Source organism: Pituophis catenifer, unplaced genomic scaffold (assembly GCF_029215685.1).
Source record: "Pituophis catenifer annectens isolate HBS135680 unplaced genomic scaffold, rPitCat1.0.hap2 SCAF_1, whole genome shotgun sequence".
NCBI lineage: Eukaryota > Metazoa > Chordata > Lepidosauria > Squamata > Colubridae > Pituophis > Pituophis catenifer.
In genome coordinates this window covers 85,725,843-85,797,931 of record NW_027256881.1, presented here as the reverse complement: position 1 = coordinate 85,797,931, position 72,089 = coordinate 85,725,843, and the positions used below count along the sequence as shown (strand labels likewise).

The 72,089-nt window shown below is 38.4% G+C and overlaps 2 protein-coding genes across 2 annotated transcripts in view; one reads left to right on the top strand and one right to left on the bottom strand.

The window, feature by feature from the left end:
• Positions 1-19,298: 19,298 nt before the first annotated feature.
• On the bottom strand, positions 19,299-47,668 carry NMBR (neuromedin B receptor). The gene is made up of 3 exons (XM_070952182.1): positions 47,259-47,668; positions 26,308-26,656; positions 19,299-19,700 (listed from the first exon to the last, which is right to left on the bottom strand). The coding sequence occupies exons 1-3, from the start codon at positions 47,666-47,668 to the stop codon at positions 19,299-19,301; spliced, it is 1,161 nt and encodes a 386-aa protein (XP_070808283.1).
• A 13,282-nt stretch (positions 47,669-60,950) lies between these two features.
• The window catches only part of VTA1 (vesicle trafficking 1), a 25,513-nt gene continuing 14,374 nt past the window's right edge, over positions 60,951-72,089 (top strand). Inside the window, exons 1-2 of the mRNA XM_070952172.1 lie at positions 60,951-61,111; positions 68,321-68,415. Of these exons, the coding sequence (XP_070808273.1) occupies positions 61,003-61,111; positions 68,321-68,415 (204 nt within the window). The 5' untranslated portion in view covers positions 60,951-61,002. The remainder of the gene's footprint in view (positions 61,112-68,320; positions 68,416-72,089) is intronic.

Genomic DNA, 72,089 nt, shown 5'->3' with positions numbered 1-72,089 from the left:
ATTCCAGTTTGTCAAGATCCTGACAAATGTTGATGTTCTAGGGAGTTTGCTATCTCCCAACTCATCAACAGTGGTGCTCAAAGAGCAGTAAGTGCTTAGTTGCCTCCTGACAATAGACTCTTGACAAGATCTTCTCATCCTGCTGATCCCAGATTGCACTTTAATTTACTCAGGTACTCTGTGAGATGCCTGTAGTTAATAGAAGAAAACAAGATGTCAATCTGACAGAGCATGATATAAAGTTAGTCTCAATCCTACTCCATAATGATAGAAAAGGCAAAATATTGCTACTTCTCTCTTATTGCACTGGCAGGCTGCAAGCCAATAACATTGTTTAGCATAACTAACTCCCTGCTGGTATAATCAACCAGTTTGTGTAGCATTTTGCCCATAAGGCAAAACACAGATTCACCAATCTCTTGACTCTCAGGAACAGCCTAATGCAATAACTGGAGCAAAATCCACTGTATTCTTTCAGGTTCTTTAACCTTAAAGGGAAAAAAATACTTTTTTTCATCTATTTTAAAAGACTAAACTTTTCTTTAAAAACATTTCTAAGATCAAAAAATTCTAATACATCTTTTTTTAACTTCCTCTTAACATGCATACTTTAAAGTTCACTTTCAGTTAGACCAATAAAGTTCCAGCTAACTCCAATTAACTCCCTCCAAGTTGCCCTCATAAAATATTTTTTCTTCTTATATACATACTTTTTTAAACTCTAAACTTTTCTTTAAGCTAATACATCTTTTTCTTTAACATTCTCTTAACACAGATACTTGCAAATACACTTTCAGTAATATTTTACAAGCTTTAAAATTACTTAAGCATTATATATAAAAAGGGAAAAAATGCTTTTTCAGACCCACTTTACATTAAAACTTTCTTTCAAATACAAATATCAGACTAATTTTAAAAAAAATCCATCCTAATGCCAACTGACTCATTAAGTTTAAGTGGCTTCTTTCCGCTTATCTTCATGAAATAAAATCTTTTTCTTCTCTGGAATGTTTATCAAATACTTACAAATTTCTCTTTTTCTCAAGGATTTCTCAACCTTGTTTGTGTCCATGAAGAAAAAGCCCTATACTTGTCCTTTTGAAAGTTGCAGATTTTCTTGGAACTCTTCTTTCAATTGTGTTGGGAGATTTATATTTAAACCATCATAATAAAGATTGATGTCAGGTTTATATTCCAAAACTGCAATTAACTCCTCTGCAGTGTCAGCTACTTGTGAAATTGCTTTGGTAACTTTCTACACATATTTGAATCTCTGAAGTAATTTCAATGATTCCTTAAGTGAAAGTATAATACGGTAAGCTATATAATATTAACTTCTATACAAGAATAGAGGCTATATGAAGGTGCAAATGATAAAAAAAGAAAACAGCACTTCAGAAAGCCTTGTGGCATTTGAATAGAATCATGTCGATGTGTTTGTCTGCCAATATTATATAATTCACAAGATGCTTCAAATTGCTGAGACATTAAAAAAGGTGGGTTGAATGGGACAATGGATTTAGTAGTACTATCCCATCTGCTTGCCCTAGTGACTCATTTAGCATCTGATGATTCTGTCTGCATAATTATAGAATGAAGAAGAGGATGCAATATATCACACAAATAAAAACATGCAATGATTTGTAAAGAGTGTAATTATTTGGCCTCCTAATTAAATCTGGTGTGACTTTCCTCCCAGTTATGACTTTGATTAAATGATTCCCTCAATTCATACCATTCAATGAGCCATTAAGAGACTCAGATTCAATAAGCAAAACTACAGTATATGTAGATGTCAGATGAATCCTGATCCTTCTTAAAATACCCTATAACTCATATTTAATCACATTTGAATCTTTTCACCTGAACCAAAACCTCCCACTCTTTCTCTAATTCTCTAATACAGGGATCCCCAACCCCTGGTCTGTGGACTGGCACTGGGCCGCGGCATGCCAGAAAATAAGTCAAAAGTAAAAAAGGACATGTTAACTATTCAAAGGCTTTCTGTTATATTTTTTTTGATACAGTAAAGAATTCACTGATACTTTGGACACTGGACTACTACTCCCATAGATTCATTGAGAAGATCAAAGTATTGAGAAAGTGCATATTAAAAAATAAAACAGATAAGACCTACTTTTCTCAAAAAAACCTCTAATCTGCATCTGTTTATGTTTGCAGGATTATCTTTTCTGTAGGTTTTTTTAATAGAAAAAGGCCAAGAATTGACACTGAAATTATGTTCATTTTGAAGAGGTTATTGTGCTTAGCACCATATTTATTCATCTGTATGTATGTGGTATAGATATCAGGATTGTTGTCATTTATATAGCTTGTATGAATAAGTCCATTTGTCCAACTGGAATCTGTCAATAACTACAATACATCTTTCCTCACAAATTTCCAAGCAAGCCCCTTTCTTCTTGTAAAAAGCAAAAAAATCAGATCTTCAAGCCAAATAAATAAATAAAAATCCTTCCTGCACATCAGCTGCTACATTTGCCACTAAGTATTTTAAACTTTTTGAGCAAATGCTACAGATGAACATTTCTACTGATCAACATCAACCTTAATACTGTTCTCCCTAAACTCAGGGTCCCCCTACTAAAAATATGTTTAACAGACCTGGGCTACCAATTTCCCAAGAAATCCTAACAAAGAAAAATACTGAAAATGGTGAGATCAGTTGTGTGAGAACACACTTCAGCTATTTGCCTATCCCAGATATTAGTAGCACAAAAAAATGGCCTCTAAATCTATCAACCACGTATCAGGGGTAAAAACAGCAGCCGCCTGATGTAGATTTGAGGCAATTGTCAGTACATAAAGAGCCTTAAAAGTTTCAGTGTCAAGCTGTAGCTGACTGTCTGTCAAGGATGAACTCATCCTCCCCAAGGGAAATACAATATTGTCAACGCTTGTTTTTAAATTGCCGTTCCTTGGTGGTTGAGAATGTTGGGAGCTGAAGCCTAATCCATCTGGAAGTATCAGTTTGGAGAAGATTAAATGAAAGGTGTTGCAAGTCTGTCACACAGGATAAAAAGGAGGGTGGCCTGTATTTTACTACAGCAATATATTTATCCAATCTCTCTGAAGAAAAAAAGAACTCAAAAACAGACAACATGTTTGAGGGAAGCACTAAATTATATATTTCACGGGGAAATTAAGTATTGCTTGCTCGCACAATCTTTCTGCACAATTCTCCCAGCATCTGCAGGAACTTGTTCTGAGTGGAAGTCCTTCTCGGTTTCCTTTCGTGAAAGGCTAAAATTAATCCTCAGTGGGGAGCTTGTTCTCTGTCAACCAATGCAGATATGAACTCTTCCAGGTTTGCTGTTTGCCAAATGATTACCATGGTAGAGTGCACCGCAGATGCTATTGCACCTGCTTAATTGCATTTCCCAACAAACAGAGGTTTCATTTTTCCCTTTGAGTTGTAGAAGTAATAAATAAAATGGAAGGCCATTAGAGCTGGGAATTCAATCTCTTGGTGGGGCACCCCTTCATTTCACACTAAATAGTGTATGGATTTCCTCATAAAGGCAGAGGTCCTGCTACTTGGGGAAAACGAGTATACCCTTTCAAATGACACAGAAAGCCAACTTTAAGCTGTGTATTTTCCATATTAAAGAATCTTGGGAGAGCATATAGACTAACAAATTCATTTGTGCTATAAGGTTTCATGGACTTGAGGATGGGGAGTGTAACCTTTGGAAGCATAAGCATTTGGCACTCTTTAAAATGCCACAAGTTTCTTTTGGAAACTTGTACAGTAAGTAAACTGTACTTTGGATTCAGCTGGACCTTTGCAGAACTCCAATTTAATGGAAATTGCTTCCTCTTTTAATGACATAAATCCATTCCTGGAAATCTGATGACATGTGTTCACAAAGCTTTCCCATCCAATAAATCTTTAATCACTTGAGATTAAAGATGCCAAACTAGTTTGAGATTTGAGACAAGAGTCAAAAGCTAAGCTATAGAGAACAAAAATTCAGTATTGCTAAATACTGAACTGAAAAGTTCAGTGTTTGTTTGTTTGTTTGTTTGTTTGTTTGTTTGTTTGTCATGAAAAGTGTGTAGGCTAAATTCCATTTAACTGTATAAGCCTGATGCTATGTTTGTAAAAAAGATTGTCTAGGCTTTGGTAATTGATGCTGATTATGTGTTTTTTTTTTATCAGGGCAACCTGGTCTACCCAATTATGGGACAGAGCATACTGTTCCTCTTTCACCTTCAGCACCAATCCAGGAGCCTTCACAGGTGATGCTGCTGATTATACATTTCAAGTGTGCATGGTCCATTTAATATGCTCTGTTCTTGTTTTTTTATATACTTTTACAATGTAAAATAAGATAAAAGTAATGCATTTCTCCATTATTCCCTTTTTCAGGGTACTATAGACTTCCTGATATGGTCCTTTTATCTGGGGAATTTAGGGCCCAGATTAATGGAGTCCAATCTATGTACATAGGGAACTCTGAATTGTCTGTAAGATACCTCAGCTTTTGTATTTGTTATGCTTGTTTCTAACTATTTTGGGGGGGAGGGTTGGTTATTTTTCATTGGTCTTGTACTGTTAGTCAAGTATTTACTTAAGATAAGCAGGCATGTAATATTTCCAAATAAATAAATAAGCTTTATCTAGCACATCTTAGAACAGCAATCCTAAACATTTTAAGGTACAATTTAAATTTCTTGGAAAAGACAAAGTTGTATCAATTTAGAGTCCTTGCACTATCAAAGGCTTCAGTGTATATGCAGCATCAAATTAGCATCACATAGAATGCTAATTTAGGCTCTTCACTAGACAATGATTATGTGTCACTTAGGTGAAACGGGTGGGGTAGAAAGGTGTGAGAGTGAGAGAGAGAGAAAGTGAAAGAGAGGGAGGGAGGGAGGGAGGGAGGGAGGGAGAGAGACTACCTTTTATAATAAAGAAATCTAGATACCATAATTCTGGAGGAAGGTAGTCTAATTATCAGAGAGAGAGAGAGAGAGAGAGAGAGAGAGAGAGAGAGAGCACAAATATCTGCTCATTCTTAGAGGCAATTGCCATTAATTTGTATTGCTTTAAAAGAGGATTGGATAGATCCATAAAAGACAGGATGAACAAGAATTTAGCTTTTCAAAACTCTGAGTGGGGCACAACATGCTTCCAAACATAAATTGCAGGGGAGGCAAAATGAAAGTGAAATGTGCCTCCATTTCCTGCCATCTGATTGGCTACTGGGAGGAGTAAAATGCCAAACTAAAATAGTTTTTGGCCTCATTCAGTGGGTCCATTTTATCTTCTCAAAAGATGATGGAAGGTTATGCAGATATCTGAGTGGAGAATGGTAAATGAATGCTGCCATTGGTGCCATGACAATCTACTTAGTGGCTCCCCTAGAAATTTGTGCCAAATTTATTTATGTGCCAGATTTGAAATTTTCAGATACTGACTAGTGTAGGGCTTGATGCATGCGATGCAAGTTTGCTTGGTTTCCCACATAAGTAAGCTACAGATATCCTTATTAATTAATTTTGAATGTATTACAGTACTAGAAGTAAGCAAATTTTGTGATCCAGTGTCAGTCTGTTGATTTCAAATAGGTGGTTACTGCCACAACATTTTTCATTCAGCAATTAATATGAATTGCTAAAAGAAAATAATTACAGCACTTTGCTAAACATATATGTCTTTATGATTAGGATTGATTCAAAATTATAGGTTCCTTGTTCATCACTTAATTATCTTCCATTTATACTTTCTAATTCTGTATACCACAGAAATTGAAAGGTGAAGATTAATTAGAAGTGTTGCTTGGCTTGTACATATCCTGATTTTTATATCATAAATATAAAGACTTGAAGAATTTACCTCAGAATTCTACTGTAATCCTATTCTTATCTAGCCTGAGATGTTGCTAATTCTTGCATCCAGAAAGAAAGAATATAAATGGGGGAAAAAGCTAAATCTCTTTCTCTCTTCATCTGTTCAGAAACATTTAACTTTCAGAAATTTTATAAATTCATTTTTTCTGTTCCTTCCAATTTTATTATTATCATGGTTGGTCGCACAGTCTGCCAGATGTTTAGATTAGATTTGGTATTTTTATTCATCTATTGAGTCCTTCCCAAAGACCTAGGATAGGCAGATGTCATTGTTTGATGGTATAGAAAGATAGCACCCATCCATCTCCTAGAAGAATGAAATATTTTGAGAAATATTAAAAAGGCAGAATATTATATTTCCCTGGATGAGAAACATACTCTTGGAAAGCAGCCCTCACCTTTCTTAATAGCCCTCTGCAGATGTCAGCACTTAAGAAATAAGCAAATACCCTCACCTAAGATCCAACAAAGATAGGATTAACCTACTACCATCTAGCAGCAGAGTTTACCACATTGCCCAATCTCCTAAGGACATTGCATCACCCTCCAAACCTAAACCAAACTTAGCTCAGACAACCTATAGAGCCAGCTATGACCCTACAACAGCCAATAGAATACATGTTCTTGCACAGGAACAGGAAGCTCAAGTTCAAAGCCCAAGAGAAGCCCCTCACTCTCAACTCCATGTGGTCAGCTACCCAAAATCACACATGCTTGGTGGTTCTGCTTCATCAATAAATGGACCCTCTTTCCAATCAGCCTCCAGCCTCCATTTTGTCTCCTGGTTTGGAACTGAACCGGATATTTCTTCCAACAATGGGATGAAGATGATGATGATCATGATGATGATGATGAGCATTAAGTCAAGATCAACTCTTAGCAACCATAACTGAACTCCTGTTCAGTTGAATTGGAAACTATAGTATAAGGGAAATCCTGATTCAATTTCTTTGTTGTCAATTTTTAACTTGAGGCATCATTTCCAGCTGTTGACATTGCCTTGATTTTCTTGATGTTTAGCTGCAATCCAACCTTTTCACTTTCTGCCTTGGTTTTTAGAACAAGTTATTTTACATCCTCTTTATTTTCTGCCAGCAGAATAGTATTTTTTCTGTCACTTAGATTGTTAATTTTTCTTCCAATAATTTTGGGTAAGTTAAGATTCCTTAATACTGCCACTGTGCATAAAATGAACAGAAGTAAAAATAGATTATACTCTTGCTGCATACCTTTTCCAGTATTAAATCTGTATGTGTATAGGTTCTTCTTGGTTACTGTATATTTATTTTATTAACTGAATCAAATGTTCTGTAATGCACTTTTCTTTTAAATACACCCATCATTTTTCATTCTTAGTCCAACTGAAGGCTTTGCTATAGCTAAATACACATCCTCTTGAAATCCATGTGCTTGTTCCACAATCCATGCAACATTTGTACTGCGGTTTTGAGTGCTTCTTTCTCTTCCAAAACCAGCTTGTATCTCTGACAGTTCTCTTTTCATGATTAGGCCCAACCGCTGTTATACAATTCTCAGCTAAATTTCTGGCAGTACATTATATCAGGGTATTGGATGCCAGTTGGAGCAGACATGGGATTGAGATAAACACTGACCAAATAAAAAAAAATAAAAACTAAATAGGTTTATCTAGATAATAGCAATCATATATTCATTTGGAAAAAAAAGCAGTGGCTGAAAGGCAGAAACAGGAAAAGCAATACAAACTGTAATTACTGTATTCTGAGACAATATATACTCACATATCAAACACATTTCTGTACTGGGGGGACTCCAGCCCTGCTTTTTAATTATATTTCCATTTTATGTCTGTATGCAATTCCCTTTCTTGTTTTACCCTCAGGATAACCCTGTCAAGTAGATTAGAATGAAAGAAAGTGATTGATACAAGGTCACTGAGTGAGCATCATAGTGGAAGATTTGATCTTCGACATCCTAATTGCGCACAGCAATAGGTGTTCCATAATTGGACTCAGTATTTTCACATGGGAATATGGTTTACAGAGCAAGTTCTAAAATTCAAACCTAGAGTTCCTTCCATATTAGAATTACAAAATATGCACATTTGTATCTTTCACATGAAGGAGGAGAGAAAGTTACTAAATTTGTCTAAAGAATAATCTTTTATTCTTTAGCAACAATTTTCTCTGCCCCAAGAACTGTTTTTTTTTTGAGACTGCCAAGAATTATAAATATTACAATATTACAAATACAAAACTTTCCATTATAATAATTTTTAAAAATCGTTTTTTAACTGTAAAATTAGATTCTCGATCTCTCTTTGTTAGAAGACAAGTCGTTGCAGTATTTCAGTTTCTTGCTGTGTTATTGTCTTCACGTCACAAACAATTATTGCCTTTCATGCAAACACAATAGGAAAAAAAACATAAAGCCAACCTTTTAGCAAATATAATTGAACACTTTACTTAAATGTGACACAGAGGTTGAGACAAAGAAAAAGACAAGCCAATGGCAAACTAAATGAAGGACTTCTATAAGCAATATTTGCAGCTGTATATTTTGATAGGAATTCATCTTGTTTAATATTTTGGCTTGGTAACTAAAGGAAAATTGGGCAACACTTAAAAAGGAATGATGTAACTATTTGCTTTTTTATTATTTTGGCTGAAAACATGGAGCTATTTGTATTGTAATTTAGACAATTAAAATCCACCATTTACCGTTGATGCAATTAACCCTTTTTATTTTTCATTAGACACTGTGCTATAAAAACTAATTCACATAACATGTCATGATAAAATATGGTTGGTTAGTCCGTGCTTAATGTTTCTTACAAACATAAAGATTGTTCTAGTCTTTGATTATATTTGTCTGTGACTAGCATTTATGAAGGCTAGCTCATGTTAATACAATTAGATCTGGAGCTTGTTCCCACCACCATGAAAACTTCCTAAATACAGTTATGAATGCCATATATGAGCTGAAAAACTCCAGAGGATTAATTAACAAGTAATTAATTTTTCTGTATCTCTTTGGCAATCTTGCAATTGTCTTAATTTTTGTACCTATATGTAATAAACCCATATTAGAAGCCTACTCAGGAATTATAGGAATGTGAAGTCCTTGGTGGTTCTGAGCTTGATTGGGGTTTTTTTTGCAGACATTTCATTACCCAGTGACATCTTCAGTGCTAGCCCTAATCTATTCTCTAGTTCCTTCAGTCCCTAGTACTTAAGATGTCACCTCATTGAGCAATGAAGGACCAAGACAAGGACTATGTCACTAAGGATTCCACAGTTTGACATTGAGCTACAAATATTCTCTTTTATTGATGCCATAGGAATGTGGAATAGTAACCATTTCTGCCTGTTTTTGCACTACCTTGCACATCTCCCAATACTTCTCCAAAGAGGATATCAATTATCCAGTGCAGATTTTCAGTCATTTTTGTAGAATTTCCCAGTCAGCATGAAGTTCACACATCTTAAAGTTGCTAAAGTTGGGATACACTTACATGAAGTTCCATTCCAGGTCTCCCATTCAGGTATCCTAAAAGAAGGAAAGCTGCCACCAGTGTAAGAATTTCTTCAGTTCCTAGAGAGAGAAAAAATGTTTACTGTTTCTTTTGAAAAGGCAACCAGCTCCTCCTCTAAACCTTCATTCCCTGATGCTTATGACTGATGTCTTCCAGTTATCCTAGAATCAACCACCTTTGTTCTGAATCTCTTTTACTTCCATTATCACTTAACAAATGTTTCACTTAGCAACATAAATTTTGGGTTTAATTGTTGTCATAATTTGAGGACTACCTGTATTCTATTGTACTCGCCCATTATATTTTTTGTAGAAACTGTTGACCAACTCAAAAGGATGTCTGTTCCATCTCAGGAAAATTAATGAGAGAGTCTAGCCTCAATTTTATGAAAAATATTCCTGATTCCTACCCACTTTTGATCATCTGTTGAGTAGCTGTGCTGATTAATTAATTTGGCTATGTACTATAATTGCCTTGTGCTGAGGTTCCAATTGGCTGGTTCAACACGTCACATTAAAATCTTCACTCACACAAGCCCAAATGGAAGATAAAGTCTGTTGAATCTGAAATTCCATGCTCGGTGGATTTAAGTACATCAGAATTTGTCGTACCGTAATTCCAGCCTAGGGTTTTTTTTAATTAACCAGAGTTGATCAGACTGCCCTGAAAGATTTGTCAAACATCATTCTATTTGTGGATTCTGGTGTTATTTTAATGGAGTTAGGTTATAGTTACATAATTTCTCTATCTTTCCTTGGCTCTTGGACTATCATACAAATCATTCTAATCATGCTTTAGGAAAGGTGGAAAGTGAGCTTCAAATCTATTTTAATGGTATCGCCTATATTTTACCTCTTATCTGATGAATGGATGGTAAGATAGATAGACAAATAGAACAGTTAAAGTGGCTGTTGATATGATAACTTAAGGACTTAAATTGATTTTAACTTAAGTACTAATAAAATAGTTCTCTTCTTACCTTGTTTTGCTTTTTATTCATCAGAAGTCATTCATGTACCTGTTGCACTGTTAACAGTCCTTATTAAACATTTGGATGAATTGCAAGGGTTTTTTGTTTTGTTTTGTTTTTTGTCAATAACAAATGCTGAAATCTCTACCCAAGAATTTATGATCTATCTTTATACAAATATACAGAAGAAGGAGAAGATAAATTTTCATTTGAATCTGTTCCTTTAACCAAGATCAGGCTTTGTGGCCCTGCTGCAGCTCTTCCTGAATGGAGTCTTTGAAGATGATCAGACAGATACTGTACCTCCACATTGTCCTTTGCTCAAGAGCTACTACTCCCTTTAGATACGCAACCTGAGGGAAGGGAAGGCAGGCAGGCTTTTCTGGCTTCTTGGGACCCCTAACTGTAAGAAATGAGAATATGTGTCTGTGGAGAAACTGTAAGAAATGAGAATATGTGTCTGTGGAGATTTTCAATCATGCAGGTCATGGTTGTCCCAAAAATGCTTTCTTCATGAGGCAACTGGCCTTTCTTGGTTTTTTTTTCCTTGAAGACATTTCACTTCTCACCCAAGCATCTTCTTCAGTAGCTGAAGAAAGTCCAGTTGCCTTTCAAAATGCAGCTTTGGGACAAGAAAGATTTCTATTTGAGACCAAAGTAATATTAGAGTCAGGAGAAGTGAGGTTGAATCCATTTTTCTGAGCCCTTGCTGCAGTACTAGAGGTAGTCCTCAACTTACAACAGTTCATTTGGTGACTGTTCAAAGTTACAACTGTTGTGGTCCGCCAGAAGCCTGCAGAGCTGGCAGCAGAGTTGGACAGTGAGGAGGCTGGGGAGGACCAAAGGCCAGTCCTGGAGTCTGGGGAAGGCTTGGACGAGGGCTCTGCGTCGGAGGCAGAGATGGGGCCAGGGCCATCAGGGAGTTATGTGTGGACTCTGGAGCCTCCTGAGACAGACATCAAGAGGCAGAGGAACAGGAGGAGCCTGTTCCTAGTGCACGCATGCACAGAGCTGCCAGAAGGCAAGAATAGTTAAAACAAAAGGGATGACTCAGGAGTAAGGCCTGGAGATGATTGGCCCCTCTCATAAGGCTTAAAAGAGGAGCAAAGGCATGTGGGCCCTTTGCAGGAAAGCAACATTGTTCATTCTGTTCCCAGTTGGCATCTCTGTTTGATTCTGGACTCCGTGTGGCTTTGCCAAGTAGGTTTTGGCAGCGTGTCAAGGGAGATAAAGGTTTGGGATTATCCTGAAGGATTTCTCCCGAAGGACTTTTTGCAACTAATTGGGACTCAGCTGTGAATGAAAGTAATTCATAGCTGTTGCAATAAAAGAGGTTTTGGGTACTACTCGTGTGTTTTAATGATTCAGTAAGCCTAGGTCACAACAACAATAGCACTGAAAAAAGTGATTTATGACCATATTTCACAGTTGCAATCTTTGCAGCATACCCATGATCATGTGATCAAAATTCAAATGCTTGAAAACTAGTTCATACTTATTACTGTTGCTGTGTCTCAAGGTCATCTGATCCTCTTTTGCAACCTTCTGACAAGCAAAGTCAATGGAAAAGCCAGATTCATTCAGCAACCAGGTTGCTAATTTATCAACTATAGTGAGTCTCTTAACAATTATGACAAGAGAGAGAGAAAATGGGGCAAAACTCACTTAACAAATATCTCATTTAACAACAGAAGTTTTGGGCTCAATTGTGGTCATAACTCAAGGACTAGTTGTAATAGTAACACCTACAATCCACCCAAACTCTGCTCATAAACACATGCATTTGTGAATTGCCTCAAGCCCTTAGAGTAAAGGTGATCTTTTTCTCCATTTCCATCAAACTTGGATGAATCTTAACTTTATTGTTAGTATAAAAAGTTATGCAGAGATCTGAAGAGAACAAAAAGAGGCATTTGGGCAGCAGTAGGAAACAAAACCATATATCTGCCCTTGCTTCAGCCACTTCATACTAGTGTCATCCCAAAACTTATGAGCCATTTTGTTTTTCAAAATCTTACACAGAGAATTGCGGAAAGAGAAAAACTGCGTAAAATCTTCTATGGCACTTCCCTAAAGAGGCATGAAAATTGCCTTCCTAATGGTTGTTTTTTTCCCCCTACCACTGAGCTTCAGACTCATTTCCAATAAAATAATAGCGGTATTGGCCATTTCTTTTCATAGCACTTTTAGTAATCTGCAGTTATTAGAAAAGAATTTCCGCATCAAACATTGTGCTTTTTTTATATCCTTCAAGGGCTTTTAATGGGGCTCATGTTAAGGTTTTAAAGGTTATATTTTACAGTTCTCATAAACTCTTCTAGAACTGCTCTGGGAGATCTTCAGAGATAGTGAACATTTTCCAAGAGCCAATATTATTACTGCGATTGACTATACAGTTAATTAGGTATTTAGACTGGATTTGGCATTTTTGTCCACCTAGTGCAAGTTGTCAAACTGGCGGCCCTCAGGCTGGATGCGTCACAATGAGATCATGCCCACCCCACCTTCATGAAGGGGGAAATGTCACAATATGTCATGTGACCACAATGTGACGCTGCAATTTTGACACGCGTGGCCTAGTGAGTCCTTCCCAAAGACCTGGGATAGGCAGATATTGTTTTTTAAAAAATTTGATTTATATGCCGCCCTTCTCCGGAGACTCAGGGCGGCTTACAGTGCGTTAAGCAATAGCCTTCATACTTTTGTATATTTTATACAAAGTCAGCTTATTGCCCCCACAAACTGGGTCCTCAATTTACCTACCTTAGAAAGGATGGAAGGCTGAGTCAACCTATTGTTGCTTAATAATATCGTCGCAGGAGGCAAGCTATCCCAAGCAAAGGTGCTTTTTCCAATAGCTGGTAGTGATTTTGTTAATGCTGATAGTGCACTGTCATCTCAATCAACAGCACTGCATTTCCACAATTTGAAGAAAATAATCACCCCCAAAGGGGTTGCTAGCATGGAACTATTTATTTTTGCAGCTTGACTCGTGGGAGTCAAGTCCACAATTCTGCACTTATCCAAAGTTGGTATATAGATTAAATGTGCATGTCAAATAAGAAAAGGTATTATAAGCACAGTGTACTTATGTTGCAATGGCACCTCTGATATTGCATGGAACTATTTATGTTTTGTTCACAAGTTACATCTCCCTGACTGAAATCAATGTTTCTTGATTTTAAAAATAATATAGCACATGAAATATATACCCTAGGGGAGAGAAAATAAGTTGTACTTTAAACAAGGCTGCCAGCCCTGGGCTGCAAAATCTAAATGATCAGTAGATGGCAGAAATTGTCTAATTTCTACATCACGTGGCTGCCATCCACCAATTTTCTGACTTTTTGCAACCTATGGTTACCCTGGTTTTTAAATAATGAATTTAAGTTTATTTCATCTTAAATTGCCTTTTGCTAACTCATATTAGCAAACTGGAAAATAACATAGCTGGTAATATATTACAGATGTTTCTGAACTGCATCGCCTAGCAGCTCCAGCCAGACTACTAGTGTTGATGAAACTGCATCTATGAAACAACATATAGAGCTGTCAGATTCAGCCCAATAGCACTTCAATTTTGCCTGACAATGACCTGTGGCATAAACTAGACTTATTGAGCATATAGTTCACAAAATTAAAGCACTCTATTATTTGATATAGTCTTCCGCATGGTAATTTTTTATACTCCCCTACACTCATCTGATGTTCCTACCCCTTCTTTTACATTCTTATAGACTTTTATATATTACATTCTTTCTACTTTAACATCCAGTTTTTCATAAAAAAAAAAAAAGAAAGGAAGAAACCTGTGATTAATTTTTTTAATTAACTCGACTCCACTCTCCTTATACTGGTCTATGAAGATTTGATTCCATTTGATGTAGAGCAGGGATGTTAAATGCCAAGGCCTGTAGACTGGATCCAACCTGTGGGGTGCTTAGATCTGGCCCACGGGGTTGACCTGGAAACACCAAAGGACTGGCCCGTGGTGCCTCTGCCAGTGAAAACGGAGTTCCATTTTCGCTGGCAGAGAGCTAGCAAAACAATCTAAAAATAAAACAAAAGGAGAAATATTTCCCCTTTTGCATTTGAGCATGCAAGAAGGAACAGGAAAGTAGAAAGTGAAAGAAGAAGGACAAAGTAAAAGAAGGAAAGATGGGAAGAGAGCAAGGAAGGAAAAAGAAGGAAAGGGGAAGGAAGAAGAAAGGAGAATGAAGAGGAGAGGAGAGGAGAGGAGTGGAGAGGAGAGGAGAGGAGAGGAGAGGACAGGACAGGACAGGACAGGACAGGACAGGACAGGACAGGACAGGACAAGACAAGACAAGACAAGACAAGACAAGACAAGACAAGACAAGACAAGGGTGGGCCTCAAGGAAGTCCTTCCTTAGTACTTGGCCACCACAGGTGCCCCCAACATGAGTGATGTTGAGCTGGCCACGCCTATCATGGCCACGCCCATCCCCCAGTGCTCCAAGGTCAAACACAACCCTGATGCGTCCCTCAATGAAATTGAATTTGACACCCCTGATGTAGAGGGAAAGAGAAAGCAGATTTGACAGAACTCTTGTTTTCTCAGCAGTAAAGAAAAGCAAAGAGGGAAATTAAGGAAGGCAAAGTTTGAAGAATTTTGAATCTTTAGGCCTGCTTTCTGCGATGAACATTATAAGCCTCGAAAACTTGTGGATATATCAAAGATCTGCACATTATTGTAAATAGGACATACAGCACAGTCCCATGCATATTTACTCAGAAGTACATTCAGTTTGTCCAAAGATTTTAGCTTAAGTACAAGTAACACATTCTGTATCAGAGTTTATGAAGTGATTTTTTTCACCATTGTGTTCAATCAGAGAAAAAGCCATACTGTACATGCTATATTTCATTGTAAACATTTTTAATGATTACATAGAACAATATCAAATCAACATTTATAGATCATCCATTCAAATTGATCCATATGAGGCACCATTTTTATTAAAACAACACGGAAGATGATTTCACAGGAGTTCAAGACAATGACCAGTCACAGATTATCAAGATACACAGTGCATTGACTTTTAGGCCCATTGATCTCCTAAAAGAAAAGGCAGCAGAGCCAAAGGTTCAAAGATACTCTTTTTCTACCCAGATAAGCAGCCACAAGCCTTTTCTGCATGCTGAACAGAAAGCAACAATAAAAGATAGCAAACTGAATCTCATTCCTTTCCATAAGCTAATCCTTTCTTGTCAAGTCATAGCCCAGTGTTAAACCATTATAATTGTTTATTAAATTTTGTTGCCTGTTTTTATTTTTATTGCTAAGGTTTCTTTTCTTATTCTATATAGAGTGTAGGAGAAGGACTGTCAGGGCCTGGGGCAGAGTCAAAAGAGGAATTAGCGTTCTCTACTTTGGAGTTCCCACAAAAGGTCTAAGTCATGCATAGGTGTGAGCAATAAATAAATTTAATTAGCATCTGACCTTGAACCTTCGCACCTGATACAGAGGGAGGTAAGAGGCAAAACACACATATAATCCTCATGCAAATGATACCACTTATGTGCTTAATTAGATGTTGGGAAGAGAGTCTGTAGTTGCATGATTTACACAATGACCTCACCACGGATATGTTGTCATTTTGGCATCCTTGGGATTTAGTGCAAACTCTGGTAATCTTGTGACTGACATAAAAACTATAATCTCCCATAGTTTGGGAATGGTGGAGAGACAGGGAGACTCACATGATTCCCCTTTTGCAAAATGCTTGCTCAGCATATGGATTTGGTGGCTGGATCATGATTGTAGGTGCCAGAGATCATGACTGCTCATGATCTTCTCCAGGAATGGCAAACCCTGTGACATGAGTGTCAAAAGTGACATGCCACAATATTTTGGGTGACATGCCACCACTCACCAACAACTATTCTTAAAAGCACACTTTGTTCTTGCACAATTTTCAGAGGCTATGAAGGCATGTCCTCTTGTGCAGCCTCTGGACCCACTGGAAGTGATATGACAGGCCCCTGCTCAGGCATGATCTGTGGAGCCTCAAAACATCATGCAAGAGCAGGGTATGCTTTTGCAGAGTTTTTAGAAGCCACAGAGGCCGCAGACGCACATTCTTCAAAGCCGTTTCAAGAACGAAGACCTGTATGACCCGGACTTGCTTCAAGTAGTCCACAGGGCCCTGTTGGCAGAAAGAAAACATCGCCTGAAAGTAGCAATAGCAATAGCACTTAGACACATATGCCCCTTCATAGTGCTTTACAGCACTGTGTACAGCATTCTCTAAGCGGTTTACAGAGTCAGCATATTAACCCCATCAATCTGGGTCCTCATTTTACCGACTTCAGAAAGATGGAAGGTTGAATTAACCTTGAGCCAGTGAGGCTCAAATTCCTGGCAGTGGGCAGAGTTAGTCTGCAATACTGCATTCTAACCATGGCTCCTAAGTAAGTGGCATGCGACAGATTTTGAGGATCACACACAGGAGTAGACTGCATTTTTTTTAAAAAAATAGTAAATAATTGTTTCTCTTTTGTTCAGGAATTGGGCAGAACAGAATCAAGTTCACCCTCTCTGATATCATCTCTAGCATTAGGTAAAGGCTAATGAATAAGTTAGATAATGATTTTTTTTCCTCTACTTGTTTCCTAGTTCTGAATTATCTTCAAGCTGCTTTTACCACATCTGTGTTTCCCCATTTAGATGATCCTTTGGAAGGAGAAAACTGGCTTTGGCAATCAGGTGCCCTGGCTCCATGCTGCCACCTATTTTAAAAAATGCAAGGATTCCATATACAGCTTTAAAAAAAGGCTGAGTTTCCAGTTTTCTGAGATCCAAACATGGACAGGCAGTAAAAACTTTACATGGGTAGCTGAGTTAATGCATCTAAGGTTACCACTGCTTTCCTTCTTCATACAATGGGAATATATCAGTGGTGGGTTGCTACCGGTTCTCCCCGGTTCTTGTAAACTGGTAGTGGAAATTTTGAGTAGTTTGGAGAACCGGTAAATACCACCTCTGCCTGGCCCCGCCCCCAATCTATTCGCTGCCTCCTGAGTCCTAGTTGATCTGCTAGAAGGAAAAAAATCAGAGCTCACTTGACAAAGAAGAGGGGGAAATAAACCAAGACACCTTAGCTTTCAATTGAGAAGCCAAGAAGCCTCCCAACTGATCGGCTAGAACCGATCCGCTCAGTGGTAGTAGATTGGCAATTGAGGCCAAGCTGCCTGAAAGTGGTTTCCAATGCTCTCGGTAGTGGCAGAGCAGCAAAAAACTGTTTAAACTGTTTAAACACGGTGCTTCAAAGGGCCGCCCTACAGCTGATCAGTGGTAAAAGGCAGTGTGGTGGTAGACCAGTGAGCTCCAAAAAACAAATGGATAGACCGGTGCACTCCAAAAACAAATAGGTAGACTGGAACGCTCCAAAAACAAATGGGTAGACTGGTACGGCTCTGCAAGCAGTTAAAAGCCTGGTAGACCAGTACCTCTGCTAAATCTTAAAGAATTGTTTGTCATATGACCATCAAACCATGCCCACAAAATAAGCCATGCCCACAGAACCAGTAGTAAAAAAATTTAGAACCCACCCCTGGAATATATGATACAGATAAAAAAAAAAGATGAGCATAATATCAGAGTTTGAGGCCTTGCACTTTTTCCACTGTCACTCCCAAGCTGTGAAACATCTCACAGAAGTTGTGCTTAGCTTTCCTGGCTGTAAAGCCAAGTCTTTTGATGTCAACAAAATCTTGTTCAATGACAGGTTCATTGTTTTGTGTTCTTTGTTTGCTGTTGGTCAGTCAAGTTGAATAACCTAGAGTTAGCAGTGTTCCAATATTTGAGGGATTGTCACAGAGAGGAGGGGGGTCAAGCTATTTTCCAAAGTACCTGAAGGCCAGACAAGGAATAATAGATGGAAACTGACCAAGGAGAGATTCAACCTAGAAATGAGGAGGAAATTACTGGCAATGAGAACAATCAACCAATGGAACAGCTTGCCTTCGGAAGTTGTGGAAGCTTCATCTCTTGAGACTTTCAAGAAAAGATTAGACTGCCATTTGTCAGAAATGGTGTAGGGTCTCCTGCTTGAGCGGGGTGTTGGACTAGATGACCTATAAGGTCCCTTCCAACTCTGTTAATCTGGTAAAATGAAAAGATGAAGTACAGAGCAAATGTAAAAGATAAATATATAGGGTGTTTGCCCAGTTTGTCAATGTTGTTGTTCAGTCATGTCCAATTGTTCGCTCATGGATCATACCAAGCCAGGTCACCTATCTTCCACTGTCTCCCAGAGTTTGCCCCGAATTCATGCTCATTTCAGTGTTACTTAATTCCAAATATGCAGTTCACAATATCTTGGTGTGGCATTTGCACCTGGATGACCCTGATCCAGCTACAGTCATACTGCTTTGTAAACAGCTAGTCAAACAACTTGGACGATGCTTTCCCCAAGCTCTTCTTCTTTAGGAGCGTCATCCAATCTGAATAAAATCATTTGAAAGGGAATAGCCAAGTAACATTTTTATTTTTACCAAGCTCATTGTTTAAGTTCAGCAGAGGTGACATAAGCAGCAATGTCTTTGTGTGGGACTGGAAAAACAAACTCTTGACAAAAGAGATGCCTGACTTCCAGAGCTATCTACACACCTGGAAACCTAAACTAATTCCCTTCAAGTGGCAGGTGAGCATGTATGCCCTTTTCATACTTCATTTATGTTCAACTTTTTAAGACAATAAGCTTGGAAGCATTTCTTCAGTCGAGAGTAAGGAAAACATAATAGCCTCCATTTCTTACAACAGTGATAGGAAGATAATTAATAAATACTTATCCCTAGATCAGGATATGACATCCCTTAGATTAGGATCTATTGGCTTTTTAAAGGAACTGAGGCCAGCCACAAGAAAGATGATTAAAATAATTTCTTTTTGAGGTCAGACGTTGCACTGGTTAATCACAATGACATCTCTTGTTTAGGGGTATGCCCATTCAGCAGGGTTGTCATAGCAACAGTGTGCCTTGGATGGTTCCCCAATGATGACACTCGCATGGCTGAAGAATTGTTCAGGTAGCTGGTAGACCTTGGCTGAGGATGAATCCTGCAGCAGCAAAGTTGGCTATTGAAGTGTCTCCGAAAATTCTCACTGAGGAAGTACAGGGCAAATGGGTTGACACATGAATTGCTGAAACTCAGCACTCGAGCCAACAAGGTAATAACCATGTGGCCGATGGATGGGTCAATCTTATGATAATTGAAAGTCCGATACATGTATAACACATGATTTGGCAGCCAGCACACAGCAAACAGCCCAACAAAAACCAATACAATCTTGGCCAGGCGTTTTCGAGTTTCCATCTAGAGTGAACAAATAAACAGAGATTAACAATCTGAGGTCAGTAGACCTGTCCCAAAAAATAGCTGATCTGACCCTATGCTTTCTTTCAGGGTTCACAATACATTGTTCAAGGATGAGCAGGAAAGCTAATTCCCAATAAAATCTTTTAATGCCAATTATTCTGCACATATTCTCAGATCCTTGTGTAAACAGGGTTAGACTACACATACTATCGCAGATAAATCTGATCACATCTTTAATTTTACCAATGACAACTGAAAAAAGGTGACAACATTCACGTAGTTTGATCAGCTTCCCCGGAGAAGCAAAGTGCAAATTCTGCCAAGGTCTGTTTAACCAGGACCATTGACAGCTGAACTTAATTGATTAAAATCCAGAAGAATGAAGGGGGATGAGGATAAGAAATATCTTTCCTTCCTGCGTTTGTCTTAATCAAGGTCTGAATTGTCATTCACATTCTTATAGTGAATGATTCTATCATTCACTTTCACACTCATACAATATATTTTATCAGGAAGATATGGCAGGTCAACTTTCTCCAGATGTATTGGAACTACAGCTCCCAGAATTCCCTACTCAGCATAGTGTTTCTCTGGAGAATTCTGGAGCAATAATCCCACCATTTTCAGAGGACAATCAATTGAAGAAAATTAATTTAGTGTAGTGCAAACCATTTCCCCATCTAATAATCTGGCCTTCACAAAGGGCATGTGTCAATTATAACTGCCAAAATAGATTAATCTGAAGCAATCTTTCTCAAAATAAGGGCCATTGCTCAAGGCTCAAGCTTTTAACAGCTGGGCATAAATTATCTGTGGACCACAGGATTATAAACTATTCCCAGTAATGCTTGAAGGGCTATTTAAACTGCTCTCATTCTGACTAGAAACCAGGAGACCTACTTTGGCATGAAAGCTGCCTGGGTTACTTCAGGTCAGTCATTCTCTCTCACCCCAACCCATCTCACAAGGTTGCAATAGCAACCTATTATAATATATTATAATTATAATTATAATATATTATAATATATTATAATAGTGGGGCAAATAAGAGGATGACAGAGTACTAGATATATTTGCTGCCTTCAGTTATTTCTAAAAAATAATGAAAGTAGAATTAAAGGATATTAAAAAGGAATATACAGAGCACTCCAGAATTTATAGAGCAGTTAAAATTTAGCAACAAACCAGAAAAGAGAAAAGAATTAAGGGACATCGATTTTTTAAAAAATCAATAACTATGTATGAGCAGGAGATGGTGAATTTTAAATGTTAATAAAATTGCAGTAACTGGGGATATATTTCAGTCATTGCCCTTTAACTTTTGGGACACTTTGTATATTGTTCAAGCTGAGAATTTAATCTTTGTTCAAGCATACAAAACTTCGATACAGGTATTGGGTATAAAGTCTGGAGATGCATCAGTATTCAATTAAAATCAAGGGTTTTTTGCAGAAGATCCTTACATTGATGCAAGCTGATTTAAGTCATTAAGTTAGAGATCCTGCAACAACTGAAATTTCTTGGGGCTAAGCAAAACTACCGTGTTTCCCTGAAAATAAGACCCTGTCTTATATATTTTTTGAACCCCGAAATAAGCGCGTGGCCTTATTATTTTGGGGTATGTGGAGCAAGATGGGACTCCTCTTGCCATTTTACCTGATTTCCAGCTCTGTGTTTGGGGAGGGTTTATTTTTGGGGGGAGGCTTATTTTAGCGCATGCGCTTAAAAGCCCGATTGGGCTTATTATCAGGGGATTGTCTTATTTTCGGGGAAACAGGGTAGAAGAAAAGCCTGCAGGGATCTGATAGAACATCTGCTGTGCAGACATGCTAATGAAATCGCAAATGTGATCAGAATTCTGTCTTGTGGAGTTTTGTTTATTAACCACAAAATAAATGCAGTATCAGGAACAATATTTTTCATAATAAGGGAGAGACAGGGCTGAGCGTTAGTTCTTTTTTAATTAATTGTCCTTGCTTGTTGATCTGTGAAAGATCTGAGCTTATACTTCATACCTTCCTTTTCTTTCTGAAGTAGAAATGTACAGTAGACTGATTTCATTTGGAATCATTCTGCCTATGGGAGAGTTAGTTCTTTCTACTAGGCCTAAAACTTGTTTTTCAAAAATCCATTGGTGTCAGGAGTGCTGTTGTTGTTGTTTTTAAAAAAAAAAACATGTCCCGTTTTAGGAATAATAGGAATTTTCCAATCTACCACTTGCCCTCCTATATAGTCATCATCATCTCCTTTTAACAATCCCATAATCCCTTGCGGGGTGGAGTCTGGGCAACTGAATGGAGCTGAGTGTTTACTGGCCAGATGTCCTTCCTGTCATCAATGGGGAGTTATATTCAGCAGATATATTCTCAAAGTGCCCAGAGAGAGAAATATCTGCCTCTACCTAGGATCGAACTCACAGCCTCCTGATTGTGAAGTGAGAGCTCCACCTCTAGGCCACCGCACCACTCTTGCCCTCCTATATAATGAAGGATTCTTTATTACCCACAGAATGGATTTGATCCAGACCATACCACATGAATTAAATAACAACTGAGAAACAGAAGTATGTAACCAGTGGTGAAATCCTACTGGTTCGCACAGGTTCGGACAAACCAGTAGTAAAAAAAAGCTACCGGTTGTTCCAAACCGGTATTTCCGATGATCAGCTGTGCCATGCGATTTATATTCGCTAGAAAGGAATAAATCCTGCTTTCTAGCGAATCTAAATAGTGCGGCACAGCTGTTCCCCCCCCTCGCTGTTCTACTTACCTTATAAAGCGTGCTTTTTCTATGCAAAGTGCACATTTGGTACGCATAGTGCATGCGTGCATGCGCAGAATGCGTTTGGTCACATTGCGTATGTGCATGCAGCGTGCAGCGTGCATTTGTTTAGTGACCATTCAAAATTACAACAGAACTGAAAAAAGTGATTTATAACCCGTCCTCACACTTACAGTCATCATAGCATTCCCACATTCAAAATTTGGGTGCTTGGCCACTGACGTGTTTGTGAAGGTTGCAGTGTCCCAGGGATATGTGATCACCATAGGACCTTCCCAGCCAATTCCCTTCCAGCAAAGTCAAGGAAGGAAACTAGATTCACTTAATGACCATGTGGTTTGTTATGTAATGATAATTACCTAACTTGTTGGGTTGGCAATAAATAAACCCTCAAAATAGCTTTAAGACTGTATTGCTGTATTGCATCATACTGTGTCCTGATTGGTTTGCTCTGTAGCCAATGTCCTTAAGATAAGGTGACCAGATTTTAACATTGGTAAAGAGGGACATTGTGGGCGTGGCTTATTTTGTGGGCGTGGCTAGCTGGTCATGTGACTGGGTGGGCGTGGCTAGCTGGTCATGTGACCGGGTGGCCATGGCTATGTGTATAGGGTAAGGTGAACAGATTTTAACATTGGTAAGAAGGACACCATTGTGGGCATGGCTTATTGTGTGGGTGTGGCTTGGAGGCCATGTGACTGGGTGGGCATGGCTAGCTGGTCATGTGACCGGGTGGCCATGGCTATGTGTATAGGGACTACTCAGAGGGCTGAAAAGTCATTTCTGACAGGTTCTCACACTTTTGACTGGTCCTCACACTTATGACCATCGTCACATTGATGCCCGTGCAGCATTCTTAACAACCATGTCACTCATTTCACAACTGCTTCTCTTCACCATGATGACAAGATAGGGCAAAAATGTAAAATGTGAGGACAGTCGTAAGTGCGAGGACTGGTCAAAAGTGCGAGGACCAGTCAAAAATAACTTTTTCAGCCCTCTGAGTAGTCCATATGCACAAAAGGACTAACCAGAGGGCTGAAAAAAGTCATTTCTGACAGGTCCTCGCACTTTTGACTGGTCCTCACACTTATGACCATCCTCACATTTATGCCCGTGCAGCATTCTTAACAACCATGTCACTCATTTCACAACTGCTTCTCTTCACCATGATGACAAGATAGGGCAAAAATGTAAAATGTGAGGACAGTCGTAAGTGCGAGGACTGGTCAAAAGTGCGAGGACCAGTCAAAAATAACTTTTTCAGCCCTCTGAGTAGTCCATATGCACAAAAGGACTAACCAGAGGGCTGAAAAAAGTCATTTCTGACAGGTCCTCGCACTTTTGACTGGTCCTCACACTTATGACCATCCTCACATTTATGCCCATGCAGCATTCTTAACAACCATGTCACTCATTTCACAACTGCTTCTCTTCACCATGATGACAAGATAGGGCAAAAATGTAAAATGTGAGGACAGTCGTAAGTTCGAGGACTGGTCAAAAGTGCGAGGACCAGTCAAAAATAACTTTTTCAGCCCTCTGAGTAGTCTATATGCATTAAAGGATACAGCAATAGAGAGGGATGAAGGAAGGGAAATTAGAGTAGGAGTGAGGGTAAGAGAGGGAGGAAGAGAGGAGGAGAAGGAGAAAGGAAGAGGAAGTAGGGAGGAGAAAAAGAGGGTGGGGGAAGAGAAAGTAAGAAGGAAAGAAAAGAGAGAGGTGGTAGGTTTGAGGAGAAAGACTGCTGTACAATAAAAAAGATGAAAGGGAAGAAAGCCAACCCCAAGCAAATATAAAGATATTAAGATAAAGAATGAATTGTTAAACTTTAAAGAATAAAAGAGAACAAATATGAATAAATAGCAATAATTAGAAACACACATACAAACATACAATGTATTTTCTTTGAACAGAATATTTGGCTGGTTCACAAATTTAAACAGCGTTTAGTCATTTCAATTAAATTTACAATTTCTATATTTCCTTTTTGCCATATTTATTCCTCATCTATTTTTTAAAAAAACCAATATTACCCTTCATCCTCATCTCTAATCTTAATCAAATTCAATTTTTCCCTTCTATTCTATATTATACCCCTTCCCATTGTCATCTATTTTTATATCCATCCTCACATTGGTTAATTATGTAATTATGTAATACAGTTGTTTAATACAAATTCAACATTTTAATATAAATCAATTAGTTATATAACTATCTTTTTTGTATATTAATCAATATGAACATGAATATTCCAATTATTTCCATGCAATCCAATTTCTTACAAATCAATTAATTATATTTACCAATAATAATAAACCAAATAATTTCCCCCATATATTCCTCCAAACCACAACTTAATTGCTGGGTCGCCCGCCCCTCGCCCTGCCCCGCCTCCCATCCGCGCGGCATTAGCCTACCCTAGCCCAGGGCTGGGCAATTGTGGCTCTTTTACAACCTGTGGACTTCAACTCCCGTCGAGCCCATTCTGGGGAATTGTGGAGAATTCTGGGAGTTGAAGTCCACAAGTCTTAAAGCTGCCAAGGTGGGAGACATCAAGCATGAGGCTGGCCAAGTATCCTCCTTGAGAGACAACAGTTGAACATCAGGAGAGCTGTAAGAAGGCAGGGCTACATTTGGAAATTTTCGCATTTTTGCAGGTGGTGCATTACGATCTGGTGTCTGCAATGGAGAGCAAAATCCGGCTTCTTCTCTCCCCTGTAAGGGCGGCATCAGGATTCCACCTTGGTATATTTGCAGCGCAAGGCAGCCCTCCTCTCCTGTCGCTTGGGACTCAGAGCGGTAAACAGCGTCTGGTTCGGGGAGCAGCCGGATTTTGCTCTCCATTGCTCTCTCGGCCCCCTGCAAGCTCTCGTCTCTCGAGGAGCGCTCCCTGAAATGGCGCGGGAAACTTTGGTTGGGCGTCTCGAGAGATGAGAGCTTGCAGGGGGCCGAGAGAGCAATGGAGAGCAAAATCCGGCTGCTCCCCGAACCAGACGCTGTTTACCGCTCCGAGTCCCAAGCGACAGGAGAGGAGGGCTGCCTTGCGCTGCAAATATACCAAGGTTTTTTTTTTTAACACTGATCAGCTGTAGGTTGGCCCTTTGAAGCCCCGCGGCAAGAGTTCAAACAGTTTTTTTTCCCCTCTAGCCATCAGCGGGGACTTGGGAGGCAGAATGAAAAATCGGGACTTTTTTAAAACGCCGCGGGACGCGGGACAAATTGCTCAAAAGCGGGACTGTCCCGCCAAAAGCGGGACGTCTGGTCACCTTACCTTAAGAGGGAGCTTGAAACATGGTTTGTTTCTCTTTGCTGATCGTTACTGCTCTTTACTGCTCTTTGTTGTGTTTGCCTCTGTTTGCAACTGTTTATTGTGCATGACTACAACGACTGGTAAGAAGACTTTGTTATTGGATTATCCCTGGACTATTGTTTTACTATCTACTGCTTTATCTGTGTATGACCTGGACTGTTTATTGGATTGTGCCTTATTACTATTTCCTGAAAGTAAACACAACTCAGTGTATCTGTGTGTTGACTGTGTTTATTCGCAACTGCTCTCAATTGCTTCCATGTGCACACCCTTGCTATTCAATGGGTTGCTCTGCGAATTCCTTAACATGGTTCACTTAACAAATGCAGTGATTTGCCAAACAACCATGGCTAAAAAGGTTTAAAATCAGACATGACTCATTTAACACCTAGCAACAGAAATTCTGCTTCCAACTGTGGTTGTGAAGTCAAGAACTACCTGTATACTAAACATTCCATTTATCTTGTAGACTTTCTTAAAATAAATCTCACATGGATCTGGAAAACTTACCTGTTTTTTAGATTGTTCATTGTATTCTCCTGGCAGATTGTGTGCACTCTTCATTAATGTCTTTGCAATATGGTAGTAATAAATACTAATGATGGTGAGTGGGATAAGAAGGTATACCAAAAGTATCATCACCGAATGAATCTTTGGGTGCAGATCATCCTTCAAGGGATAGCGCATACATTCTGTGAAGCTGACATTATCTGAATCGTTGATGTGTGCCACTTCAGAGAAAACGGCTTCAGGGACTGCTAGCAAGATGGAAATTATCCAGATGCCGATTGCTTTAATACATGTCCAGAGCACTGCATTGGGTGCTTGAATATCCATTGGATTTACAATGGCTTTGTACCTAAAATGTAGAAAGGAAAATGAATGTTATTGTTCAGACAGTAGTGGATTGGGGTGTTTTTTGTTGTTGTTGCTGAAAGAAAACAGGAGTCCCTCAATTCTGAGGGAAATGTTAAGGCAGAAAATATGCTACTGGGAGTTATCTGACTTTTGTTCAAGTGGCTAAACAGAAATAATTTATTTAGGAGGGAAAGTGAAAGGAAGGAAAGCATAAAAGGTTTATTTGTATTAGGGTAGAGAAATATATAATGCAATTTTCTCTGGTCTGGGGGGTGTTATATAATGTATTCTGCTACTTTTTAACATGGCTCAAAAATGTGTTGACATTACTGTATACAACTTGAAGGCTGATATGCCATAGTTTTCAATTCATATTTCTTACTTCTAGTCCATCTCTGCTTTAAGATATCAGATCAATGTTTGGCACTCTTTATCCATTCTGGACAATGATAAAGGTCCAAAGCAGTAGTGAAATCCAATTTTTTTTACTACCAGTTCTGTGGGGGTGGCTTGATGGGTGTGGTGTGGCTTGGTGGGCGTGGCAGGGGAAGGATACTGCAAAATCTCCATTCCCATCCCACTTTGGGGCCAGCCACAGGTGGTATCTGCCAGTTTTCTGAACTACTCAAAATTTCCGCTACCAGTTCTCCAGAACCTGTCAGAACCTGCTGGATTTCACCCCTGGTCCAAAGGCTTCTCCTTTTAATTGTGCTACTATTACTAGAGCAATGAAAATGTCAGTGTACAAGTAAGGAACTATACCTCAAGAAGGGAATGAATGCAATCACTTTCAAAACCTGCTTATAAGTGCCCAGGCCCAGAGGCAAATGACTGACTACACCATAACACTGGAGTGGACAAGCCTTAGTTTGATCTAATCTAACAAGGCATTCTTTGTTTCTTAGGTTTGGAGGGGTGGGGGGTGGGAAGCTTATAGTAGTTAATGTTTTGCCACTAATTCCAGGATAACAGTTCCTAAAATTGGATCAGCTATCTGGAGCTGAAGTGAAACAAAACTGGGGAGAAGGATAGAGAATATTTCTGAAGCTCTTAGATTTGATCTTAAGTACAACTTGAGTCTTGCAAATAACTATCAGACTTTTATTGCCGCAAACAAACTGTTGCAATATTTTCAGGATCAGACTCAATAAAATTAGTGAGAGTTAAAGGTTTAAATATACTTCCTTTTATTTACAATAGGCATTCTATATTCACTGAATATTCACAGATAGAAGCAAGGAAAAGGGTGTAGGTGGCTCCTTATATATACAATGGGTGGAGCTATAAGTGGGAGTGGTGAATTATGAATACATTAAGAAGTGAAGAATAAGTTAACCCCTGATACCCCATTCATATACTATTTACACATTAGAGAATAAGGCATTTACATCTGACAAATCCCCCTCTAAATGCCGATTCGTTATACAACACCAATTACATTCTGATTCAGGACAATACAAGACATACAATTTAGATGTTAAATATTTGTGTTGCTTAGAAGGTAAAGGCTTTGTCAATATGTCAGCTAATTGTTCTGAAGTATCACAATGCACTGCTTTAATAAATCCATCCTGAGATAATTGCCTCACATGTTTAAATTTTATATCTATATGCCTGGACCTTTGTCCAATGGCATCAGATCTAGATATTTCAATGGCCGCTTTATTGTCTTCATGCATGACAAAAGGCAAAGCAGGTTTTTTCCAAACATCTGAAATTAAATCATTAAACCATACAAGGTTATTTGCAGCTTTGGATAAACAAACATATTCCGCTTCTGTCGTTGAAGTGGCTACTAGTTCTTGTTTACCAGTATACCAGTAAACTGGACAGTCATTTAAGAGAAAAATATAACCAGATGTACTTTTTCTGCATGATGTGTCTCCAGCCCAGTCCGCATCTGCATAACATGCAAGCTTTGGTTCTTTATTATCACTAGGTTCTAATACTAAGCAAAAATCTAGTGTACTTTTCAGATATCTTAAAATTCTTTTAACAGCTTCCCAGTGATACATTGTTGGTTTGCTGACGTGTCTGGATAATAAATTGAGTGGTAAGGCGATATCTGGTCTAGTCCAATTAGATATATAAAGAAGTGAACCTATGATTGATCTATAAAACGTGTTATCCTTGAATTCAGGGGAAGATTCATCAGTATTTCTAAGAAAATCAGTTTGCATAGGAGTATCACAGGGTTTGGCATTGTTTAAATTGCATTTATTTAAAAGTTCTATAATCTTATCTCTCTGAGTAAGTTTGAATCCCCTTCTAGTCTTATTAATTTGAACACCAAGATATTTGTTCACTTTACCTAGAGATTTCAACGAGAAATGTTCATTTAACTTATTTACAAAAGTTTCTCTTCTCTCTTTGTGTTTTCCTATATATAAAATGTCATCTACATAAATCAACACAAATTCAATGTGATCATCACCCTTTTTGACAAAGAAACAGTTATCAGCAGTGGTAGCGTTGAAATCCATGGTCTTAAGTACTTTTACTAAACAATCATACCATCTTTTACCAGATTGTTTTAATCCGTATAAACTCTTGTTCAACAGCCAAATTTCATTTTTGTTGGTGTATTGACTGTGAGGTGCTCTTACGTATATTTCCTTATCTAGTTTTGCGTGTAGATACGCAGTCTGTATGTCATATTGAAATACATCAAGATTGAGTGCTGATGCTACCACTAGAGCTGTTTTGACACTCTCTGTTCTTACAGTGGGGGAATACGTGTCAGTATAGTCCTCCGGATATTTCTGTGCATAACCTTGTGCAACTAATCTAGCTTTATATAGAGTATTGCCTCCTTCTAAGTTCTTAATTTTATATACCCACCTGGTACCAATAATTGTTTTATCTTTAGGTGCAATTGCAGGTGTAAATACATTTAATCCTTGTAAACTTTCCATCTCTTTTTTCATAGCTAATTCCCATTTTTCTTTTTCTTCACGAGGGAGTTTTAACACTTCCTCATAAGTATTAGGTGTTATTGGCTCACCATCCATATGCATTATGTAATCTCTGTATTTATTTGGCATTTGATTTCTGTTGTTTCTAATGACTCTTTCAGGTTTGCTATTGTTATCATGCAAATATCTGGCTTCTTTTTTTGTTAGTGTGTCTGTCTTTATTTTGTGTTGGCTATTTGTCCAAGTTTTGGTTTTGCTTTTATATTTGTTGATATCCTGTTTTTCTATGGTCCCTTTCTCATGAGATTTTGTATCTTTACATTTATTTGGAAATATTTCATTAAGATGTAATTTAGACCAGTTGGCCTGTTCATGGAACACAGCTGTTCTGGAAACTATAAATTTGTTATTATTATCAATGAATCTGTACCCTTTGGTGCCAGTTTCATATCCCATAAATCTGAGTCTTCTGGATACGTTTTCTCCCTTTCTTCTCAACTGCTTAGGTATGTGTACGTCTGCAGTGACTCCAAATATGTGCATGTGTGCTAATTTTGGTTTCCTATTGTACATTACTTCATATGGTGTCTTATTTACAATACTGGACCAGGTTCTATTTTGTGTGTAATTTGAATAATGTAAGGCTTCTGACCAAAATTGTTTGCTTAAGCCAGCATCCTCCAATGTGCATCTAATCATGGTTTGTAATGTGGAATTCTTTCTCTCTACAATCCCGTTCTGAAATGCAGAAAATGGACTAGACGTGTAATGTAGCATTCCTCTATCCTTTAACCATTGGGAGAATTCTTTAGACATGAATTCACATCCCCTATCTGTCATAATTTGTTTTATTCTGATATTGTGTTGTGTTTCTATGCGTTTGTAAAATTCCTTAAATTTTTGAAAGGTTTCATCTTTGTGTTTTAATGTATAAACAAACCCATAACGGCTATAATCGTCTACTATTGTCAGGAAGTAACGTTTTCTATAGGTGATTGATGGAGTTAATGGGCCAACTAAGTCCATGTGTACTAAGTCAAAAATTTTGTTAGTTGATCTAGTAGATTTTCTTGGCCTGGGACTAGTTTTTAGTTTTGTAGATTTACATACTGAGCATTCCAAATAGTTTTCACAATTTTTTATTTTGACACCTTCTGCGTGTTCAGTCATTTTTTGTACTACAGGAAAACTGGCATGTCCTAACTTCCTATGTAAGATGTGAGCACACTCATCATGAATTGGTTTACCTATTTTTGGTTTTTTTTCATTGTGTGCATCTGCGTGATCATGAGATATTTTACATTCATCATTGTCACTGTTACTAATATTTTCATCATCTGCTTCAATACAATCTTCCATATTTGAATCAATGTTATGCAACCATTTTTCCTTCGTTATCAGATAAGGTAGGCCTCCTTTAATCATCACAGTGCCTATATTTATTTTATTCTTCTCCAAAGTCACTTTTCCCTTTGAGAAAACTATATTAATGTCAGAATCACTACTTAGTTTTATGGCACTTAGTATGTTGTGAGGTATTTCAGGTATTAACAATACCCCCTCTATTTTTCCTAGACCAGGCAAGGTTACATTTCCTCTGCCTAATACTTGAACCTTTTCTTGGTTAGCTACCTTTATTACAAATTTATCTTCTGTAAATGAAGACAATATATTTTTGTTATTAGTGGTGTGATTAGTTGCTCCAGAATCAATAAGCCAATTATTGTTCTCATTTTGCTGTATTTTAGTGTTGTCTTGTTTATTTAATCCATTCAGTGAACCAGATTTTCTATCCTTTGAATTATCTCTGCCCCCTCTATTCTCTTTGTAATTTGGTGGGCTTCTATATCTATGTCTATCTATGGAAGACTGTCTATAATTGTATTTGTTCCTATATTCTGACCTATGTCTTTCCTTTGAAATTTTGGGACAATCTCTTCTATTGTGTTCCCTGGATCCACAATTGTGACATTTAAATGTTTCATTATATTTTTCTTGGAAAGCTACTTTCCTATAAGGTTTGTGTTCTGTGTGATTGCTAGAACGATTTCTTCTTGAATTGTCTTCTGTTATCAATTTATTGGATAGACTTTCTATGGATAAATATCCTAGATTGATAGTGTCTAAATGTGACATAAAACTGTCCCATGATGAATCAAGTGAGTTGATAATAACACTTTTCATTGTTTGGTCTGAAATCACCTCCCCCCTCAAATGCAGCTCAGCTCTTATTTTGTTTAAAGATATTAAATGCTCACTTATGGAAACCCCTGGTTTCACTCTAGATGAAAAGAAATCCTTAGACATTCTTGTGGTGGTAGCCACACTATCGCTGTGAAACAAATTAAACATGCATTGAATAATTTCTGAAACAGTCAGATTAGGTTTGATGCTATGATACATTGCAGGAGACACACTAGATATTATTAAGAAAAATGCTCTATGGTGTAAACAATCTATTTTTAAAGTCCAAGGTCTTTTTGGGGGACTAGTGATAAAAAATAGTAAATTTTCCTTCATAAAGACAACCTGGAGCTGTTGATACCATTCTTGCAAATTAATGCCATCAACCCTTAGTTTTGGGAAGTCACTGGGTAAATTTCCGACATTATTTTGTCCATTACTTACGACCTGAGGTAGTCCGTGGTCTCGCAAGTGTAGAAAATTGCAAAACGGCATGGGGATGCTCGCAACGAGTCTGCGTGGTTCTCTCGCCAGTTCATGTCTTCCCGGACCGTCTGCGTAGTTTCGCGCATGCGCGTTGTCCATTTCTTCTTTGGAGTCGTCGTGGAAGGTTCTCTCCATTGCGGCTCGCTCGCTCTGCTCTGCTTCAGACGAGTCGGTCTCTGGTTCGACCTTGGGAGTTCTGACGACGGCGGCTGCTCTTCTTTTTCTTTTGGGGGCGTTGGCACTTGCTTCGGTCTGTGGTGTAGGGCGGAATCGACAAGGCTCTCTGGGTTCGGGCGTCATCGCTCTCGAAGTCAGGATGGGAGCGGGCAGGTCTTGAGGTATCGGCTTGCTCGTTCGCTTCTTCGGTGGCTCTTTGGTAATTTTTAGTTTTGGCCCAAATGCAGCAAAAAGTGTTTTCATTGCTGATTTTATTTGGGATTTTGTTGAGTCATCTTCACTTTCTGATTCTGATTCTTCTGAGGAGTTCGAATCTTCTTTTTCATTTTCGTTGTCTGATAACGTTTTTCGCGCCAGAAATTTTGAATTGAGCATTTTGATTGGCTCTGCTTCGCTCACCTTGGAGGCCTGTTGAAACCAAGATGGCTGCCATTCAAAATTTCGCGCGGGATCACTGTTTTTCTTTTTCGTAATGACTTTCTCTGCAGTCATATCACTCACTATTTTTGGGTCTTTAGACTTCTCATTAGTGATGTTTTTCTCTCTCGCTGCTCCGCTGTTCTTCAGCATTTCTTGGAGGTTCGCGATGAGGCTTTCATCATTCTTCTGGCTTTTTAATAGTTTTAATATCTCTGACCTGAGTTCGTTATTCTCTATTTCGATTTCCTCCTGGTCATCATTTTCGTCTATTATTTCCTCGTCTTCAGTGGTGTATTCTTCGGATTCTCTCGAAATTGCATTTGTGTATTCGTTGATTATTTCTTGTTCTGTTTCCATTTCTTTGCTGTAGGCCCTGGTGTTGGGCCTATCTTTCTTAGACATTTTTTAAGTTTTTTTATTGAGTCAATTAACCATCCTCTGCTACCAGCTGTTGCAATATTTTCAGGATCAGACTCAATAAAATTAGTGAGAGTTAAAGGTTTAAATATACTTCCTTTTATTTACAATAGGCATTCTATATTCACTGAATATTCACAGATAGAAGCAAGGAAAAGGGTGTAGGTGGCTCCTTATATATACAATGGGTGGAGCTATAAGTGGGAGTGGTGAATTATGAATACATTAAGAAGTGAAGAATAAGTTAACCCCTGATACCCCATTCATATACTATTTACACATTAGAGAATAAGTCATTTACATCTGACACAAACAGATATCAACAAACTCATTTAAGCTCTGATTAGTTTTACAAAGAAAATGTTGATGTAACAAGACAAGAATTTCAACCTGTAACACCATATATTCAAAGTATATGTTTTCTCTAGTGCTTTCCGGGGAGTGGGGAGGAAGGACATTGTGAGATAGAAGGTATAATCCAATGGTCAAATTGACAGCATATATATCTATAGATAATCCTCAATTATGACCATTCATTTAGTGGCCATTCAAAGTTACAACAGCATTGAAAAAAGTGACTTACAACCGGTCCTTGCATTTACAACCATCATAGCTCTCCTGGGGACACATGATCGCAACCTGGATATCCTCACACTTATGGCAATTGCAATGTCCTGCAGTCACATGATCATCATTTGTGTCCTTCTTAGCCGACTTCTGACAAACAAAGTCAATGGAAAAACTGGGAGGAGGTAGCAAGTCACATAAACATAATGTCTCGCTTAAGAACCACATGACTTAATGATGAACTTTCTGGTCCTTATTATGGTCCTAAATCAAAGAGTACAATAGAACTTTAATTAATTATATAAAATAAATTCAAGTAAGAATGGTTCCCTTGTATACAAAGCGAGGCAGATTAGATATCTGGAATGTAGTTTTTAGGATTCAAATGGAAACTAACAACAATTACTAAAGTTTGATGCAAAGTTGAAATCTCTAAAGGATGGCCTGTGATTGAAGATATAAATAGAAGGAAAGGAGATGATGTAATTAACTTTTTTGCTTTTTTCACTGTTTTTGTTTTAAATTCAGGTGTAGCAATCTTCTTCTATAGCAGGGGTCACCAACCTTTCAGACCTCAGGGACCACTAAATTCATAATTTTAAATCCCGCAGACCACTAATATGATCTGCGTAATGACTGGCTGGGTGGGCGTGGGAAGGTGGTCATGTGACTGGGTGGGCGTGGCTAACTCAATATCACTCACATCGAGGGGCACCTTGCCAGCCTCTACTCATTACTCCTCTCCTGCCCGCCCGGGCTCTTTAGGGCCCCAACAGGAAGCAGTTGCTGGAGCTAAGCAGCCACCATGAGGAAGAGTTGGGAAAACAGCTGGCTCAGTTCAAGTTGGATCTGACCGAAAAGGAGGCTTAGCAAAAGCACCTCACTGAGGACTACGAGCATAGGCTTTCCAAACAGAGGGAAGACCTGCGGGAGTGCAAGGCCAGATACCAGTGCCTGGAGACTCAGCAGGCTGAGATAGTCAGCCAGTTCCAGGCCATGATGCAGCCCTACTGGAACAAGGCCCTTCGCAACCAGCGGCACTTCCCTCCAGCCTTCGCCCAAAGCCCCGCACCAGGAGGCTGAAGCAGACCCAAAGTCATTTCTGCCCCCCTCCGACCCACACAAAAAGACCCTGAAAAAGACTCTCTGCAGCAACACAAATGTTCATTGCACGTATCCAGCCCAGAGGCCATAATTTGAGGACCCCTGATTTAGTGCAATATAAAAAACGTGTCAGGTTTTGATGCTATCTCAAAATAAATGAACTACCAAACTGCCGAGCTTTAAGGAAATTTTCTCTTTATTCAAGCACAGCAATCTGATCCTGACTCTTTCGCGGTCAGTACTGACCTTTGCCCCCCAATCCCTCCCTTTCCGATCCCCAATTCTCTGCTTCTCATTGGCTATCTTCCAAGTCACTTTCCTGATTCCTTCTTTGTCAGATCACAGGAATGTCTCCCCCCTCCCCATCTCCGAGGAGACAGAATCTTCAAAGGGATTTAGCAGGCAAAAGTTCAGGCTTCTCCTCCCTTTTATTATATGTCAGTGCTGGGATGCTGACAAAATGCAAATAATTTTTCTGGGGACCAAAATTTTCTCACAGACCACCAGTGGTCCACGGACCACCAGTTGGTGACCGCTGTTCTATAGTATTGTCAGCCTCTTTGATGCTTGCTTGCTATCAGCTGCCATAGTAATGGGATTTGGGGAAGATTGGCATTTGGGTGGGGAAGTGAGCTGGAGTGAAGACGGTCTGTGTGTGAACCAAAAGGGAGGGGTGCTCCCCTGATCTACTGCGCAGCCGAATGGACTTGTTTATACTCAGTCAAGGTCACCATCTTGACATATCAATTGGTCAAAAACACCTGAAGATGTGCTCCACATGACACTATGGACTGGATATTCAGCCTGGGTCCCTGGGGGGGAGGGATTTGGGGAAACTTTCAACATGTAATTTTTGTGCCTTTTGGCTCAGATCTTGTTTTTCTTTCATTGCTATCATTTCAAACTCAATAAAAGTACCTCTTCTCTACAAACATGGAGTTGAGGGTTTTCTTTCTTGGGTTTTGAACAGAGGCAGGCCTCTGCTTTTTTATACTTTTTTTAATTTTAATATCTTAACAATACAGGTAGTCCTTGACTTACTTCTACAATTGAGCCCAAAATTCCAATTGCTAAGCAAGACAGTTGTTGAGTGAGTTACACATCATTTTACGTCCTTTTTTGCTGCAGTTGCTAAGCAAATCACTGAAGCTGTTAAGGGAAGCATGCAGCTGCTAGGCACATCTGGCTCTCTCCATTAACTTTGCTTGTCAGAAGCCAACTGGGAAAGTTACAAATGGTAATCACATGACCCCAGGATACCATGCAACTGTCATAAATACATGTCAGTTGCCAAGCACTCAAAGTTTGAACATGTGACCATGGGGAATGCTGCAACAGTCATAAGTGTGAAAACCGATCATAAGTCACTTTTTCAGAGCTGTTGTAAATTTGAACGGTCACTAAATAAGTGGTTGTGAACTGAGAACTACCTGTACATTTATACACCAAAATCCCACCCCCAGGTTTCACTCTTACATATCTGAAATAGTAATAAACACATTAATACTTATAAGCATATGCAAAATACTAATTCCTCCCTGGCATTATTTTTTGACACTGTCTCACCCTGATGGTGGAAAGAGCTTTGACATTACAAAATATACAGTAACTTTTCCATAGATTGGAGTTTTTCTAATTGGGAATGAACTCTTTTGCATTCAATAGGTCTTAGAACTCAGAAAGCAAATGAAGAATTTCAATAAGTGTTAAGTATTTCAAATTAAATCAGATTCTAAAAGTAAATGAATATTCTTAAGTAGGTGATAACATTCATTCTCTTTCCATTTGATATACATCTATTTCTTGCAATCATGCCAGATCTCCTATAGTGTACATTAAAAAAAATCATTGCAGGAAGGACTAACCCCAGCTGTTCTTTAAATTGGTCCCTAATGATATCCATTCTAGCTCCACATTACAGAGGCATGACCCCCACACGCGCATAGCTATACTTATATATATTTTCTTTTAGTTCCATCCTGTCAAATGTAATGAAAACTATCCATCTTCTACTTCAAGGAACAAGTGCCTCTGAGCTTTCTGCAAACAGCTATGATTAATGGCATTCAGGAGTTTGAAGCGGAAAATGTGTTTCTTTTATTAACTACCTTGTTAACCAATAAGTCTGGTGATTAGATTAGAAAAATTCCTTGAGTAAAACTAAGTCCCTAGTAAATCCAAGCAGTTGGCTGCAGAGCACTGAAAAAGAAACCAAAACATAGGTTTTGGAATCTCTTGCTGGTTTACATGAGAAATACCCAGCTGATGAGCATCCAAGGCTATTAGCATATGTGCAGGTGTAAGTGGATTGCTCAGTTGAAGCAAGACAAGGGTGAATGGCATTCTGGAACAATAGATTTTATTTTAATGGTCCAAAGAGCCTGGATCACCAATAAGTAATTCAACCTATACTGAAAATCACATGCTAACCATGTATGGCATACTATGCATTTGACCATTGCTAAGTCTGTGGTTTGTTTGCTTCTTTGTTTGTTTATTCATGTCAGAAGCATCACAATTAAAATAAGGCATACTATACAACATAAAATATAAAATACAAGATTAAAATATCTACAAGTTAAACAAATCTTGCCCAGAAAATAGCAACATTATTTATTTATTTATTTATTTATTTATTTATTTATTTATTTATTTATTTATTTCATGTATTTATATGGCACCCTTCTCCAGAAGGACTCAGGGCAGTGAACACAAGTTAAAAACATGTACAACAAAATCCCATTTTAAACCAAATTAACTAATAAATAATAAATAATAAAACCCAGAATCAGAGTCAGCCTATTTGCTTGAACAGCCAAGTCTTCAGGTCCCGACGGAAGGAGCAGAGATCAGGAGCCATCCAGAGCTCAGTAGGCAACTCATTCCAGAGAGTGGGAGCACCCACAGAGAACGCCCTACCCCTGGGCTCGCCGTCGGAACCCTGAGGAGAGCAGCCCTATGTGAGCAAACAGGATGGTGAGAGGCAGGCAGGAGAAGGTCCTGCAAATATCCCGGACCTAAGTCATGTAAGGCCTTATAGGTGAGAACCTTGAAGCGGACCCAGAGAACCACTGGTAACCAGTGCAGCTCATGCAGGAGAGGTGTTATATGGGAGTAACGAGGGGCTCCCGTAACAACCCGTGCAGCTGCATTATGAATTATGATCTGTCACGCTACCACAAGGTCCTCAGGTGTACATTGATCAGGACACAAAGGGCAGGGATACTAAAGTTAGCTTACTTCGAGCACAGTGATGGCTAACCTTTTCCGGACCGAGTGCCCAAAGCACGCACATGCGAACCCCAAAAATGCAATGCGTGCACGCCCCCGTGCATGCACCCCACCCACCCCATGCATATGTGCACAGCTCCCCACATGTGCATGGCCCCCCAGGCATGCGCGGCAGAGACCCGAAGACCAGATGACTGTTGGGAGGCACGCACGCATGCGTGGCAGAGCTGAGCTGGGGCGACGGCTCACATGCCCACAGAGAGGGAGCTGTGTGCCACCTCATGCCATAGGTTTGCCATCACTGTTCTAGCATCTTCAATATATAGGCTTAACCAGATCAAGGTGAGGATCCTTAAGCTCTTTGGGCCTCTCATGTGCTTCATTCTGAATATCTTCCAACAAAAAGACTACAGTACATACTGTCAGCCAAGGGAGGCATAATATGTCTTGGCACTAATAGGAGCTTTCCTCCCATTATAATTAGGTCTGTCTGAGTCTTCAAAGCTAAATGCTGGCTGGTATCCAGGGACGTAATCCTATCATCATATATCCAAAGAATCTATTACTGTTCCTGTTATTAACTACTGTGTTAACAAATAAGCATCAGATTAAGAAAAGGAAGCCCATTCTTATGTCTTCCTGATGGACTGAACCATATTTTCCAATGCCTTCCTATCTGGAGATAATGGGGGTTATAGTTCAGCAATCCTGAAAGACATGTATTTAGAAAAACTGAAGAGGAAAGTGTTCAGATTCTGATTTAAACATTACAATTAGTGGCTTACCACTATTTCTTAGCTTAATCTAACTCTTCTTGTTCATGAGAACTGAAGAGGTTATACCTGCCCCAGTCCATCTTCGATAAAGAAGAGGATGATAGTGCAATAAATAATTCTCATCACAAATGTATTATTATTATTATTATTATTATTATTATTATTATTATTATTATTATTATTATTATTATTAATTGAATTTGTATACCGCCCTACTCCCAAAGGACTCAGGGTGGTGAACAGCCAAAAGATAAAATACATATAATACAAATGTTAAAAAACCATTAAAATACAATTGAATAATTTGGCCCAGAAAACAAAATTTAAAACACCCCAAATTTATAAGACAAATTTAAAATTTTAAAAATTTAAAAACAGTTTAAAAAAGAGGTTAGGCCAGGCTGGCCTAACTTTTTTTTTTGTGCTTTCAAAGAGGAAAAGCAATCCAGGATGTATTTTTGATCTTATGTCCTCTCCCTCCATTACAACTTTCTGAATTGCATATGGATCTCATAGAAACTTATGATCAGGCTAAAATCCATACACTGCTTAAGTAAAAGTTATTAAAATCCCTCCACCTGAAAGTTTTCTTTTCATTGCTTGATCAACTATTGGCATTTTGTTTCTATGCTTCTTCAAACAGCCCATAGTTAAGAATTAGTTTGCAGTTTCAAACCAATTTGCACAGTGAGCAGCAAAAACACATCATCCCTACATTACAGACTTACTAATACTTCGTTGTGGAAACTAACAAATCCCCCATCTGTAACAAGGAATAGTGCTTGTCTGCAGAAAGTTGAGAAATATTTCAGGATTTCTCCGGCGTTATGCCTCTGTGGGTATCATTTAAAAGATTTCAGTTTGACAGAGTTGGTTGCAGTTGCAAGCATTTTCAGTGAACCAGGAATGAATGAAAGAAACGAGATATTCTGATAAGAGAGATCAATGGATACCTGATAGGCAATCACAGCTAGTGGCGAAAAAGATATATCCACATAATTTCCTCTTACAAGCCCAAATAATGGAAAAGTAATAAACATGATTACAGAAAAGGCTGATTTGAGGGGTGAAATGCTCCCGGTTTGGACCGGATCACCCGATCTGGTAGCGATGGCAGTAGGTGATTCAGAGAACCGGTAGCAAAAATCTCTGCCCCTCCCCACATGCCCAGTGCGATCATCAGAGGCTTTTTTTTTTTTACTTTTAAAAGCATTTTTTCTTCGGCCAAAAAAACGCTTTTAAAAGTAAAAAAAAAAAAAAAAAACCCTTCTGATGATCGCGCCGCTCAGCTGGAATCATCAGAGGCTTTTAAAAGCCTTTTTTACAACCTCTTTGGCCGAAGAGGTTGTAGAAAAAAATGCTTTTAAAAGTTTAAAAAAAAAAGTTGGCCATGCCCACCCAGTCACATTACTCCCTCCACCAAGCCATGCCAACAGAACCAATAGTAACAAATTTTACATTTCACCACTGGCTGATTTCTTATTTATCCAGACAAAAGTTTTGCTCTGCTTGAGTCCTCCTCTCTAGTTTCTCTCTAGAGTCTAGATATCAGAATATGCAGTGAGAGATGAAACAATTAAAGAGGAGTGATTAAAGAAAACGTAAATGTAACCTTGAAAAATGCACCGGACTAGAGCTCTAAGCATATGCACCGTATGTCTTGCAAGCATACACATTTTATCTAGGTTCCTTTTTCAGATGCAAGAAGTAACTAAATATGCAAAATATTGCAGTCTTTAGAAGGAATACTTTCTGGGAATATTTTTTACCTTCATATTTTAGTTAATCATTACATATGGAAACAGCTTTCCTGTTTCATTTCCATTGCCCATCCTTTTGTATCCTGTACTGAAACACCTTCTGTAAAACATATTATATGTGACTGGGGCTGAAACCCCTCTTCTCTGGCATATTCATAATCATAAGTTTATTTGTCAAGCATATATAAGAGAACAGGTAAAAGTATAAACATAATTTGAATACATGAAAAGAGTAAGTAAAAAGGAATATTAGGACAGGGATTAGGTAGGCACACTGGTGCACGCCCCTTAAAGACGTCTTAGGAATGGGGTGAGGTCAACAGTAGACAGTTTAAGGTTAAAGTTTTGGGGGTTTGGGGAAGAAACTACAGAGTCAGGTAGTGCATTCCAGGCATTGACCACTCTGTTACTGAAGTCATATTTTCTGCAATTGAGTTTGGAGCAATTTACCTTGAGTTTGTATCTATTATTTGCTCGTATATTGTTGTGGTTGAAGCTGAAGTAGTCGTTGACAGGAAGGATATTGTGGCAGATAATTTTATGTACTATGCTTAGGTCAGACTGAAGTCGGCGTAGTTCTAAGTTGTCTAAGCCCAAAATTTGGAGTCTGGTGGCATAAGATATTTTATTGCGGTTAGAGGAATGGAAGACTCTTCTCATAAAATATCTCTGGACTCTCTCAATTGTATTTATGTCCGATATGCAGTGCGGGTTCCAGAAAGATGAGCTGTATTCAAGAATTGGAATATTGATTGCAAATTATTCAAGGAGATATCACTGTGAAATCACAATGGGCACCACCCAGACTAAACTCTAAGGGGGACTAATGTTTGTGGGAAGAAGGAGAATTCAAGGATTGTTAATCAATCAACCCTACCTTTTTTTAAAAAAAAGGATTCAAAAACTGAAGTCATTTCTAAATGACCAGCCATTCCATTACCAAAGTCATCCTTTGGTCTCATCCTTTGTCTCATACTTAAAACAATGCAGGCCTTGAATAAGCTGATCTAAGATTGTAAAACAGCAAAATATAACAGAAATGGACGTATTAACTTGTTTGAAGCTCTGCAACATTCAATCCCAATTTGACCTTTCAGGTCAGTTCTCATCAACTAGCCAAAAAGAACTGCCTCATCCAGTTTATCCCTTTCATACCAAAATTTAACTCTCTTCACCTTTCCCCCACACACATACACACACACAAGAAAAGTGCTTTGTACTCCTCTTATGTGCCCATCAATGTGACATATCCTTGACCTGATGGTTGTATGCACAATGACATATGTGACATATCCTTGACCTGATGGTTGTCTTGCTGGCAGAAGAACAGAATTTGAAAAATGGAGTCAAGCACGTCTCACATAATTCACATCACCATCAACTTCTGTGCTGACACTCAGCATTTGTCAGTGAAAGACTCCCATTAGTGCAATATGATGTGACTAGAACAAGGCACAATTGGGACCATCTACAATGATATGTGACAAGCAGAAACATCTGTTAATGTTTCTCAGTTCCTTTCAGGAGCAAATCTAAACCTAGTCCTAGGTCTGCTTCCTTAAAATACTCCTTAGTATATATTCTTAGTGCTTATTTGCATTCTTTTAGCTATCTGCAAGGAGTATAAATCCTTCCATTCCCCACCATCCAGTCAGAGCTGAAGAAGCTTCTTGGATGAGAAGCAAAACGTTTTCAAAGAAAAACCAGAAAGTCCAGTTGCCTCTTGAAAAAGCACCTTTGGGATAACCATAACATGGATGACTGAGAATCTCCATAGACATTTAGCTGAAACCTGGAAAAACACAAAAGAAAAATGGAATCTGCTTGAAGAGGACAAACTCAGCTGGCTGGCTATCAAATGGAGTATTTTGCAGCACACTCCACTTGGTAAGACTCTTCTAAAGCTATGTCGGGTAAGCTTTTAACAAACAAATCTCCTCCCAATGATTTTGTCAGAAGGAATTTAATGTTTAGTAAAACTTCAGTTTTCAAGCTATATGAGACCATCTCTGGTGGTAGCTTTCCAGAATCTGATGCTTCTTTTCCTTTGTCTTTTTCCATTATTAATATTTCCAAAAGCACATTTTTTTTCAGAGCATTTTTTTTTAATGAAGGGAATGTTTTAGAAAGTGGTATCAACATGTTATCCCTTTCAATAAAGAATGCATGACTGTAGCTAATCTGGAGAAAGTCCAATGATGGAACTAAAAGTTTTTTGATTAGACAGACATTTGGTTTCTTTATAGAACTCTATGCCTTTCATGAACAAGTGAAGGAGACAATGACAGGGCAAAAAAATTTTGGTCATACAATAGAATTAGATAAATGGCAGAAATTGTTGGACAGGATCTACGAATTAATGATGTCAACTGCATATAAAGAAAATTTGTATAAGTTGTTTTATAGATGGCACTTTGCACCAGCAAGATTGGCAAAGATGTTCAAAGATAAGTTAGCCAAATGTTAGAAGTGCCACCAGATACCTGGGTCCTATTATCATATGTGGTAGACATGTGTAGAAGCAAAAAAATACTGGGCAAAAATACATACATGGCTGGAAAAGATGTTAAAGCAGCACACTGATTTAAAACCAGAAATATTTTTCTTGGGGATGTTACCTGAAACTTATAGTAAAGAGAATGTATATTTAATTATCCATGTATTAACTGCAGCTAGAATTGTATTTGCACAAAATTGGAAAAGTGAAGAGATCCCTACTGATGAGAATCTGATTAGGAAAATATTAGAATGTGCAGAAATGAGTAGATTAATGCTTGCAATTAAGGAGAAAGAACAAACTGAATATTATATGATATGGGAATTATTTTATCAATGGTTAGAGAATAAAAAAGGAAGTTAGAAATAAAAGGAGGAGATTAAAGAAGAGTAGAAAGTATGTTAAGCTAGAGATGTAAACAATATGATGATTGTTATTATTATGACTATTAGGATTATTATGTTTAATATTACTGTTATATTCTTACTAGAAGATATGTTAAGAGGGAAAAATGAAGAGGTTTACTATGTTTAGTACTACAATTGTAAGATCAGAGAATTAATATCAATGTAATGAACACTGTGGTAAATTTTGATGGTTATTGCAGAGAGATATTTGTACCAGGACAATGCACTGTTTAAGGGAAGATGAAATATTTATATTTTAAAAAATAAAAAATTATTTTTTAAAAAAAGAACTCTATGTCTTTCGGTTCCTCGTTGACATCATGTCTCAACTAAGTGAGGTCCAAAATCTATATTTAGTTTTGTCAACTTTTATTTAAACTTACTTAAAATTACATTCCAAATTATACCTTGTTTATTTTGTTTATGCATTAATCTACTGTCTCTTATCCCATTTACTGTCTCATTTTAGTGGGTACTAATCTTTGTGGGAAATGTTTCATCTCTTTTTAGATGCTATAGAATGTAACACAGCAAATAGGATGCTCCTATTGAAAAAAATACTGAAGAATCAGACATCGTCCTATGAAGTTGCCATCAGTTACGTAGCTAGTTAGGCTTAATTCCTGATGAATGTAGTTCACTCTCTTTTACATGGAGTTTGTTTTTTTACCTTACCTAAAATATTTTTTTAATGAAAAATATGTGAAGCAGGATCTTTCTAGCCAGGGCAACAAAAGCTATGGTGGGAGACTTAGTCAAAGAATTTTTCATATTTCAAACAATAAGGAAGATCTTTTTTTTACATTCAAGGTAGTAGTATTGCTCAGTCGTGTTGTTTCAAAATGCTGGATTTCTCCATTACCATTTATTTAGACCACCGGTTTCAAAACTGAATCAAACCAGGACAAAAAAAAAAGAAAGATACAAAGATGTTGGTACCTTAAATGAACATATTGTTTCTTGAATCCATCTTAAAAATCCTTTAAAATTCTGAGCAGTGTGACCAAAGGGAAAACTGAGTCTAGTATAGGGGTGTCAAACTCAAGGCCCAGGGGCCGGATCCAGCCTACGAGGTGCTCAGACTCTGGCCCATGGGGCTGCCCTATAAACAGCAAAGGACCGGCCTGCAGTGCCTCTACCAGTGAAAGGTAGAAGGCCTCATGTGGCCCTCCCAGGCTCTGTTTTCAGCTGCGACAGCCTCCTGCTGCCCTCTGCCAGTGAAAACAGAGCTCAAGGGGGTGCATATGGTGCATACTCTCCCCCCCTCAGCTCCATTTTCACTGGCAGAGGGCGGTAGGCCGCTGCAGCTGAAAATGGAGCTCTGGACCCGTTTTCACTGGCAGAGGGTGATAGGAGGCCTCCACAGCTGAAAATGGAGCTCTTGAGCCTGTTTTCACTGGCAGAGTGCTTGAGCCACCACAGACGACCCCAAAACAAGTGACATCAAGCTGGCCACACCCATACTGGCCACGCCCATCCTGGCCCTCAAGATCAAACACAATCCTGATGTGGCCCTCAATGAAGTCGAGTTTCACACCCTTGGTCTAATATAAGGGAGGAAAAACAGTCTGCAATGTTATCACTTTTCTTCTGATAAAATAAACATTCCTGCAAGGGCAGATAGCAAGTGACCTGAAACCACTTGCATGACGTTATCTGTCAAGCCATAGCTGTATCAGTATGCATATTAATCACTGACAATTCATCATTGTTAGAAAAGGGCACAATTGTATCCCTTTGCACATGCATGCAAATAGCAAATTTGGCAAAGATCAGGCCATCCTAGGACTGAGAAAGAGAGAGAGATGATTTTCTATAAAAAATTTCTGTACACTAGGAATTCACTGGGCTTATTTCTCCGCATGCTTGCATTGGTTTACCCTGTGTGATGTAATTATGACACCAATCTTCATTTCTCACAAATAGAAATGAGTGCTAGGACAAAACATCACATTATTAAAAAGCACTCCTGGTTTTTGCAAACAACTCTTCCCAAGATACTGTAAATGCTATTTTGCCACTTACTGAGTGTCATTCAATGTCATTTTTTTCACATTGGTGAAATTATGTGCATTTATGAATGAGTGTAAGTTTGCACCTATGTGTTCCCAATATTACATCTGTTTCAAAGCCTAGGGCTTAGTTGGTTACATGTTCCAATTCTTTTCTAACAACTTGGGAGCTTTCACAGTATGTAGCCTCAAAAATGTGGTTGTATGATTTATCCTTGAGGTTGTGCTAGTCTCATGTGAAAATGTAGCATGTAATGAGATTGTAATCTCAGTTTAATTCTTTTTCAAAAGGGGAAAAAAACATGAGAGGGAAGAGAGGACCAGCAATGATAGCAACTTTTTTTTATTCCAACATCCTGTTAATATTTATCTATAGACGTTTCAAAATAGACTATTAACTTGTCTGTTTCAGGAAGTTCATACAAGTGGTTTAACACATTTTTCTGAATAAAAACTACTGCCAACTTTTTTTATTTCAACCGCAAATTGACAAATTTCAGTAAGGAAACAAGTAATGCCAGGACATTTTATCATCACTAAATGAGGTTGTCCATAGGGGGAAAAGACATATTCTTTTGCTGATAATTTTGGTCAGAATCCTCTAATCTTGATGTTCAATCGTGACCTTTTTCTCCTCTATTTTTCCAACTTTGTATTAAAGTAAAACAATTGGACCTAATGGGCAATTTTTAATCATACGTTGCTTGGTTCTTTGTTCTCTGCTGCTTGACATTTCAGTTCCATAAATATTGTGTGGAAATTAATTGCTTTTCCTTAATTTCAGTTTACATTATGAACACAATAGATGAGTTATCTCCCAGTTTAATATGTTTAAAGAGACAAATATTTCTAAAGAAGAAGATAAGATTTTTAGACTGATCATTTGTCTTATTCGGATTTATGTCTGCAAATGTCTACAAACAGCTATAGGAGATGCTCTAGAAATTGCTCAAGTGAAAACAAAGCCAAGGATGCTCCTTTTTGTTCCCTAGAATTAGCATTTAGGGAAAAACTGCATCTAAAAAGAAATGTTCAATTTATCTATCACAGCTGATGGACAGGTTTTTTTAGGAGTTCCTCCAACCTCCCTTGTTAACACTACTTAGGGTAATGTGTATCCACAGAACTCATTTGCTTCCAGCTGAAATCATTAAAGAAAATAAATAGATAATAAACCCCCAGAAGAGCATGGATCTCCTTATTTACTTGTGTGAGGTTAGCATAGGATGGAATAAAGACTCCTGAAGGGGCAGACTGACCTCTGGCAACCCAATCAGACACAGATTCATTTTCAGCCTTCTCAGCTTGACAGTCTGACCGTGTGGAGAGAGAAAAAGAGGGATGCCTTTTCAAACTTCTAGTGAAGCAAAAGCTTCACCAACAAGGCTGGTTGCAGGAACATTTTTCATTCAGTTAGTCAGTTATTCGTTCATTTCGATTTATTGGATTCCCAACTATAGCGGACTCTGTTAAAAGTGGGAACCTCGCTAAGGGCATGTAAGGCAGCCAAGAGCTGGCATATGGGCCGGAAAGTTTGCAGTGTTTTTTCCCCTTGCGTTTAGGGTTTGTTTTCTCCCCACCGATTCGCTGCGCTCCGCCACCCGCTTTCCGTCTCTGGAGGACTTTCCTCCAGGTCGCTCCTGGACTCACCTGTCGGCGCTGAGGGCGGTGAGGGTGAAGACGGAAACGCCCACGGTGGTAAGCTGAATGGCCGGCAGCAGCTTGCAGCCCACCTCGCCGAAGAGCCATTCCTCGAGGAAGAAGCGGGAGGCGTCGACCGGGACGCAGGTAAGCAGCAGCAGCAGGTCTCCGGCGGCCAGGCTGGAGATGAAGATGTTGGGCACGCTCCGGGAGGCGCTCCGGGCGGCGAAGATCTTCAGCAACGTGAAATTGCCCAGCAAACCCATGGCCATGATGAGCAGGTAGAGCGAGGGGATCAAGCAGCGGATGGCGAATACCGCCCCAGCCTGCGGGGACGAGGTCCCCGGAGCAGCCGCCTCGCTCTCGTTGCCCGCCACCATCCCTTGGAGCCACGTGGACTCTGTCGACCTCGGTGGCATCGCTCCTTGGCAGCGGGGACTCCTTCGACGGCCTTCTTCCAAGTCCTCGGTTTACGAGCCGGCAGTTTGGGGGGGGGTGTTCCTCCTCCTTCGCCCCAACCAATCTTTCTCTCCCCGAAGACCCCAAGAAGGAAACAAAGTCTCATCGGAGTGAAACGTCCTCTTTACTTCCGAAGGGATGGACGGTGGGATGGACGAGGTAGGCGAGGCTCTGCCAGTCGGCTGTCTGAAAGATTCTTGGGAAATCTTTGGGTGTCCGCGGGGCTGTTCCGTCTTCTGCGGAGTGTGGCGTTAAGAGAAATCGCCTGGCTCGCAGCCCCTCTTCTTCCTCTGTCTGGAACGCGACTCTCTCCAGCCGAGTTCGCTTTGCCCGCCTTAGATGGGGGCGCCTTTCCTTTAAAAAGGCGAGTGGGTCCGCCTCCACAAGGAGGAACAGTGCGCGAGAGGCACACCCGGACCCCCGAGTTGAGGTAGGGTGAGGGAAAGGGTTTTTCCCCGTATCGAGGTCCAGGAGAATGCCTATATACACTCTTTGGTTTTGAGAGGTTACGAGTCCATTTCAAAGAGCCTTGTGGCGCAGCAGACTAATAGCCTGTTATTAACATTCAGCTGCCTGCAATTACTGCAAGTTCGAATCTCTCCAGGCTCGAGGTTGACTCAGCCTTCCATCCTTTCTAAGGTAGGTAAATTGAGGACCCAGTTTGGGGGGGGCAATAAGCTGACTTTGTATAAATATACAAAAGTATGAAGGCTATTGCTTAACGCATTGTAAGCGGCCCTGAGTCTCCGGAGAAGGGCGGCATATAAATCAAATTTAAAAAAAAAAAAGTCCTCCCTATGAACTGTAGGACTGACTTCTGTGTTGTAGTTACTCTAGGCGCAAACAAGGCGGCAGCGCAAGCAACGACTGATCTGAAGTTAGGGTCTGCATTTTTTTCCAAAGCATACTCTTCGCAATATATCATCCTGTATATCAGTTACAACCCTGATGGCTGCATCCACATAACATGCCTGAGTAGGGTTAAAACGTGATTAGGATTTTAGTTGGGGTTTATGAGAACCCAGCCTAACAAATGGTTTATGGTTCAATGCGCAAACGGAGAAAATGGAGATAAATTGGAACTGTCCGACGCTTTGGTGCTGAAAAGCTCTCTGAAACGAATCTCTCGTTTGTTTAGCTTCGGGGCAGAGCTTACAGTAATTATCGCGCTTTCTTGGGAACCACTATCCACTGAAATAAATTATATTTGCAGCCTAATCTGTATCAAATGAGCAGAAAGTGCTATTGTTTTGTAATTTTTAATCTTTTGTACCTTGGTCTTCAGCCTAAATGATCAAAATAGCCCATTAATATAGAATGTACTGATGGACCATTTTCATCTTATTCCAAAGAGCCCTAGAAGAATGTCTATTACAGAAAGGCAGGCAGCAAAAAGGAAAGATTGGATTAACTTGCTTAACGCACTGTAAGCCACCCTGAGTCTCCGGAGAAGGGCGGCATATAAATAATTTTTTTAAAAAAAAACTCTCTAGGCAGAATAATGAAAAGGGGAAAAGCAGAATGCTTGGACATGGATTACATTCCCATATACAAATACTTTTGTGCTGGCTCAGATATGGATTACAATATTGCTTTGGAAGCAAATCCCTCATATTCATTGTTTTCCTTCATAGTGCAGCAGTAAGTTGTATTCAAAAGCAAAGCAGCTGGGTGACAAAGTCCTTTCAGATCAAATTGCAGTTTTCTTTTGAAGAAGAGCTTTAAAATAATTGATCACTTTACCAGCAATGATGTCCTCTGTGCAACTAGGTTGGAAATCTTTAAGTAAAAGAAGAAAAGAGGTCCAAGAGTCTTCAGTATCTGAGTTGGGGGTTCTCTTTCTCCAAATTGTTGCTCTTCAGATGTATTGAACTACAATTCTGTTCATTCATTCATTCAATTTATATCATCCTTCAGACAGCACAGATTACATTTAGAGAGAAGACACTTCGGTGTGACAATAAACCACTACTTGGAGAGCATGTTCCTTGGCAATGAAAATCAGCATAGATGGGCACAGCAGATGAAACTTCAGGTGTAAACATTCTGTTATCCTGAAGGCAATTAAAAATCTAGATCCTGTGGCATTTTTAAAAGTTAATATACAGATTAAAGTTGCCTTGACAAGCACTCTTGGCAGATGATCCAGTCTATTAACCTACCATAGAGGGCTAAAATGAGTCATTCAACACTTCTGAGGACAATGAGATGACAGCAGGACCCAGAAGTTCACAAAACAGACCAGAGAGAATTCAAATAAAATAAAGGAAGTTCTGTTGAGATGGAAAGACAAATATAGCAGAATAGGGCAGGGAAATCATGTTATGTGCAATACTACAGGAAATTGCTAAGTGATGCAAACTACAGGAAACACAGGCCTATATTGGAAGATCTGCACTAGCAACCAAGTGTTAGTAACCATAAATTCATGACATTGGTACTGATCATAAGCTCTAAATGAGGTAAAGCCTGGCTGTCTAAGGGAACATCTTTTCTGTTACAAACCTGTCTGTAGGAAGAGAGCAGACTTAGCTTGAGGGGGGGATCGAACACATCATCAGTTTGGAGTCACTGCACTCCCACAAGAGACCCAAGTCGATTCCCCCTGTGAATTCCATTGACCCTAATCTAGTGCCAATTTGGCTTGACCATTAGTAGATCATATTCTTGTTGCAGGTAGCATGTAATAAATATTTAGTACTTTGAACTCAACACTTGTTCCTGGTTACTTGTACCTGATACTACCTAGATTTTAAGAATTGCAGAAGGCCTTCTGAATATGTGTCACCTTGCCTTGGTATCAGGAGCTTGTTTTTCTGGCACAAATTATTCTGCATTGTTCCCAGGCTACAAAATACATTCTCTTAGAAGATGCATTGTTCCCCCCCCCCTTGCCTTTGCATTTAGAAAATCAGTAAAGATTTGCTTCTCTGGTTCTTTAATATATTAATGCTTGCATATAGAATAGAATAGAATAGAATAGAATAGAATAGAATAGAATAGAATAGAATAGAATAGAATAGAATAGAATAGAATAGAATAGAATAGAATAGAAGAATAACAGAGTTGGAAGAGATCTAGTCCAACCCCCTGCTCAGGCAGGAAACCTGATACCATTTCAGACAAATGGTTGTTCAATCTCTTCTTAAAAACTTCCAGTTTTGGAGCATTCACAACTTCTGGAGGCAAGTTTTTCTACTGGTTAATTGTTCTGTCAGGAAATTTCTTCTTAGTCCTAGGTTGCTTCTCTCCTTGATTCTCCCTTTGCTTCTTGTCCTGTCCTCAGGTGCTTTGGAGAATAGCTTGATTCCTTCTTCTTTGTGGCAACCCCTGAGAAGATTTCTTATTTAAATTTTTAGCTTTTGACATATGATTTTCTAATTTTGTTAGTTACCTTGAGTACTTACAAACAGCCTTTTATTCAGCACTGGATCCATAACTCTTATTGGAACACCTGCCTCTCAGACTTTCTGAGATTCAATTTTTGGAGAGACAACATTCCTGAATGATTATCTATCCAGAAGATATTGCAAAAGAAAGAAAATGAAGCTGAAATAGGAAATTTTGAAGTTATACAGTAATTCCTGGAATTTCTGTCATACTTACAGCATCGGCTGAGACATTTCTACATTTGTTCTGTGTATCTTTGGTTCACTGCTTTTTTTTTCTGGGTATAAGTGGTTTATAAAGAATCAGTTTGGTCTGTTTACCTAAATCATGGACTAAAGCAGCCAAGTTTTCTATGTGTCCTGTGGGTTTTCGACATGCATTTATTAGTTTACTACTATAACAAAGATACATAGCACTTTTGTAAATAACAGTTATTATTAATAAGATTACCAGAATCACTACATTATTGACTTCATTACCCCCCCCCCTTCAATCTTTATAATCTAGCTATCCCTTCAGCTATGGAAATGTGTATATGTGTTCTTAATTCAAAATAACACTTCATGCATCTGAAGGAAAAAAAGCTGAAATCAATAAAAGCTTATGCAAGAGCCTTGAATTTTTTGCCCTGAGGGGAATAATAGAGCATCTGAGAATAGATCATGGACACTTTCACCAATTACCTGCTTGGAGGCTGGTGAATGAGGGGGATGAGGGGGACATGTTTATTCCCAAAATGGCTGCTATGAAAAACTGTAGGCAGACATAAAGCACTCATAGATAAAAAGGCAATTTTGTGAGCTGGTCTGTCACTTTTAGAGCCTGAAGATGGATTTTAGCAACTGTTTTTAATCAGATGGAAGTACAACCAATAAAGCACTGGGGACTCTCTTTGTTTCTTTATGGACCATCTGCAAATCCTACCAACATCCTCGGCAATAAAGTTTGACAGAAGACAGTACCTTCTGTTTCAGCATGCCAACTTCCCATTTAATTTTCTTTCAATATTTTTACAGCAGCTAGGGCAAGGTCACATTTATACAACACTAGTGATTATGGAACAGTTGTGGGCTGAAATCAATTACCTTTGGTTTTGCTATTTTTATTTTTGTTGGGTTTTGTGTTTGGATTTCATTTTATGTTAGCTACCCAGAGTTGCAATGTGTGAGTTGCAGCCACTTCAATTGGTTAAATAATTATATGAATTAAATAATCAAAAATGCCTGCCAAGTGCCAAAGAAAGAGTCTGCAGATACAGTACACGGCAGCATGTTTAGAAGTCCAGGTTTATGATTATTTTTTTAAAAAAAAATGTTTACACTTCCTTTGTATTTTCTTGTAAGGACTAAGATGACTGCTTCTGTGGAAATTCAGCCGACCATCATTCATTAAGATTTACAGCCTACCTTTCCTCCAAGATTCTGAAACAGAAGTTACATCAGTCCTTCTTCTATTTTCCTCCCCACAATAGCAATTGTGTGATGTAAATTAAGCTAATGATTGGCCAGATTCACCCAGTGAGCTTTGATGACTAAAGCTGGAATTAGTATTCCAACGTTTCAAGGACCGCACCACACTGATGCACATAGATTGGACTAATACTTTGCCTTGAGGTAGTATAAGAAGACAGTTTTCTGCAGAAGCATTTGACAAACCTTCTCTCTATCTCTCCTTTCAGTATGACCTATCTGTTGCCAACAAACCATCTCAAATAAGGTGGGGTTGTTCAGATTTAAATATCATTAATTTTGATTAGTAACAGCAGTCATTCACATAAGGACACAATAAGCACAAGGTATGGTTTACTCCCAAACATGATCAACTATCTAGTATTAAATCTTTATACAGCCACAGGTCTTTACAGCTGAATTGTCCAAGATGCACTAAACTCAGAGATTAAAGTTAACTCAGAATTACTATTATCCAATACTAGTATAGCTAGCACACTGGCAACAACGATTGCCCCCATCAAATCAGTGTTAACTCTTAACCGTATGGATAGATTTTCTTCTCCAACCTGGTATCTCCAACTGGGTCCTTTGGCTCTTCCAATGGTGCAGCTATACTGCTGTGATTAAATCTTTCCATCTTACTTAGTCATTCTGTTCTTCTCTTTCCTTCCAACTTTCCCAGCACTGTAGCATTCTTAATAGAGTTGGGTCTTCATGTTAATGTATCCAGGTATGATAATTTCAGGTCTTTTGTAACTTAAAAGAGAAGTCTGGAATGATTTATTTTTTGATTCATTTGTTTTATTGAATATTCACAGTATTCTCAGCAGGTTTTCCAACACTGAAATTCAAAGGCATCAGTGGTTTTCTATTTCTCTAAAGTCCAACTTTCAGTTACAAAGAGTGTCCTAGGGAAAACTATTGCCTAGAGTTCTGATCTTTTAATGCAATTTTTTCCAAGGCCTTGTTTGCTGCTCCAAGGAAGATCCTCAACTTCCTATGTACATTTCATAGCTTGACATGATCAAAACATTTGAAAACCATTCTATAATTAATGAAGCATATCTTCACTTCTTTTTGGTACTACACTTGATTTTAGCAGTCTGTACTTAATCCAGGATGTCTATGGAGTCCTGGATTTACAGTCCTGTATATTTATCCATGACCACCCCACTGGAATTGGGTGCAAACAGGAATATCTGTTCCCAGGCTCATAAACAGTATAAGTATATAATCTGAAATGGGTTTTTTTTTAATCCTCCAACATTTTTAACTCTAAATTTTAACCTCTAAATGTTAATCTCTATTTTACAATCAAACCAGACTCTGCTCTAGTCTTCTCCATTACAGCTATAGCTTAATCTTCCTACCAGTTTTTTTCCCCTTCATTTTTGTATGTATTCTGGTCTTGGAGTACAACAATAAAATTTTTGACTGGACTTGACTTCTTTTTGCTATTTTTCTGAATTATCTATCATACATCACCAATTGCTACAAAGAAGAAGGAGTCAAGCTATTCTCCAAAGCCCCTGAAGGCAGGACAAGAAGCAAAGGATGGAAACTAATCAAGGAGAGAAGCAACCTAGAACTAAGGAGAAATTTCCTGGTAATTTGAACAATTAATTGGCAGAACAACTTGCCTCCAGAAGTTGTAAATGCTCCAACACTGGATGTTTTAAAGAAGAGATTGGACAATCATTTGTCTGAAGTGGTATCGGGTTGCCTGACTGACAGGGGGTCGGAATAGAAGATTCCAAGGTCTCATCCAGCTCTGTTATTCTGTTCTGACTAATAATATATTGTGTTCCTCAGCCTTTTCTAAAGACTTTTCTAATCTGCATTGGATGATGTTAAGTGGTATTTTATTAGCATAAAAAAATAAAGATATTGTGTGATGGCTTAGATACTCTGGTAAGTCTCCTTTCTTTAGCATTGGTGTGCAGATTGAATTCTTCCCATTTGTTGGCCATTGTGCTGAAATAATTCATAAATTCTTGTAGACTTCTGATTTGGTAAAGACCAGACTGTGGATCTGAATTTAGAGAGTTTTTTAATGAGATATTGTAGTATCATCTTTTTGTTTTAATGGTCCACTGGTTTAATTAATTTAATTTATTGCTGGTCTCTCAGCAATAGATGAGAGAAGCATATTAAAAATCAATGTATTTATTTATGCAGTGAAGAAAGTTGCGTTGATGTCTTTTTAACACCATTCTACATAAAGATTGTATAGAATCATTATGCACCAAGCATAACGTTGACAGGGGATATTCAACTATCTAGTGAAAAATGCTAAGAAAGACCAACACTGTGTTGCTATTGTTTCATTGTTACTGTACTGATTCTCACTATTGTTTTTTAATAGGAAAAAGAAAGATCACAACTTGTGTTCTGTTCAAAGGCTAGGTTTACCCAACACTGGTTTGGTGAGTCTGAGTATAGTGTATTGTGTGAATTCAAGTCATTATTTTTAATATGCAATATATACAATGTAAATTTGTTGTGATTTATTAATTAAATCAAAAAGGAAACAAGTCACATCTTAGTACAAAATGTAAATCTAATCACAGGCATGTTCTGTAACCTATTAGGTCTGTTTCTGGATTTCAGACATGTAGTCATGGCCATTGATAGCCGTGACAGAAAAACGATGCTATGATGCAAACCCTCCTATATGTATGTCCAACAAGCATGTAAGTCAGGAAATTTACATTGTTATGGCAAAATGCTAGTTTTATCATCACCACCCCCCAAAAAAAGGTATGTAGGTAGACATTAGATATTGATACTATATAGTGAAAAAAATCACTTGTACTGTTCTATTCCAAGTACAATACCACTAACATACACAGGGGGGGAAATTGGAATCAGAAACCAAGCTTTGTTTCTACCACTAGTAGGAAATGATTGATGTACTTTCTGTTTCTTCTACCATATCACCCAACTAAGCAAAGAACATCTTGAGAAAAAGGGGAGTGGAAGTCTATAATAACACTTCCAGTTGCACTTGTTTTTGAAGTATCCAGCTTTCTATTAGCGACTTGGGCAAGAGGAGTTTTTGATATGACATTATTTTCTTTCTTCATCAGTAATGAATTTCACACTCACACAGTAATCACTGCTTAACATCTTTTTACTGAAGATACTTTTTCAGAAACTTGTGAACACATTGGAGCAAAAACATCCAGAATGCCACTGTCTTATTCATTATAGCAGTCACAGCACCTCTTAGGCAGGTAGTTTATCTTCTGTAAGGAAAAATAAATCTTCTTTCTTCCTCTTTCTCTATATTAGAATCTCTGTCTGTTTTTAATGGCAGTGCCAAGCAGCTGTTTTTAATTCTTGACACAGGATTCTTGGTCCGTGTGTAGCAAATTGCTGTTAGTGATCAGTGATTATTGTCGCAAATTTATTGTTCATTACTGTGAGAGCACTGTTTTGCAATCATTAACAGAGACCAAAATATCCATTGATAAACTGCTTCTTGCTGCATTAGACTGCAGAAGTTTATCTTGCTCTAATACTTTTGCGGCTTTTGTGAGCCTTTTTGTGATGGAATGTGCACCTGGAGAAATGGGGAGGGGGGATCTTGGCAAAACAGAGCTTTCCTGGGGAGGAGTCAGTAAATCTCTTCAGAAAGAGGCCCAGATTAAGAGACTGCACAGTCCCAAGTTGGATGGGGGAAATGACAAAGTACTTCAGGGTAGCTACACCCTAAAATCTCTCAGAATATATCTATAGTAGGTTAAAAGGTTATAATATTGGTTTTGAAAGTCTCTGCCTATTTGGGTTGGATTCAACTGGATCTCACGGTGGGCTTGGGCCTGACACTTTTATAGTTTTATGCTGAACTTTCATTCTACACAAATGACTGAGGCATAGGGGCATCTGCAGAGTGTTTTGAAATACCAAAACCACAAGCGCATCCTTGTTGATCGAAGTTCTGCCCTTTTAAATATGTTTTGCATGGGTGCAAACAAGTCCCTTCCCTTCTGATGAATAACCAAGTTCTAGAACTTTTCATGAAGCAGTAACAGAATCACCTTTATTATACTATGTGCTATCATAAAAAGGGGACTTTCTCTCCTCCTCCATGAATATGTTTTAGGACTCTCTTTGTATAATTGCAATGGGCACTATGGTTGCCTTTTTTTCAAGCATGCATTCAAACTGTATCAGCTACCTAGAAGGGGAAGGGTTTTTCAGACAGGTTTAAATCCCAGCCACATCTTTGGTCCAATGCACAACTAAGTGGCCGTATTAACCAATCTAAGCTGATTTCCAAAAAATAAATAGGATTGGCCCTAGTTAGCACTTGGAGGGAGACCACTAGGAAATCCTGGGGTTGGAAACCACGTTCACATTGTTGCCAAGAATTTAATTGGATGTAGAGAGCTCTATTTAAAGGAGACTTTGCCTTTAATGCTCAGTCTGTTTTTGTTGATGGTGTTGCCTTATTATTCCTAAACTGAAATGGAATGGATGGAAAAATCAGGAAAAGTCAGTCCCAGTGAAACAACCACAGGGGTGTCAAACTTGCGGCCCGTGGGCCGGATGCGTCACCTGCTGGCCCTGCCCACCCCTGGTTTAGTGAAGGGGAAAAAGTCACAATATGTCATGTGACAACAATGTGACGCTTTGAGTTTGACACAAGCAGGAAGCAGAATGGGGTTCCGAAACAATATCATACTATGACATGAGGAGTGGGGATTTTGTTATACTGGCTTCCAATGGTAGCTGGGAACCATGGTTTATGTGCTGAATTATGATTTCATCCCTTGTAACATTGCATAACCAGAAAACAATGGGTTGTGTATCTAAGTATCAATTGTATTATTTTATGTTATAGTTGTAATTATCCTGAAGCAAGAATACTTCTGCTCAGAAGAACTTCTAAGCTCCTCAAATGCTAGAGTAGCCAGGGTTGTCTTGTTCTCAGGAGCAGGTTTCAAGAATGCCAGGGACATGGAATCTAGCAATAGCAATAGCACTTAGATTTATATACCGCTTCATAGTGCTTTTACAGTCCTCTCTAAGCGGTTTTACAGAGTCAGCATATTGCTCCCAACAACCTGGGTCCTCATTTTACCCACCTCGGAAGAATGGAAGGCTGAGTCAACCTTGAGCCAGTGAGATTCGATCTGCTGAACTGCAGCTAACAGTCAACTGAAGTAGCCTGCAGTACTGCATTCCACTGTGCCACCTCGGCTCCTTAATCTAATCCATAAGTGTATTAGGTCTAATTCTGGATAGAGAAAGACAGTTATAATATGCCACTGTAAGCTATTGAACAAAATCAAGAATGTCATTTTAAACATTCTTAGGAACCTTGAATAGAAGATGCGTAACACAACTGTAAGCTATTATTACTATTCATAACAATGTAAAACCACAGCTGTCAGTTTTTTACCTGGTGCTAGGCTTCATTTGCATCAAGTTCTTCCCCAAAATTTAGGATGCTGTAAATTATCAGAATAGTGTGGATCAAGCATTGTGGTCTTTTGCAACTGACAGATGGAAATTTTGCTAATGTGTGCCATCCAAGATTTTTTAGTATATACTTTTGAGATATTCTGAAAAAAGTCATAGGTAAGTCTGTATCTAATCCTACTGAAGAGTAATAATTGAGGAGGTGCAATAACAACAAATAAGATTAAAGAATGGCAGAAATAACTGTTAATCACTGTTGCAACCAGCATTATAGAATGAAACTTCTTTACAGGAGAATATTGAGGAATAACAGGCAATGGATCAACTGTCAAATAGAAAAGCCCCAGGTGCAGATGACAAACCAGATGAAATACCCTTCAAGTGCATAATGCTACAGAAGAAATATCAACTAAAATACTCAAAGTTCTATGTCAATAAATGTGGAACAAGGTCTATGATCTACAGATTGGGAAAGTTAGATGTATATGCTTATATTAAATAAGAGAAAAAGCAAATTGACAATATTAGTTCCTCACAAAAGCAAAGATCTTTGCTTATTTGTTTGCTGCACATCTCACTGCAAAGGGACTCTAGATGGCTTAAAATTTTACATAGAAAAATAGAGTTGTACATTGAGAAAGAAATACGGAGCTACCAAGCAGATTTTTTGGCTAAGACACACATAAGAGCATGCAAGAATATGAAATATATTATGGTAATTGAGATAAATAGCTTATTGTAAGAATTGAATTTGGAGAAAGGGTGATTTAGAATAGGGAAGGATATTACAAAGGAATTTATATTGTTCCCTTATGCCAAATACTGCACATTGTAAGAATGCCTTATTGCTAATGCACACTGGATAATTGAAAAAGACAAAGAATATAAAAAAGACATCAATATCTGCTTCGTCATTTATAGAAATGTCTTTTATTATGTTTAATAATGGAAAGTGGTAAAAAAAAATGGGAATCCAAGAACATCTCATTGTCCTCATGAAAAAAATTATATACGAGCCAAGAAGTTAAAGTACAGAGAGACTGTTTCCAGGTTGGCAAGGGAGTGTGACTGCATGTACTCCTCTTAGTTTATTCAACTTATACGCTGAATATCGTATTGATATCAGAGGATATTCATTCGGAGCCTCCAAGTGCTCTTGAGGAGCACTCGGAGGCTCCAACTGGCGCAGAGTGCGGCCGTGTGGGTGGTTATGGGAGCGACATGGCGTTCCCATGTAATACCTCTCCTGCGCAAGCTGCACTGACTCCCGGTGGTCTTCCATGTGCTTCAAGGTTTTGGTTATCACCTTTAGAGCGCTCCATGACTTAGGACCTGGTTATTTACGGGACCGCCTGCTACCACCAATAGCCTCCCACCGGCCGGTACGCTCTCATAGAGAGGGGCTCCTCCGGTGCCATCGGCCAAACAATGTTGACTGGCGGCCCCCAGGGGGAGAGCTTTCTCTGTGGGGGCACCTACTATCTGGAATGAGCTCCCCCCGGAGATACGGAGGATCCCGGATCTGCTCACCTTCCGTCGCGCTCTCAAGACTTTTTTATTCCATCAAGCCGTCCTGGCCTAAATCTTTCCCCTTTAAAATGTAAATTTTAATTTGTTTTTTAAATTATTGGGTGTTTTAAATTTGTCTCGGCCAAATTGTTTAATTTGGTTTTATTCTGTTTTTTAAATTTTGTATTTATGTGTCTTATTCTGTGGCTGTTCACCACCCTGAGTCCTTCGGGAGTAGGGCGGTATACAAATCTAATAAATGAAATTAAATGAAATGAAATCTATTAAAGAAAGGTGGACTAAACGAGGATGAGCTGGATTTTAAAACTGAAGGAAGAAACATCAAGTAACCTGCACTATGCTGCTGACAATATCCTGATAGCCAAAAATGCAAAAGGGACCTACAAGCCCAAATACTAAAAGTTCACATGATCATTAAGCAGAAATTCCAAAAGATGAGGATGGGTGGATGTTAGGATTAAAATGATTATTGAACTATTTTTGGACAAGCTAAGAGCCTTGACTCACAACTTTTTACTCTTGAGAAGTATTTGCAAGCAACCATTTTTTTCTACTCAGAAAAAAAATGAAACATTAAAAAATATCAGTTCAAGTACCAACCTCCTTCTGGAAGTTTGTATTAATGTTATAGTACTAAGAAACAAAGCAATTCTATTATACAGACCAGTGCTTCTAAATCTCAGCAGCTATAGATTGTGTGGACTAAATTTCTAAAAATTCCCCCAAAAAGCATGCCAACATGCCACATCCACACAACTTAAAATTGCTGAAGTTGAGAAATGCTGATATACAGCAATGTTGCTATACTTGTGAATAACAGAACTTCTTGCCAGAAAGAAGATGCCTGTCTACCAACTTTATTTCAGATGTCTTTGTTTGGTGTTGGTCCTGCAACAATGCTCATTGAGATCCAATAGTAAGAAATCCCTCATTTATAGAAACAAATAAAACAATCAAGATAGGAGAACATATATAGGGGGGAAAGGGAGCCTTTTCGTCAGCTCATCCCTAAGCAAAAGAATTAATAAAAATATTTTACATAAACATAAACATAAAAAATAGTTATGAACAATGCCCGCCTGGGAGGAAAAAAAATAAGAATCCCTTTTTATCTTCTACCAAACCGTCTTTCCCCCTAAAACATCGCTTGATTTAATGCCCTGCTTCTCCACTTTCCACCTCTCTTTACCAGCAAACGGAGGGCTCCCGTTTCCAGACAGGAACCCGGACGTTTATTAGAAAAACCACAGAAGCCACAGCCCCTTTGCTCAAACCGCCTCTCCACCCGCACATCCAGAGGCCGCTCCTCTCGCCCTACTACGCATGCGCGCTTCAAAGGAGCCGATCGGAGCCCGTTCTTCGGTTCACGGCCCGGAAGCGGAAGTGCTTGAATGGTAGTCAACTGGAGGAGTGGTAGTAGTACGGTAGTAGCGGCGGCTTTCCCCCCCCCCCCCTTTACTGAGTTGCCTTCCTTGAAGTGAATCCATAGTGCCATGGCTGCCTCGGGACTCCCCCCGCTGCCTCCGCAATTCAAGCCCATTCAACACTTCCTGAGAACCGCGCAGGAGCTCGAGAAGCGTGAACCTGTGGTGTCTTATTATTGTAAGTTAGGGGTTACAATATCGTAAGAGGGGTTAACAGTCGGCGAAGCCCCCCCCCTCCACGTCCGTTCCCCCCCCCCGTTTACGTTCTCTGTGGGTATCTTAACGGCCAAAAAAACTAGGTCCGACCGACTCTTCCCTCTTGTTATTGCGCGGGTATAATATCATTGGGGGGGGGGGGAGATCTTCGGTTCAGTGAGTCACGTGATCACACACACACACACACACACACACACAATAACTTTATTGTCACTTTGAAAGTACACTAATCGGCATACATTAAAATGAAATTTCGTTGCATATACCTCTCAAAAGGATCACCACCTCCAATATACACTAGGTGACAGTGGTGAAATCTAAATTTTTTTTACTACCGGTTCTGTGGGCGTGGTGGTGTGGCTTGATGGGCGTGGCAGGGGAAGGATACTGTAAAATTCCCCATTCCCTCCCCACTCCTGGGGGAAGGATATTGCAAAATCTCCATTCCCACCCCACTCGGGGGCCAGCCAAAGGTGGCATTTGTCAGTTCTACGAACTGCTCAAATTTTCCGCTACCGGTTCTCCAGAACCTGCTGGATTTCACCCCCTGCTACATGAACATGGGAAAATATATACATACCCTATTTTTCGGAGTATAAGACGCACCTTAGTTTTTGGGGAGGAAAATAAGTAAAAAGCTGATTGGCAGGTGGATCAGCCTCTTGGAATACCCCCAATTAGCTGTTCCCAGAGGTGAATTTTAGCAACAGGTTCCTTGGTTGTGAGCTCTGTGCCTTGCTTTTTTTTTTTTTCCTGCCTCTGAAACTTCTGAAACTCTGTTTCAGAAAAAACATTTTCCTGCCTCTGAAAGCCTCCGAAACAGCTTCTGAAAAAAAGCCTCTGAAGCTCTGTTTGGGGGCTTCTTTTCTGAAGCTTCATTTCTGATGCTTTTTTTCAGCCTCTGAAACCTTCGTTTTGGAAGATGGGCAGGGCTACATTCGGAGTATAAGACGCACCCAGATTTTCACCCTCTTTTGGTGGGGGGAAGGTGAATCTTATACTCCGAAAAATACGGTACATAGAAAATTATGCATACACCCACATATATGACATGGAGAAACAACACAGTCTAGTTCGGATGTGTACATGTACATGGTACATGGCAAGAAAAATGAATCTTGCGATTTGCACCAAAGTTTTGAACACACCAAAGTGTTTTGTGTAAAACCTCCTTTTTTGACTCTTGGTAACTTCATGGGATCTGTGATGAAGTTCTCTTGGTGTCTGCGCAGAGAATGGTTTTCCATAGGCTTCTTCTGGAAAGTTAAGGCAATGGCCTTGGTTGTTCCCTTGAAGGCTTTTCACCCCAAAACTGATTAGGCCTTAGTGACCCTGTTTGGTGGCTGATTGCAGACAAGGGCAAGGTTTTGACACAGGGGGGATGTGAATGAAGCATTTTGAACTCCCAAAAGCAGGGCATGGATTTAACAATGTTTCCCAGTAAAAGTTGGTAAACCCAGAATAAATAATTTGACTGGAAGTATAGTCAAATGCAAATGATGGGTAAAAAAAACCAGAGTGTACTCCTGCTTATATGATATTAATCATGTTCTTTTTTTGCTCAGCCGTCTTAATGCTGTTCTTTAGCACTACTTTCCTTTTTTTTTAATGCTCAGCCATCTTAATGCTGTTCTTTCCATTTCTTTTATGCTTGGACTCTGAAAATTAATGCTAAAAGTAGTCCGTGTTATTGCAAATGTTGCGCACTATTTAGAAGTATCCTATTCATTCATTGGCTTAAATAAGCATTACCAAACACATGTTGCAGATGATTAAATATCTATAGTTACTTGATCCAAGAGTGTAGTCTCAGTTTTGCCAAATATAATTCTTATTTATCTCGCATTCCCTTTTTTTTTTGTCATCAAAAATACGAGAAAATAGCATGTAAAAGAGTAAAGTGAACTTATTTGGCTTCATTTGCCTTTTGTAGACTACAATAAATTATTATGGCCAGCACTTAATCAATCATGACTGATTTTAAAACTTGAAACTGCTACTGGGTTCAATAGGTTCACCCACAGTATAAATAGATAGTGGATAGGAGTCTAGACTTGAGAATTAAGCAAAATTATAATGGGATACTTTTTGGACGGAAGACCCTACAGGAATACCAGGGCTATAGACTAGATTGAGAAGTAAAAACAAATATGAAGAAGGCAGTGACAAACATTTCCGTATTTCCACCAAGAAAGCAATATGGGCACGTCTGTGTAGTCATCAGAAGTCAAGCTCAGCTCACGGGACACTTGATGTTTAACAAGTACTTCCATATTGTATCCAGAATAAGAAGTTATTGATTCTGAACATTTGTAAACAAAATGTGTTTCTGGACTTTGGTAATATGCATATGATGACCAAAAAAAGTTACTAATTCAATCTGAAAAGTATTAGAAAAAAAACTGATAGCCACCAGTTAGCAGCCCTCAACCACATTATCCAAAATCTTTCCTGAGTTTCCATGGTTGAATAAGATTGCTTGGAAGAGGAATGAACAGTGAAAGTCATCCTATAGTAAAATTAATTTGACTATTCAAATTTATTGATATAATTTAGACCTGTATTTGAAAGGCTATGTTATGCATATTTAGATAGCTGAGCATATTTTTGGAAACTTTTTTTTTGTTTGAAAAGCATGTGTAGACATCAGAAGTCAAGCTCAGTTCACAAGAGAATTGACTTGTAAATAGATCTTATTGCATCCAGAATCAAGGGTTATAAAATTCTAAATATTTCTCCTAAATAAATGTATTCTGGACTTCGGTAACACGCATGTGATGACAAAGGAGTTAATAATTCAGCCTGAAAAATCAAATTAGTGTGTCTCTTTTATCTCCTTCCATGTGGTCTACTTTAAAAACATTCTTCACTGCCATTTTTCCACTCCTGAGGATTGTTCCCTAAAGCCTTGTTGAGTATGGCATGTTGCTTGTATTGTTCTTGTCAGCAGAAACTTTGTTTCCATTTTTCTTTTTTAATAGTAAAATGTTTATATACCATTTAAGCAATTATGGTGAATCTGTTAATTTTATAGAAATATTTTTAGTATCTCAGGGAAATGCCTAAACACAAATGGTGACTCATGCTTTGATCCTCTCAATTGAACTTATTGCAATGCATTTTACATGGGGCTATCTTTCAAGAGCATCTAAAAGTATCTTCAGTGGTTCAAAATACAGTGGCACAGGCAGTTATGGGCATTTTTCATTCAGTCCATGTAACACCTCTACTCCATAAGGTGTATGAGGACCCAAATTGTTGGGGGCAATGTGCTAACTCTGTAAACCGCTTAGAGAGGGCTGTAAAGCACTGTAAAGTGGTATATAAGTCTAAGTGCTATTGCTATTGCTATTAGTTGCCAGTATGCTTCCAGGCTCAATTCAAGGTGCTGATAGGTGCCTATAAGCCCTTCATAGAATGGGACTAGATTACTAGTGAAACCATCTCTCCACAGCTGTAGCTACCTGTTCTGTGAAGTTCAGGAGAGTCATGCACTGGCTCTGGTGGGTCCCTGGAGGAGAGTATTTTATGTACTAGCATCTGCCTTCTGGAATATTATTGCCCCAGAGATTATCTTTGCCCCAATTCTATTGGCTTTCCATAAGGCTTTAAAAACCTGGATTGATTGCTGAACTTGGGCACTTGGTTGTGTGGTTGAGCCCATATCTTCGCTATATTGATGATGTTGGTTGACTTTATCTTTGGATCTTATATATCTTATTTGTTGTTTTTATGATTTTTAATCTTATTTTTATTTTCTGTTATCTGCCCAGACTCAGGCTCTGAGATGGGGGGGAGGGGTTGATATAAGTTCAATAAATAAATAAAAACGATGTCTCAAGATGGTAGGCTTTCTGACTGAGCCTGTATAATTTTTGGAATAACAGGTTTTTGGTTTTGTCTCTTGTATATACTGTTTTACTGTACATTCTCTGAACACATCAAATAGAAGGGATAATACATATAAAGACAGGATGAAAACAATTAACTCTTACACTGTTAAGATCTGGCCTTTTTCCTGAGGTATTTTAAGCTTTCAAAATTTTGATTACATATATTTTGTGACATGTCTAACTCGGAAAGAGCTGATTCATAAAATAATCTTTTGCTTTTGGACAACAGCTTGTTTTCTGTACCTTATAATTTCTAGTATTTATTTAGGAGCTATACACTTCAACAGTTATTTGGGAGATATATTTTATGTCTTGCATCAGTGTAACACTGCTCTGCTGTTCATTAAAACTACCTGATGATGATGATGATGATGATGATGATGATTGTTATTACTACTACTACTACTACTACTACTACTACTACTACTACTACTACTGTTATTTTGCATTTGTGCAACATATGAAATACAATTTCTGAATCATTTTACAAGAATGCACAGTCCTAGTGCATTTTTTAAAATAATTTCAGATCATTTCGCCTCACCCTATCTTTCAACAACAAAATTAATTGGGTCCAGTTTAGAAACTGACAGTCTGATACCTCTTATCATAACATATTGGTATATTACTATGGGTGACCATATACATTTTCTCACTAAATAAATAAATGGAGGAAATTCAGTAATAGCTTAGAATCTTTGCAGTTAACATGGAAGCACAATTCAGTTAGGTTCTAAATTGTCACTTTAGTGTCGTCTGGTTTAGAAAACACTTTATTGAAGTAATGCATGTCTTCCAAAATGACTGCTGAGGCACTTTAATGTTCTAACTCTGGAGAATTAAAACAGATTCTTAGTACCCACTAGGAAATAAACAAATGTAGGAGTGTGGGGAAATTTATTTTCTATTTTCTGGTTATAATCACTCACACATTTCTGTTTGTTTTATTGGCACATAAGAGACAGCTGGTGGAAGAATAAATGAAATAAATGAAAATAAGTGAAAAACCCTTGATTGAGCATCCTATAAAATATAATCAAAGATGAATAGCTTGGAGTTGTGTTCACTTGCCAATTCCTTGTTTATGTGATTTTAGATTTTACAGTGAAATACTTAATGCTGGTGCCATTTAAAAATAAAATGGGCACATTTCTTTATAAACTAAATAGGAAGATTTTGAAATTAGAGTATTTTTAATGTAGGAGCTAATCCAAACAATATGTATTTTAATTAAACACTAAGGGAATTATATTTATGTTTATCCTGCCCTTTTAATAGATAACTCAAGGCAGCAAACACACCTAATATCTTGCCTCCTATTTTTATCAAAACAACAACCCTGTGAGGTGGGTTGGGCTGAGAAAAAAATGATGGCCCCAAGTCTCTCAGCTGCTTGCTATGTCTATGTGAGTCTATGAACTCAGTGTCTGAGTTTCTAGGCCAGCAATTTACCTGACTAAACAAGATTAAGCAATTGAACTGCATTAGTAATAAAACTCCCAAGCACTGATGTGTTAAAAGAAATTGTGAAGTGGCGAATAGTGTCATAGCATGTGTTATCCCTGACTCATGTTTTTAGGTTTTCAAATACTACAGCTTTCATTATAGCTTCATTTAAGGAACATCTCAAAACAGGTAGCATAAAAGCTGTGATTGATATACAAATCAAGTCTAAGATAATAATTTTGTTTTTTAAGGATGTAACAAACTATCATTTTTAGTAATATGAACTATTGATAGCACTTAAGTGTGAAAACATGTTTCAATGGGAATACTGCTGTCTCAGAATGAATCTTAGAAAGTCTTCAATAATTTGAATAAATAGTATCTTTCAACAATTGACTGAAATGCAGACATTTCAATTTTCTTGAGAGTACATTGAAATTGAAGACATATTGGAATGACATTGGTAAATGAAAGTCTAAATTGGACTTAATCCAAAAACCAGAATACAATCTACAGTTTTTCTTGGAATAATTATAGATTTGCCAATATGTGTGCAAAAGCTAGGAGATTTAACTTACAATTAAACTTTAACTAAACCATTTTTTATTCTGTAGCATGAAAAGAATACAATTCTCAAACCAATCCATAAAAATAACAGAGATAAAAATTATAAACATATGCAAAAATATGAAATATTTCTGTTGGATTGCCAATTCACCTAAAACTAGTCCAGTATATTTTTTCTCCCAAATAGTTGGGTGCAGCTCACTTGATTTGACTGTGCAAATTTTTAATACATTTTGGCCTCGGGTTAAATTCTAAAAATAAATAAATAAATCAGTATCATGAGAATTAAACTGTCTTTAAAATGAGACAACTCATTTGTAAAATTGATGGGTTTTATGTGAGAAAAGTGAAGGAGAAATGAAAGAGAAGACAGGTGTTTGCCCTGGGATCAAGAAACATAAATCTATGAATTTTACTATACTAAATATAAATGAGAATTTGGTATAGCCATTTTATGGACATGCTCTTGTCACAAACAAACAAAACATAATTGAGTTTATCTTGACGTAACCTTTAATATAACATGCTAACATAGCCAAGAAGACGGATAAATGTAGGAAAAGTGCAGGTCTCTCTGCCATAAAAACCAAGGGGGTCTCCGTATGCTGTATATACCTTCCTATAACATGAAAAGTTTTTAAAATGTTATTGTCCTTCCAAAGCTATTTGTAATACAGCTCAGGAATCATTTGTGGAAACAAATTCCTGATGGGATTTACCCATCTAGGTGTGCCCTGAGAAATTATACCCCACCTTCATTGTTGTTCTATATCAATAATTGTAATCCAAGAGTTATAGAACACTACTTTCAAATGTTTCTATTTTTATAGGTTTTATGTTAGATCTCAAATGCAAACAAGGCTTGATATTAATAAATGATTTACATGTATTGCTGAATTGTATCTAGCAGTGTTTTTCACCAGTTGTGATAAAATATCTAGCAAGCCTTGGCAACATGGGGTAGGAAATAGACTAATAATATAGTATAATAATATAAGGAAATAATATTACAAAAGAGACACTTAGAATAACTCAACTTTGATTATGCTGGGTATAAGCTGACCTGGAAAATTACTATAGTACTTTTTACAGGTTTTATGGTTTACCATAGTAGCAACAAAGACTCTTTCAGAAATCCAAGCGGCTCTTAGAGTTTGCCTATCTCACAGGGTCTGACATCCTTGGCAATAGTTTGGGGAGTATCTAACCTAAGGGCAATAGGAAATTCCTCTGAAGTCTTCATTGAGTCTTTTTTTCTTTTACAGGTCGTTTGTATGCTATGCAGACAGGTATGAAGATTGATAGTAAAAACCCAGAATGTCGTAAATTCTTATGCAAACTAATGGATCAGCTTGAAGCTGTAAGTTTCTTGTTATGTTACTGGTAATAATAAAAACATGAATGAAGTTGCACTATATCTGTTCTTAAATTAGATAGTATTTATTTTGAAAAGAAACATTTCCATCTTTTGCTGCTTCATATGGATGAAAGTGGCATGGGTTTGTGATTTAACGATGAAAGCAATTTCCTACAGTATTTGAAAACTTCCCATTCCAGAAAAATATAATTTGTAAATTGGTCTAATTAATATGTTTTATTTATTCATTTTTGTTAGATTTAAATATTTATTGATCTCACTGTGGTGATATTGGCTAAATATTTGAAATCATAACATATTTGTATACATTTCCATTGCATTGAAGGGCTAGCTGAATGTATACCATATGATATCTGGAATTGTATTCTAGCAGTGTTTTTATATGGAATTATCTTAAGAATTATAAAATCTGAGCTGTATTAATTATAAAAGGTTTTCATGATATTCTCAGAAGACAGGCAAATTAGTAAAATTTTTGGTTCTGGAGTTTAACAAGACATTGATAACATGGATTTAAACAACGTTTTGCAGACTTGAGTCTAGCTGTTCCATTTCTGTGCTTCCTGCAACATTCTGCCCTCCTGTGGATTTTGCTGTCTACACCGTCCATTCAATGACATTGTTGATTTTTATGTCCATATTTTTTTATAATTGTCTAATTGTAAAATTGAATGGAGCAGAGAAGAATGGATATATAAAACATTCCTGATCTATTAATTAAGAGTAATAGAATGTGATTTAAATTGAACTTTTTTATACTGCCAGCACCATCGATGTTATATAGCTTGTACTAAGTCATTTCCCCTCTTTCATGTTTATGGCATTGTTTTGTAAGGATAAACTAGGGTTTCTCTAAATCCCAACAGTGACACTATTCAGCAGCCCAGTGCCCACCTGTTGTAACTGTAGATGTTGTAATCTGTAATATCTTTGAAAACAGCTCTTTGAATTGCATTAGACTGCTTGACTAAGCATTCCTGTAATTCTTCAGGTCTTCGGCACAATTAAATTAGCTATCAACTCTCCATTTAATTAAATCTTTATTTATATTAAATGTCTCATGTTCTACAAGAGGCTATATACACTGCTCAAAAAAATAAAGGGAACACAAGCAGAAGACATCCGAGATCTGAATGAATGAAATAGCCTTATTAAATACTTCGTTCGTTACATACAGTAGTTTTGTGTTCCCTTTAGTTGTTTGAGCAGTGTATAAACTACTGTATGTAAAGAACAAAGTATTTAATAAGGCTATTTCATTCATTCAGATCTCAGATGTCTTCTGCTTGTGTTCCCTTTATTTTTTTGAGCAGTATAGTTCTATTGCATTCATTGGCATGATCTAGGTTATGAATTAAATATTGAATCTTTCTACATGTCTTATTAGGGCAGAGTGGGAAGGTAAATTGTCATACAGCTAAAATTGAACTGAATTTGAGTGTTATCTATTTTGTGGCATAGAATGAAGTTATCTGAGCATTTTTGGATTTATAACTTTCATTTTCTTTAAATAAAGATGTCTAACATTTGTAGTTTATAATGTGAATGAAATTAAATATAGCAACCTGTGATGACCCAGGGCGTGGCATGAAAGCAACACTACCAGAGAACAGATCTAACTCCCCTTTTTTGCTCCAACTGTGCCCCCAAACGTTTCCACATTCACTGCGAGTCCTGGAGCAAAGCTCTCATGTGCACCTTCAGAAGCCTCTGGCTGCAAATAGTCCAGTAAGCCAGGTTAAACGGCAATTAGGGCCAGCAGTCCAATAAGCCAGGTTAGCCCAAACATTAACCAGGGCAAGCAGTCCAATAAACAATAAACAGAGCAAGAAGTTCAACGAAGCAGGCAAACTGGCAAGCCCACAAGACGGAGTACAGCAATCTCTAGGCTTTGGCAAGTGTGCATGAGGCTCCACAGATTCAATGCTTGTTCCCGACAAATGCCCCTCCCACTGGCATCTCCTTACATCTCAGTCCCCAGATGTGCCTTGTGAAAGGAGACGGGGCACTCTCCTCCCTCGTAGCCAGCTCAATCTGTGTTGATCTCGCCATCTCTTCCCTCCTTGCTCTCAGATCAGGAGCGGGTAGTCCTTGCTCTTCTCCTGAGCTGTACCTGTCTGCAGGCCTTACTTCATTCAGAAAAGCCTTGCCTGGACTGACTCTGCCCTTCCCCAGTTTCCTCCAAGGCCAACGGAACCGGCCTCTCTATCTCTGTCAGTTCTTGTTCCAGCTCATCTTCCCCCGCAGATTCAGACTCCAACAGGGGAGCATGACACAACCATTGAGGGTTGGAGTTTGTTCTCCAAATTTGTGGGTTGGTTTCCAAATGTTTTGTTACCCAGCTAGGTAACCTCTTCAGTGGAATTTAGGGGATATCAGTGTAGATGTCATTCTGCTTATAAGGGCTTTGTATGGCCAGTAGGTCTTGTGATAGGGAGATCATGTCAGGTGAGGGTGACTTCCCCTTGACAAGACTACTGACCACACGAAGCCCTTATAACCAGAACAACACAACACTGACATCCCCTAAATTCTGCTGAAGATATTACCTAGCTGTCAGAATAGGGAGCTAGTGATAGGTTCAGATGAATTGCACTTGCCCATCCTCTCCTGGCTCACTGATCAAGAGAGTTGAAGGTAAGGAGCTCAGTAACATGAACTAAACCAAGAAATGCCTGGATTGCCAAGGGCATGAAAGGAAGGGCTGATTTCAAATGATAGGTAACATTCAAGACTACACTATAATAATAAGAACAGCAAACATCTCCTTTCTTACGGAATCTGCAATTTGCCAGCTATTGGTCCTTTTAAACTTAGCCAACCTGTCCTTCCTTTTTGATGGACAGATTAGCTGAACAGCTAAGGTCGCTTTGTGAATTTTTCTAACTTCTGGATGATAAATCACTCTGGTCAGTTCAGATTGGACATTAGCCAGATGAGTCTAGAAGGCGTGTCTGATGTTTCATCCTGCATGATTATCTCAAATGACCACACAGTTTGATTCTCTGAGGAAGTGGGTAGGGTTTTCTGTCATTTTAATGGAAATTCCTTATAGTTTGGGTTCCTTCCCTTTGTAGTTGGTGAAAGCCTTCAGGAGTTGACAGAAAGTTGAGTTGACACAATAGTAAATCCATCCTTGAGAGAGAGAGTAATGCTAGTGTTGTAAGCCTTTCTAAAAGAGACATTTGTATGCCCTCCTTAAGAAACCATCATTTGAGCCTGACTAAATAGACAACCTTGTCTACTAGGTGTTTCCTGGGAAAGATTGTTGAGAAAATTGTGGGACTGCAATTTCAACAAGCCCCAGAAGAAATGAATTACATGGACCCATTTCAGACAGGACAAGATACAGAAACATAGCTAGCATTAATTGTTCTTGTGGATGAACTCTCAGGAGACTGAGATAGATATATTGTAAACCTCATAGTTCTGCTTGATCTGTCAGTAAGTTTCAAACCATCAATCATCGTAACTTCTGGGATGCATCTGAAGATTGGATGTCAAGGACACTGTTATGCAAGGATTGTCCTCCTTCATGAAAGGATGATTTCAATTAGGAAGGAGAGTCTGAGCCCTAAGCTGTTGAAATATTGTCCATGTACCTTGAGACTTCAGATCTAGATGAAGAAGAACAGATTAAAATTTAATTGCAACAA

Coding starts and splice junctions, on each gene's coding strand:
- NMBR (XM_070952182.1), bottom strand. CDS start 47,668: ATGCCACCGAGGTCGACAGAGTCCACGTGGCTCCAAGGGATGGTGGCG. Junction 26,657..47,258: donor ACCGCCCTCAGCGCCGACAG/GTGAGTCCAGGA, acceptor TCTACATTTTAG/GTACAAAGCCATTGTAAATC. Junction 19,701..26,307: donor ATGAACAATCTAAAAAACAG/GTAAGTTTTCCA, acceptor TGTTCACTCTAG/ATGGAAACTCGAAAACGCCT.